Source organism: Rhineura floridana, chromosome 15, assembly GCF_030035675.1.
Source record: "Rhineura floridana isolate rRhiFlo1 chromosome 15, rRhiFlo1.hap2, whole genome shotgun sequence".
NCBI lineage: Eukaryota > Metazoa > Chordata > Lepidosauria > Squamata > Rhineuridae > Rhineura > Rhineura floridana.
In genome coordinates this window covers 27,393,624-27,465,498 of record NC_084494.1, presented here as the reverse complement: position 1 = coordinate 27,465,498, position 71,875 = coordinate 27,393,624, and the positions used below count along the sequence as shown (strand labels likewise).

Genomic DNA, 71,875 nt, shown 5'->3' with positions numbered 1-71,875 from the left:
AGGGTGGGATACATATGTGAGAAACATTTCTATGGGGAGCAGGAGAAGTGGCTATGGAATAGCTGCTGCCACTCCAAACCAATCCCCAAGTTATGAGCCTCAAGAATTTTGAAGGGATTTGATTGGGTTGTAGCTAAGTTAGAGTAGACCCATTTAAATTAATGGACCTCAGTTAGTCATGCACATTGGTTTCAATGAGCCTACCCTGATTAGGATTAGCATTGGATTAGGGATGGGAGAGAAATTTGATTTGATTGGCATTTACAGCTGAATTTATCAAATTTGCATTTTCCAAAACAGCATGAGAACCGAAACCCAGCCATCCTCTGACATTCGCACTTATCCAAATTTTGCGATGCAGTTCGCCAACCGAACAATGTTTTTAAAAATGCATATATTAGGGGAAATGTGCTTAAAAATGAATATATTACTGGAACGAAACAGATCAATTGCTTGCAAAAATGTCTACATTTGTCAGAACTGCATACAATATATATATATATATATATATATATATATATATATATATTAGGAGAAATTGGCACTAAAATGCTGAAGAATTTTCAATAGGATTTTTTGTTTACAAAATGCAAATTTGTGCAGAAATGTGGAGAACCGAATTTAAGATTGGAACAATGAGGAACTGAGAGAACCGAAACTGACAGATCTTTCCATCCCTACATTGGATGCTACCCATTGTGACTGAAATCCACATAAACTTTGCTTAACTTACCGGTATCCCTCCCTCATCTCCACCTCCACCTTCAGCATCCTGTAAAACAAAAATGTTTGTTACTAGGCTTCATAATTTTCACTTCTAAGATAGTTGGTTTAGTTAAAGAATGCCACCTCCAGGTTTTGGGGGACCCTTGGATGAGATAATCTCCATGCCCCTCCTTCCTCAGAGCATCCACCTCCTCACTGCCATTATTACCAGCTACTGCTGCTTTAAGAGAAGGAGCAGCACCAGGGGCCTTTGTTAGTAGCCCCTGATAGGGCATGGCCCTTGGTCGAGGCCCAACTGTGCCAACCCTTGACACTGTCCCTGACTCTATGCATCTGGTCCACCATGCTGGTCAGCTGCTTTGCACTGCTCTGGGTTGGTGAATCTGCCATTTGGGACAGCATAATCTAAAGATGTATGTGTGTTATTCTTCTGCCTGCAATCTCCCCCTGCTGACATCATAGAAATGTCATTTGGCCTTTCACTTCAGAAGCAAAACGGCAGCACTGTAATCATAAATGCACGCAGATTTCAAAACTATCACTGTTTTTTTTTTTAAAAAAAATCCAATTGAAAATGAAATTGCTAACACCCTAATTCAAAACCTGTATGTTTACCAGTAAACCACATTCACTCAGTGGGGTTATTCCAAAGAACTAAGCTTGGAATTGCAATAACCTTGTTCCATAGTTATCAATGAGAGCTCATTCCAAATAAATGTATTTAGAATTGGAGAATGCCAATCATTTGAAATCACTGATGTGTACTTATGGGCATGCCTGTAAAGCAGCTTTTGGAGTAATGTGGTGGGCATTTTCTCACAACAATTGGCAACTTCCCTAAGATGCATGATGCAACCATTATGCAGTCTATTTCCTCTGTCGTGTCCCACTGCAGAGGCATTTTGAGTGTGAAGTCAACAGAGCATTTTGATGTTGGTTCTTTTCTCTTTCTGCTGTTTTGGGGGAAAAGGGTCAACCTCCAGATACAGCCTAACCCCTCTGTTCTAAATTTTTCTTTTAGCAGGACTAGCTTCTAAGTCTGGCCTGGGCAACGTTTGGTCCTTCAGATGTTGTAGGACTGCAACTCCCATCATCCCTAGCCATTGACCATGCTGAGTGGAGCTGATGGAAGTTGGAGTCTGATCCCATCTGGGGGGAGGCACAGCCCAATCCATTCTAAGTACATAGCATGCTTTGAAGCCAACCCCCTGCCCCCAGACACATCCAGCAGGAAAACAGTGTCCACACATATATGGATTTGCTGTTATCACAATCAACGCATGCATACACACCATACATTTAAGGCACATTGCTTCCCCCAAAGAATCTGGGAGGAAAGGTGGGATATACATTCAATCAATAAATAAAATGAATCATAACTAAATCCCAGGAATTGTAGCTTACCCCCACAGAGCCACAATTCACAGCACCCTTAACAAACAATAGTTCCCAGGATTCTTTGGGGGAAGCCATGTGCTTTCAGTGTGCTTTAAAAGTATTGTGTGCAGTGTACACAGCCCATGTGGTCATGTGCATTGAGATGTGCATCTGTCTGAAAATGCTTATTTCAGATTTGAAGCATCCAATGTACTCCTCATTTCACTTGGCACCGTGTAGATGGAGGCAGACATCTTCATTTGCATCGCAATGCAGATGAGCTGGGATGCAAAGATTGGCTCTGTTTGCCTGACAGTGAGTCAGAGGCAGGGCTAACATCAGCAGTTAGCATGGTCAGGCACCTGTTAAGGCCCATGCCCCAGATGGGGGGCTACAGCCAAGATCCCCCTGGTTCCACTGCTCCTCCTCCTTGTGGTTGCCCCCCTTTTTTACCCACTCTCTAGCTCAGAGAGGATTTGCTGGTGGGCAGCAGCTGCAACAGTGAGGAGCAGCTGCTGCGCTGACCCACTCTTCTGGGCTTGGCAAGGGATCAGGCAGCAGCAATAAAGGTGAAGTGGAGGAGGAGGGCTCACACTGTATGATGCCGCACAAACTGACCCCCTTCAGTGGAGTCCAGTTCTATCATCAAACTGATCCCACTTAGCAACGTTTGCTTCCCAGCAGTGGCTGCCTTCCCAGACGCCTTATCTCTGTCACTAAACTCACTGTTACATACAGGGGGACGGGTAGAGAAATCCTTTTCAAATAGAACTTTTTTGCCCTTTTGCAACGTACACATTAGAAAATAAGCAAACTACATAGCAATACCAGCAACAGTAAGTACTTTTTAAACCTATATGGGCTCAAGCCCCTTACATAAGGCTCGTGTGTGGGCACAAAAAGCATGCATTTTTTTGCATATTGAGAATTGCATGCATGTCAAATGCAAATCAAAATGGAGATTGTATCTCCCTTAAAGGGACAGATATATGTACTTCTGACAACTTGAAAACATCTCCTTTTCCCTGACAAATCAAACTTTGGGGCAAATCTTCGAGCCTGTGTATGTCAAAATTGGAGAAGGTCAACAGGCATCAGAGAAATTGACTTGGGTTTGTGCTGATTGGGTTTGTGCTGCCCCCCCCCGCCCCCCGAACATGGTAGCTAGGCCCAGCTGCCTGGCACTGCTCAGAACACTGTTGTGGCCCACAACCACCACTTTGCTGACGGCCCCCTGAAATGTGGAGCCAGCCCAATCAATATACATACCTTGATGTGCCCACCTAAATTTGGATTGGAAACTGTATCCATCCACTGACTCAGAAGCTTAAAGTGAAGGTGGTTAAACACTCAAGCGCTGCATGGAACACCATATAACACCAGAGCCTTTAAGCACCCCAAAGGGCCCATCTGCACCATACATTTGAAGCACTATGATACCACTTTAAACAGTCATAGCTTCCCCCAAAGAATCTTGGGAATTGTAGTTGTGAAGGGTGCTGAGATTTGTTAAGAGACCCTTATTCCCCTCCAGAGCTACCATTCCTAGAGTGGTTTAACAATCAAGCCCTTTCCCCAGGGATCTCTGGACTGTGAGGGAAATAGGGGTCTCCTAACATCTCTCAGCACCCTTTACAAACTTCCTTGGGGCAAGCCATGACTGTTTAAAGTGGTATCATAATACTTCAAATGTATGGTAAAGAGGTGGCCCATCTGAAAAGTTACCCCAACCCAATGGGTGCATTCCCTCTTACCCAAGACTGTGCGGAGGCCACAGAAAGAAAAACAGTCACTAAAAGGAACTGCATCTTTGTCGCTCCTGGACTCTTCCACACCTTGATGTTCTTGCAGTGACATTATCTAGCTCCACGACTACATTTAATACATCAGTCAGCAGGCCTGATTGCCCAAATCCAATGCCTCTATTGTTAAAGACTATCCCTTCCCTTCACCTTAAGGAAACGTTGGGGGTTACATTGTGTCATGTAAAACGCTTTCATTGACCACAGCTAAGGAGAAACAACAAGAGGCAAATTGTGCTGCTGCCTATTAACGTATGGAGGCAGTCAAACTATTTAAAAAAATAAGTAAGTAAGCAACATCACCCATAAAACATTTTAATGGGTCGTCATTAAGGACAGAGGCATACTGTCAAATTTCAGATTCTCATTTTCCCAATCGCAAATTCAGTTATCCACATTTCTGCAGCAATCTGCAGTTTGTTTGTTTGATAATTAAAATGATGAACATTTGCCAACATTTGAATGTGAATTTCTCCCAGTATATATAATTTTGTATGCAGTGTTGACTAACAGACACATTTTTGCAAGTGACTGATTTAGTTACCAGAATCTATATACCGCTTGACTGCAGATAACCTCTAAGCAGCTTATAAAAAGCATTACAATTATCAATAAAAGAGATTTTAAAAAGTAATTAAAACATTTTTAAGACAGTTAAAACAGCAACAGACTAAAAAAGATTAAAACACATCAACATCTATGTGTTTGGATAGGCTTGCAGACATCAATAAATATATTGTCCCTTTATATAACACATTTCTGCTAATGTGTATATTTTTATCCTCACCTTCCTCTAATATATACATTTCTGTGAAGATGGAATTGTGTTCAACGTTACTCATACTACATCCATTAGATGTCAATCCAGTGTGTGACAGCTGTGAAAAAGGCAAATTCTATGCTGGGATCATTAGGAAAGGGATTGAAAATAAAAGTGCCAGTATCATAATGCTGTTATACAAATCTATGGTGCAACCAAACTTGGAATACTATGTACAGTTCTGGTCACTTTGCCTGAAAAAGAATATTGTAACATTGGAAAAGGTTCATAAAAGGACAATCAAAATGATCAAGGGAATGGAGCAACTCCCCACTGAAAAAAGGTTATCCTTGGGCCTAGAGAAAAAGCAAGTAAGAGGTGACACGATAAGAGATGTATAAAATTATGCATGGTGTGGAGAAAGTGGATAGGGAGTTTTTCTCCCTCTCCCATAATATTAGAACTTGAGGACATCCAACAAAACTGAATGTTGGAAAATTCAGAACAGACATAGCACATAAACTACGGAATTTGCTCCCACAAGAGGTTGCGATGGTCACCAACTTGGATGGCTTTAAAAGAGGGCTAGACAAATCCATGGAGATAAGGCTGTTAGTGGCAATGTTCTACCTCCCTGGTAAGAAACAGTGTGGCTCTGAGTACCAGTTGCTGGGAACCACATGTGGGAGAGTGCTGCGGTGCTCAGATCCTCCTTGTGGGCTTCCCATGAGCATTGGCCACTGTGAGAACAGAGTGCTGGACTAGACAGGCCCTTGACAGGACTCTTCTTACGTTCTTACGGAGGGCCTCAAGATCCCTACCACTTTTCTGGTTTTTCATGTTATGATGGAAAGCCTAAAGCACTTGGAGCTTTTTAGTATAGAAGAAATGCAATGAAGGGAGGGGAAACATGATAGGGGTCTATACAATGATGCACGGTGTGGAGAAAATCTATAGGGCTCCTTCTGGGAGGAAGGGTGGGATATATATTTAATGAATAATAAATAGAGAGAATGTTTTCCCTTTCTTCCATAATAGGGGAACTTGGGTTCATCCAATGAGAATGATTGTCCATAGACTCAGGATAGGCCAAAGAAAGTATATTTCACAGTAATTTATTGGATTCCCAGCCACTATTTGGCCACTGTTTTAGATGTCTTTAAAAGAGAATTACAGAAATAGGTGGAGGATGCTAGCTCTGTCAGTGGAATTCAGTGGATTTGAGTGGCTAGATGGAACCTCCATGTTCAGAGATGGTATACCACTGAATACCACTTCCTTGGTGATAACAGCGGGGAAGAGATATTGCTTTCAAGCCCAGCTTAAGGGTTTTCTAGAGCCATCTGGCTGAGCCACTGAAAAACAGGATGCTTAACTAGATAGAATATTGTCTGATCCAGCACAGCTCTTCTTATGTACTTGCATGGACTTTTTTCCCCAATAGGAAGGTAGGATTTAGCAGTGAGTCCCCTATCTGCAGTTGCTGAAGTGGTCCAGTCCAGTCTACCACATTAGGACTCTACCACCTCATTTCCACCTCATTCTGTTACATCTGTGGACAAGGCCGAATTTGAGCTTCCTTTCATGGGATCATTCTGGGATTGCAGGATTTCCTCCTGAGTATTCTTCCACTTTGCGCATGCCAAGAACCTGATGATTTTGGCTGATTCACTGGGTCCTCTAAAGGTCTGCCAAGTGCCTGTAACTATGTATCTACGTCTTTCAATCATATGCCCTTCTGCTGATAAGATTCATTTGCTTTGGTCTCTGTTATCAGTGTTTATCTCCCTTTTGCAAACAAACAGATGAATGATTCTGAGGCTGGTCCAAGAGCAGCAGAGTTACTTTTGATTCAGAACAGTGCTGTGGACTTATTAACTGGCTGAGTGACTGAAACAAGCCAATTCAAAGGAGCAACTAATGACAATGAATCGCAATAAGTCTTGGCTTAATAAACTGTAATGTGCATGATTTACATGCTCGTCCATGCAGCTTGAACACTGGGGGCCTAGTTAGGAGTGTCCTAAAGGGTCTGAGCGCCAGGTGTTTTGCAGGGGGCCTCTGATCTCCTGCTCCTTCCTCCTTTACTTTTTTTTTTTTTTTTACTTTGCTTATATGGCAGTTGTGGAAACTACGTCTTTACTTCTCATTATATTACGTCCCCAGAAGCCTATATTAGCACATGCGAACTTTCCTGTCATGATAATCTTAGTTATGCTTCCAACATTTTACCATCTCCAATTCATTTGAAACACCCTAAACTTATTTAACACCAGATTATGGGTGATATTCAGTGTTAGTCATGCATGTGCTAAATGGACCTGTTCCCAACGTCCTTTAACTACCTAGGAATACCTTTGATGATGACTCTCACTTTGCTCCTTCTTTCACGTAAGTGGATAAACAAACAGGAAGGGGACAGTTCAGAACCCAGGATCAAGGTTTATGGCCAGCTTTGAACCAAGGTTTGATGTTGACTTAAAAACCCTGGATTGTTAGGGAGAAACAGATCGTGATCTCACTTTTAGATGCAGCATTAATCTATTCCCTTCCTGGTTAGTTGTCCTGCTCATGCAAAGGGTGAGGGAAGGAGGAGCAATTGGGCTGTATTACACTAGCATGAAGCTTGTGTATAGCATGGTTTGTTCACCCAAGGTTCATGGTTTGTTATGTGTGATTGCAGCCAATGCGTGACTGTGTAGCTTCCTCTCCATCTTTTGTCTGTATCAGGCTCCCTACTCTGCACATTCTGCCTCTCAGTTTGCCCTTCTGGCCTCCTCTCCTCTCCATTTCTTGTGGATCACTCTTCTCCCATCGCATATTACCTAGTTCTCGCTCTGCTGTTTTTTCAGTCCCTTTATCTCTTTTCCTAGATCCTAAATATATTGCCCCATTATTTATTTTCTGATGTTTTAAGTGTGATTGATACACACACAGAAACACATGCATTAAGAGTATTTTAGTACAGAATACATGAAATATAAGATATCGGGGTTCCTGACTCAGTCAGAGCAGGCCCATTGATTTCAATGAATATACTTGAAGTACCATTATGCATTCAACCATTGTATATAATCATAGATAACTGCTAGCTAAATGTTCAGGATTAATGTACCCAAGTAAAACTTTCCTGTCATGATAATCTTAGTTATGCTTCCAACATTTTACCATCTCCAATTCATTTGAAACACCCTAAACTTATTTAACACCAGATTATGGGTGATATTCAGTGTTAGTCATGCTCGGAGTACAACCATTAAAATCTATTAAGAACATAAGAACATAAGAAGAGCCTGCTGGATCAGGCCAGTGGCCCATCTAGTCCAGCATCCTGTTCTCACAGTGGCCAACCAGGTGCCTGGGGGAAGCCTGCAAGCAGGACCTGAGCGCAAGAGTACTCTCCCCTCCTGTGGCTTCCAGCAACTGGTTTTCAGAAGCATGCTGCCTCTGACTAGGGTGGCAGAGCACAGCCATCATGGTTGGTTTCAATAGGTCTCCTCTACGTAACACTGAGCATCACCCTACTTTTCTCTTTCATGAACGTTCACCAAGATCCAGAAAGAACTGTCTCTTGTCTACTTTCTCTCATGAGGATACATTCCTGTTAGCTTTATTGCTTCTGCCATTTTCCATATCATTCCTTTAGGACCTCACTTTCATCTTTAAGGAGAGCAGTTTAGAACCTCTTCATCTCCTTGCAATCTTCACCTCAGCTGCTTTTAACAGTTGCACACCACTTCATTCCCCTTCAGTTGTCTATGGGAAAGGGCTATAGCTTGGGGCAGAGCATCTGCTTTGCATGCAGAAGGTCCCAGGTTCAGTCTCTGGCACCTACAGGTAGGGCAGGGAGAGACCCCTGCCTGAAACCAAGGAGAGCCGCTGCCAGTCAGTGTAGACAATACTGAGCTCAATGGAGCCAATAGTTTGATTGAGTATAAGGCAGCTTCCCATGTTCCTAATCACTGCGCTCTGCAGGTGAGGGCCTCCTGCAGATACCATCTTATCAGGAGGTTCGTTCTGCACAATATAGGAAACGGACCTTTAGTGTGACCTTTAGTATTGTCTACACTGACTGGCAGCGGCTTTCCATGGTTTCAGGCAGGGGTCTCTCCCTGCCCTACCTGTAGGTGCCAGAGACTGAACCTGGGACCTTCTGCATGCAAAGCAGATGCTCTGCCCCGAGCTATAGCCAATGTGGCTACACGGAAGACTGGTGGAGGAGGTAAAAGTAAAAAAGAGCATGTATAAAGAATGGAAGGGAGGACGCATCACCAAGGAAGAGTACTGACGAGCGGCTTGGGCTTGCAGGAATAGCGTAAGGAAAGCTAAAACTCAGAATGAGCTGAGGCTGGCGAGGGAAGCGAGGAACAACAAAAAGGGGTTTTTCAGATATGTTCGAAGCAAGAGAAAGACCAAGGAAATGGTGGGACTGCTGCTCAATGAGGATGGCAAAATGTTGACAGATAATGAGGAAAAGCAGAACTGCTCAACACCTATTTTGCCTCCGTTTTCTCCCAAAAAGGAAACAGTGTGCAACCTTGCATCGGTAGCAATCTCAGTAAGGGGTCGGGACTGCAGTTCGAGATTGATAAGGAGATAGTCAGGAAATACCTAGTTAACCTAAATGAGTTCAAATCGCCAGGGCCTGATGAACTGCATCCCAGAGTATTGAAGGAACTTGCGGATGTACTCTCGGAACCTCTTGCCATCATCTTTGAGAAATCCTGGAGAACGGGAGAGGTGCCGGAGGATTGGAGACGGGCAAACGTCGTCCCGCTCTTTAAAAAGGGTAAAAAAGAAGATCCGGGGAATTACAGGCTGGTCAGTCTGACTTCAATACCGGGAAAGATATTAGAACGGATAATAAAAGAGTCCATTGGCAACTATCTAGATGACAATGCTGTGATTAGAAAGAGCCAGCATGGGTTTGTCAAGAAAAAATCCTGTCAAACTAATCTCATCTCTTTTTTAGATCGGGTCACTAGCTTAGTAGATGGTGGAAATGCTGTAGATGTCATCTATCTAGATTTCAGCAAGGCGTTTGACAAAGTCCCCCATGACCTTTTGATTAGCAAACTAGTCAAATACAGACTACATGGAAATACTGTCAGGTGGATTCACAACTGGTTGGAAAACCGTACTCAAAGAGTGGTCATCGGTGGCTCTGCTTCGAACTGGAAGGAGGTCTCGAGTGGAGTGCCACAGGGTTCTGTCCTGGGGCCGATACTCTTCAACATTTTTATCAATGACTTAGATGATGGGGTGGAGAGAAGCCTTATGAAGTTTGCGGATGATACGAAACTGGGAGGGATAGCTAACACAATGGAAGACAGGAATAAAATCCAAAGGGACCTGGATAGACTAGAAAATTGGGCTGAAATTAATAAAATGACATTCAATAAAGACAAATGCAGGATTCTGTATTTAGGCCACAAAAACAAAATGCACGGGTACAGGATGGGAAATACCCGGCTTAGCAGTAGTGCGTGTGAGAAGGACCTTGGAATTGTAGTGGATCGCAAGTTGAACTTGACCCAGCAGTGTGATGCTGCGGCAAAAAAGGCAAACATGGTTTTGGGCTGCATAAACAGAGCTATAGTTTCCAGGTCGAGGAAGTAATAGTCCCACTATATTCTGCATTGGTCAGGCCTCATCTGGAATACTGCGTTCAGTTCTGGGCGCCTCATTTTAAGAAAGATATAGACAAGTTAGAGTGGGTTCAGAAGAGGGCGACAAGGATGATAGCCGGTATGGAGAACAAGTCTTATGAGGAAAGGTTGAAGGAACTTGGCATGTTCAGTCTGGTGAAGAGAAGGCTGAGGAGTGATATGATTGCACTCTTTAAGTACCTGAAGGGCTGTCACATAGAGGAGGGTACATATTTGTTCTCTGCTGCCCCAGAGGGTAGGACTAGGTCTAATGGTTTTAAGTTGCAGGAGCGTAGATTCAGATTGGATATTAGAAGGAACTTCTTGACAGTAAGGGCAGTTCGGCAATGGAACCGACTGTGGTGGGATCCCCTTCGCTGGATGTCTTCAAGCAGAGGCTGGACAGCTATCTGCGGGAGATGCTCTAGCTGTGGATTTCCTGCTGTGAGCAGTGGGTTGGACTGGATGGCCTACAAGGCCCCTTCCAACTCTATGATTCTATGATTCTAGCACCTACCCTGTGGAATTTCCTCCCTTGGAATATTAGGCAGGGTCCATCTCTGCTATCTTTTCGGCGCCTTTTGAAGACTTTCCTCTTTCAACAAGCCTTTTAGGTTGAGACCTATCCCAGTCTCCGTCCGTGTTAGAATTGCTTAATATGTTTTTTAATAATGTTTTTAACCCTTTTGAAAGTTGTTTTTTTAAAATGTTTTTAACGCTATTTTGTTTTAATGTATTTTAAGATCTGTTTTTATGATGTTTTAAAGTGTTTTTAGCACTTTGTTTGCCACCCTGGGCTCCTGCTGGGAGGAAGGGCGGGATACACATTTATTATTATTATTATTATTGTTGTTGTTGTTGTTGTTGTTGTTGTTGTTGTTATTTGACTCTCTCTCTCTCTCTCTCTCTCTCTCTCTCTCTCTCTCTCTCTCTCTCGATCCAAACAGAACAACCAAGCTGAGGTGAAAGGGAAGAGCATACTTTAGGGATGGAGAACCTTTTTCAGACTGAGGGCCACCTTCCCTTGTAGGGAACCTTTTAGGAGCCACATGCCAGTGGTGAGTGGGGCCGGAGACAAAAGCAGGTGGAGAAATGGATGGGACTCTTGCCTGTATGCAGTCAGTTACATTCTAGTCACAGTCACACACAGTCACAGTTTCTATACACGCACATGCACCTCCATCCAGACGAGTAAGAGGCATTATCACAGTGCAAGGACACATTCCAGCCAGGCAAAACTACAGAGCAGGATCAATGAGGTGTGTGCCTCTGAGTGAAGCAGTGTGGCCTAGGGAGAGTGCCCAGGGCCTCATTTGGAAGCCCAACTGGCCTGAAGTCCCTCCCTGCAGTATGCATAATCATCTAGGAGTTGTATTCATTTGAACTTTATTAATATTGTATGCAACTTTCAAGCATCAGTTAAGATCAGGATCTGACTCCAGTAAACTAATATAACATTCCCTCTGTCCATCAATCTAGCTCTGAGCCAAATCAAAGGCCTGGGATTCTTGTATTTGTACTACTACAATTTTCAATAATTGTTCTTGGGTCTCTGTCTCTCTCTCTCACACACACACACACACACAGAGAGAGAGAGAGAATATCAGTGCACAGTAATGGTTCTGAACAAATGAGTGAGGCCAATGCAGCTTTGTTTACATTCCCTGACAACAACACCTAGCCAAATCTCTTTGGCTATGTGGGTTCAGAAAGTTCTCAGAACCATTACATGATCCCTGATTGGCTGGGATAGGATGACATGATGAAGAAACCCTTTCAAGCAGTGGCAGCTCAGGGGTGAACAAATTGGAAAAGTGGATGGTGGGGAGCTTGCAAACCTTTTTTGAACTCTGAAATGGCAACTTGTGCGATGAAAATCAAACACCACAGAAATTCACCACAGTACTACTTTATACTGCCTTGGTCTCTCTACCATCATTCATAGCTGCAGAGCCACTGGCAGACAGGAGTCATTCTGCCTGCTCCATCTCCCTGTGACATCACAGAAATTGAATCAATCATTGTCCGAAGCACCTACCACCATCATAAACACCACCAGCACCGGGACTAGATTTCTTTTTGAATATAGATAAGGGCAATATTCAAATTACAGGCAGCTAGGAGGGGTGAGGTTCCTGACTTTTAATGATGCCCCACTTAGCTACCATTTTAGAAAACCACAGGAGGCAAGATTTGGCTAATAATGGGGGGGATGTAGTGGTTTGTGGATTTCATTACCCCTATTTATCCTTCATCATTGGAGAACTGGATAAGGAATATCTGAGGATGAGGTTCATAACACTCCAAGGGTGTGTTGTGTGTTGTGAACCCTAATTAACAACAAGGCAACCATTTTGCCTTTGGTTGTTTGCATAGCCTAGGAAAGGACAACTGACTTGGTACTTCTGCTAAAGACTTCAGGTGAGTTACACACGATTTTGTTTAGCAAGGGATCGGGATGGGGGAGAATTCAATTCAGTTCACATTTTTGATGATCCTACCTAGTTCATACTTTCAGGAACCATCTGTGAACTGAAACACAACCATCTTTCGAGATTCACACTTCCCTGAGTTTTGTAGTGCAGTTCTCCGGCAAACTAATGTGTACAAAAAGGCATATGCTAGGATGAAGTGTGCATAAAAGGAATATATTAGTGAAAATAACATACTGATTTCATTATGAAAAACTGCTGCACAAAAGTGAGTATATTGAGCAAAACTGCATAAAATGTGTATTTTAGGATAAATTCACACTAAAATGCTGATGAATTTTCAATTTTGTTTTTTAAAAAAACACATTCTTATGTGGGAATGTGGGGAACTGAACTCAAGAGTGAAAAAAATTGAGAAACTGGGACTGATAGATTCGCCTATCCCCGATCAAGAAAGAAAGGAAGTCGATTAAAGGACCTTGTTAGTTATGCTATTTGGCTTCAAAAAGATAAAACAAAAGATCAAAGCAGACATGGCTGTGTCCAGCCTTCAGTAGTAGTCTTTATTACGGTCACAAGACCAGCCTTAAACAAACACATTTTAATTACATAGAAGAGGATATAAATAAGTAAATTTAAAATTACAGACATCATAGTATGAGTCCTATGATCAAACAGCATAAATCTTAAATGTTAAAAACTACATGGGTGTCAATTATATGAGTCGATTAGAAACAAATTAATATGATAATTAAAATTAAAATTAATAGTGAAGTTTTAGTTCACTTCAAAAGTCAGATGAAATTTAAAAGAAATCAGTTCAGTTATTTTTCTTAAAATTTATAACTATCAGACTAAACTTAGCAACTGCTAAAGTTATCTCTGGGTAGTGGTCTGATAATAAATAATCCATCCAAAAGGATTCCGTTTGATGGCTATATGGGTCTAAAATTGGGAGAATTAAATGAGATCTATAAGAATGATAATATCGGCATCGTAATAAGACGTGAGCATTGGTCTCTATTTCCCCCAATCCACATTGGCATATGCGATCTTTATATGGAAATTTATTGTATCTTCCTTCAAGTACCGCTGAGGGTAGAACATTTAGCCTCATCTTAGTGAATGCCTTGCGATATTTAGGAATGATTAGATTAGGTATATACGGCAATGGTCTTAAAAAGCTTAAGTTACAGCGATGATTTTTTATAAGCATTTGTTGATGTTGCACGTCAATATCTCTTAGACGTTGATTAATATTGCACCGGGCAGCATCAAAACCCATGGCTATAAGTGATGGTAAAGAGAAACCTATTTTTTGGACTTTATTTTGGATCGTGTTAGCCCAGATTGATTTATGATTATCGTAAAGGATAGAAGGAGTTAGGCCAGTCGGGTCCAATATTAATTTTAGCCATGTGGAGATTCTATAGAACCAAACCTTGGATTCTATAGACTGAACACCCAGCTCCAGCCTTAAAACACAATTAGGAACGCAAGGGGAAACTGCCATAATCGATCTTAAAAAACCATTCTGGACCGTTTCCAGTTCAGATAGGTTATCATTTTTACCCAACTGCGACCCAAAGGTTAACTGCGGGATAACTTTAGCATTAAAGATTTTTAACGCCGGGAGAATGGACTGTCCACCTTTAGCATAGAAAAAAGTTGTCAATGCTTTCGTGGTCTTTTTTGCATTGAGCACCACCAATTTGGTATGTTGTCGGTAGCTACCAGATGATTGGAAAATTATTCCTAGATATTTGAAGGAATTCACTTGTTCTATCTCTTGGTCTTGAATTACCCAGCGATGTTTGGATCTTGGTTTATTAAAGATCATTACTTTCGTCTTTTGATAGTTGATATTCAATAGTTCGGAGGAGCAATAGAAGGCTAATTTAGAAAGTAAGCGTTTCAGACCTATCGGGGTTTTTGAAATTAATATTATGTGGTCTGCATATAAGAGAATGTTTCTAGATTTACCTGCTAAAATAGGAGAGTGAGAGGATGTAGTAGCCATAGTTGTAACAACATCATTAATATAAATATTAAACAACAGGGGTGCAAGAATGCAACCCTGCTTTACGCCCTTGAATGTCGGAATAGGGTTAGTCAAATGTCCCTTGTTGTTACATCTAACTTGTAAAGAGGTATTTTGATGTAATCCTTGTATTAATATGAGCAGGCGCTTGTCAATCCCTAGGTTAATTAATTTAGACCATAATCTGGCTCTATCAACCGAATCAAAGGCCGCTTTCAGATCAATAAACGCTGTGTATAAAGCACCACCTTTTTTATTTGCGTATTTTTCAACTAGATGTTGTAATATAAGTGCTTGATCTAGTATGGAACATTTAGAACGAAAGCCCGCCTGTTCTGGCGCAAGAATATCGTTTTGTTCCGACCATAAGACCAATTTAGAGTAAAGATGGGCTGTGTATAGTTTACTTATAATATTAAGTAAGCTTATTGGCCTATAGTCGGCCGGATTGGTTTGAGAGCCTTTCTTAAAGATTGGGATAACAATTGCCTTACCCCAATCTGGTGGAATTTTCATTGAGGAGTCAATATAGGTGAAAAGTGCCGCAAGGTGTTCTTCAGAGCATTAAAGTAGTGGCAGATGAAGCACAGACCATCTGGGCCTGGGGCAGAAGTACCAACAGCCACGTCATGCCACGTCCAGTTGACCTTTGCATCCATCTTTTGCTTGGATGCAGTGATGTTGATCCATACAATGGTTAGTCTGATGCAATCCATCTCATGGCCTTTCTTTACTGATAAACCTATTATGCACACCGCCTTTGACAATAGAGGCATTGAGGTTTGGACCACTGAGGCTTGCAAGATGAAGTATAAATGCTGGGGTTTGGAAGAGAGAGTTCACATTAAAGAGATAGGTCAGTGTCTCGAAGAGTGAAGAGAGGACAACAGGCAAGATGTTCTTCCCATTGGTGGCTGTTCTTTTCTTGGTGGCGTCAACACAGAGCTTGGGAAGAGGGGACTAATTCAGAGTGCTGGGTTTCATGCCGACAAATTAGAAGCTTCCAGCTAAAGGCTTGGTATATACCTCTACTGCTGGAGGCACTGTGCTTCTGAACACCGGCTGCTGGGAACTGCAGGGTGGGAGAGTGCTGTTGCCCTCAGGTCCTGCTTGTGGGCTTCTCCTGGGCATCTGACTGGCCACTGTGAGAACAGGATGCTGGACTAGAAAGGCCACTGGCCTGATCCAGCAGGCTCTTCTTATGTTCTTATACGAAACGAGTGTATGGCCTTCAGATTTCCATGCCTCTTTAGCTTCTGGCCATGTGCAGCTCTCCTCTCCATCTATACCAGATGTTGCTCAACTACCATCACCCCAGCACGCATGGTCAATGGCCAGGGGTGATGCAAGTTATAGTTCAGCAACATATGTGTGGCCAAAGGTTCCCCACATCTGATCTATCCCCTTAACCCGGTTTTCCTTTCTCTCTCTTTCTGGCTTCACCCTCTGGCCTTCCTCTTATTCCCCCACCCCCAAATCCCCTGGATCACTCCTTCATATTATTCTTGTAGCATTTCAACTGTCCTAGCTTTTCACTGTATCTGTGTATCCTGTGAAGACTGCCAGTATTGCACAGTTCCAGGAAGCTGGGGAATGGTTTTAAGGTGGGGGGGGTAGGCTCAATGCAGTCCAATATTAAATTAAAATTCAAGGGTGATATCCATGTTAGAGTAGATTGACTGAAATAAATGGACTTAATTTTGTTCAATGAGCCAGTTCACTCAAATTGTTTGAACATAATTGTTGGTTTTCTAAGAAATGAAGACACACCGTTTAAGACCGCTATTCTATATTCACTTACCTGGGACTAAATTCCCACTGAAGTCAGTGGATTTTATGTCTGAGTATAGTGGTGTAGTGGTTAAGGTGCTGGACTATGACCTGGGAGACCAGGGTTCGAATCTCCACACAGCCATGAAGCTCACTGGGTGACCTTGGGCCAGCCACTGCCTCTCAGCCTCAGAGGGAGGCAATGGTAAACCCACTCTCAATACCCCTTACCATGAAAACCCTATTCATAGTATGACACTGAATACTACTTGTTTGAATTAATAACATATTTTGTTTAATTAGCTTTCTTTGCATGGTTAAACTAAAAAGGAATATGAGGCCTGTTTTAAATGCATAGTAGAAATGAACTGAGAATCACCTTGCTTGTGTTAAAATGCTGACAGTTAATTTACTTGTGTGTGTGTAAAGAGAAATGCTAATTTGCTGAATTGTAGAACCATTGTTTGTTTAAAGCTGTGTCTGCAGAATAGACAGTTATGTTCTCACAGGCTTATAGTTGCAAATGCACCTGTGCCTAGACTATGTTGCAAACTATGTTGCACATGGACAAGGTCAATATGAACATAACAAGTGTGAAAAACAATCTCCTAATATGGTTACCAGGAGGAAATGGGCATGGATTAATGATGCAGTTATGATGTAGTTATTATGATATTGATGCATGCATAATTAGTTAAACGAAGCTTATAAAAAGGCCAGCACAGCATTGTTTAGCCAGAATTGGCTTGGCCCTTCTCCACGTGCACGTGTTAGAAATAAATATACTCTATCCTCCATCTTGTTTCGTTCGTTCTTGAGCTCTATTGGGTGAGTATTTGCGAGCGAATCCTCAGCCACTAGACCCTAAAAAGGACTAGGGCGTATTGTTTATAACAATTTGGCGACTCCGCCGGGACCTCATTTTATTGGCATTCCTCTTTGCCTTGGACGTGGTCTCTGCAGGGGGTTGGGAAGAGCGCTCCAGGCTACGTTCAGCCTGCCCAAGCCTGTGAGAGCGGACTGGGGCAACGAGGCATCGCCATGATGACTCCCTTTTAAATCGAAACAAGGTTGGAGAGGATTGGAGAAGAGCAGGGGGTTTCAACGTTCCAACGTCTCTTCGAAAGGGGTAAGGACCCAATGGGCCTAAGTGTGAAGGGAGTGGTGTGTGAAAGTGTGTGCATGAGACAGGGCTTATCCTCAGAGGTTTACCCTGAAGCGAGTGAGGACCGTGAGTAGCGCGTTTCCCTACCTCCGCGAGGAGAAGGGCCGCGAAAACCGGGAAGCGTGTGTTGTACATTATTTGTCTATTGTTCCATCTCAGGCATCTCCCCAGGGTAGACAGAGAGGCTACCTAGACAGAGAGGCTACCCGGGTGTCATCTGGACACGGGAGGGGAAGGGTGCATCGGAACGTTATCTGTCTGTTGTTTTGTCTCAGACATTCCCCCAGGTAGACGGAGAGGCTACCCCCAAAAAGTCATACGTCATCTGCAAGGGGCAGATAGGACTGGACAGGGAAAATGGGGCAGAGTGCTTCAAAGCAGGGAAAGACAGAGAAGATAGGACAGAGAGAAGTTAAGAAGGGGTTTGGAAAGAGTCAAAAGAAAAAGGGCGATTGGAAAATGACCCCCCTTGAATGTATTTTGCAAAATTTCTCTGAGTTTAAGAAAAATGTTGTTTCTTCTGGAGGGCCGGTCCCAAATGAAGAGCAGTTGTCAATGTTTTGTAATGAAGCATAGGTGGAGCTGGGTATTGATTGGCCATTGGGAGGAACGTTTAACATTACAAGGGCTTGGCAGTTGGAAGCCACCCTTTTTGACATGCTGCCAGACGAGTTAACATCGTGGTGGTATGCTAGGGGGTGGAGAATCATCTGCCTAGACCCACCGTCAGAGTGTGCGCTGGAAATGGCTTTGGCTCAATGCCAAATTAATAAGGGAAAGAAATTGGAAATAAAGCCCCCAATTCTTCAGGCAGAAGAAGAAGAATGGCTGGTTTCACCTCCGGCCCCACCTCCGGCCATTCCTTTGCCAGCACCACCAGTCTTACCAGTGCCACCACAGCAGCTAGCACAGGCGGTCCAATTGCCACCAGCCCAAATTGTGCCACCTACCCAAGCTCAGGCTGAATCATCAGTTCAGACTGTGCCATCAGCTCAAGTACAGCCCCCAATGTATCAACAGTCTATTGTCCTGCAGACCCAGTCCACTAGTTTTGGAACCCCTTCTTCTGGAAGTACAGCAATGACACAAGATTTAAGTCAATTACCTATTGCTGGAACTTCATCCGGAACTCCAGTGACGTTCCAGGATATGAGTCAATCTTTAAGGCGGATAAGACAAGAATATGATATTTTGGATCGTTATGCATATTCTGTCCGACAAAGCCAGAATTTAGGAGCCTCGCCTCAAATGATTGACCCACGTCTCCAGATGATTGCGGAAGTTAGGAGAGATAATCAAGGAATGGATGGACATACTTTGCGGAGTGGGCGCACATATAGTTCCACTCCCATAAGTAGAGAAGGAGGCAGAAGTAACCCATCACCAGAGGATATTTTAGCTGATGCCTCTCACTTTATGGCACCAATGCGAGAGATGTTGGATGGTCAGGGGCAAGTTGCTTATGTACATGTGCCCTTTACTACTTCTGATTTATATAATTGGAAAAATCAGACGCCAGGCCTGAGAGAAGATCAAGATAAACATTGCCAATTATGGGAGACTATTTTTGCTAGCCACCACCCTACTTGGGCTGATATTCAGGCATTGATGAATACCCTTCTCAGTTCAGAAGAAAAGTCATTAGTACTTTCCCAGGCTACGGCTCTTGCATTGGAAGAGCAGAGGCAAGGTGGCAATGCACCTGGTTTAGCCCCAGTACATGTTTTACCGACACAAGAACCTCGTAGATGGATTCAAACTCCAGGAATAGGAGCCCCTGAGATTACTAGATATAAAAGATTGATTTTACATGGACTTAAGCATGACATTCCCAAGCCAATGAATGTGGCAAAGATATATGAAATTCATCAAGAAAAAGAGGAAACTCCCTCTTCTTTTCTTAATCGCCTTACCACAGCCATGCGAAGATTTACCACTCTTAATCCAGAGGCTGATGAAAATCAACGGCTTCTAATTTCTTTGTTTATTGGCCAAAGTTCTTCAGATATTCGGAAGAAATTGCAGAAGGTGGAAGGAGTGATGGGTATGAGGCTGGGACAAATTATGGACATTGCATTTAAGGTTTATGTGAATAGGGATGAACTAGGTAAGAAAGAAGGAGAAAAGTTGATGAAGAAGCAATGTAGCATGCTTGAAAAGCAATGTGATTTGATTGCGGCAGTGGTTAGTGTGAATCAAACGGATAAGGCAAGAGGGCCACGGAGGAGATTGGAGAAGGACCAGTGTGCAAAGTGCTTGAAAAAAGGCCATTGGGCAAAAGACTGCAGAAATAAGGAGGTACCTAGACCTCGCCAAGATGGACGGGGAGGCCCATATGGCCCTGGTTCTAGGGACAACAATAGGGAACCCAGAACGGTTTCAAGTCTTGATCCGAATCCACCCCATGAGCGGATGATGGCTGCCAGAGGGGAACAGGAGGAATCAGAATGAAGATGGACGGGATATGAGGGCGGCTCGCGGAAAGAACCATATGTGTCCCTTACCCTGAATAATTCGGTGGTCCAAGGATTAGTGGATACAGAAGCGGCCTTCTCTATGATTCCACGAGCAATGTCCCGTCTACCCTTGACCCTCACTAAAGAAACTAAAGATGTAATGGGAATAGAAGGACATCGTCGTCGAGTCCCTTTGTCCCAACCCATCCAGGTACACCTTCCAGGAAGAGAAGATAAGCAACAATATTTTACACATCAGTTTTTGGTTTCGGATGATTGCCCTATTGCAATATTTGGAAGGGACCTTCTAGCAAAGCTCCAAGCCCAAATCATATTTAAAGGAAAAACTTTGGAAGTGATGATACCAAAGCAACAAGAATGCACTTTTCAAATGATCCTAAGGGGGGAGCTAGAAGTTAAAGAAGAACAATGGGAGCCTCTGGAAGGGATACATTCTGATGTTTGGGCCAGAAAGAATAATCCTGCTCGTGCAATCAATGCTGAACCAGTGAAGGTCAGATTGAAGCCTGGGGTAGGCCCAACCCCAGTACGCCAATTTCCTTTGAAGCTAGAAGTATGTTTAAGTTTAAAGGAACTAGTAACGGACTTCATCCAGTATCAATGGTTACATCAAACTACTAGTCCTCATAATACCCCCATATTTGGAGTTCCCAAGGAAGGCCGCCCAGGACAATATAGGATGGTGCAAGACTTGAGGACTATCAATGAAACAGTTCTAGAAGATGTTCCAGTAGTGCCAAACCCACATACTCTGCTGGCTCATGTACCTGGCGATACTACTCGATTTACTGTCATCGATCTAAAGGATGCATTCTTTTCAATACCCCTTCATGAGGACAGTCAAGACCTTTTTGCATTCCAATGGGAAGATCCAGTTGATCATCGACAGTGTCAACTAACCTGGTCTGTGTTACCTCAAGGGTTTATCAGTTCCCCATCAGAATTTACAAAGGCTTTACAGAAGGATTTAGGACCATGGTATCAACAACAACCAAAGTCAGCATTGCTGGTCTATGTGGATGACCTTTTAATCTGTAGCCCAGATAAGAGGAGCAATGAACAAGATGCTGTGAGTCTATTGAATCATTTGCACACCTGTGGATATCGAGTGTCCAAAGATAAGGTACAATGGAACCAGAAGCAAGTAACATACCTAGGATATCAGTTATCACAGAAAGGACGAATGTTATCAACTGAAAGGCGAACAGCGATCTGTGGTTTACCACCAACAACAAATGTCAGAGAGCTACGATCATTTTTGGGGTTGGCTGGCTTTTGTCGACAGTGGATACCAACCTACAGCAGCTATGCCACTTCTTTATATGAGTTATTGAAGAAGTAAACAGATTGGAAATGGACTAGAGAATGTCATCAAGCTTTTGAAAATATCAAACAAGCTTTGCAAGAAGCACCAGCTTTAGCCTTACCAGATGGGCTCAAACCATATAGACTTTATGTTTCAGAAAATAAAGGAACTGCGAGTGGAGTTTTGACACAGCAGTGGGGCCCTGACCATCTACCTGTGGGCTACTATTCGTCTCAATTGGATTCTGTAGCAAGAGGATGGCCAGCGTGCCTGCAAATTGTGGCAGCCACAGGAATTCTTTTGAAGAAAGCTGAAAAGATCATAATGGGAGCCCCGGTAGAAGTACTAGGACCTCATGATTTGAAAAGGATTCTGGGAGAAAAGGCTGCAAAAGTTCTTAGTCCAAGTAGGCTTACCCAGTATGAACAACAGCTGCTAGGACGACAAGACTTACATCTGAAAGCTTGTAATACCTTGAATCCAGCAACACTACTGCCTCAACCAGGAGAGTTAGTACATGATTGTATCCAGACACTGGAATTCACATTGAAACCTCGAGTAGATTTGACTGATCAGCCGATAGCAGGACGACATTTGTATGTGGATGGAAGCTCGAAGATAATAAATGGACAGCGATATGCAGGCTGCGCTGTGTGTGAAGACCTGAAGCCTATAAAGAGTGTTAAATTACCACCTACTTATTCAGCCCAGATGGTGGAATTGGCCGCAGCCATAGAGGCCTTGAAAGAATTGGATCAACAAGAAGGGAATATATACACTGATTCTAAGTATGTATTCCAAACTGCACATGCTTTTGCTATGTTGTGGAAGGAAAGAGGCTTTATTAAAAGTGATGGACACAGGATTGAGCACCAACAAATGATAAAGGAATTCTTAGAATGTGTCCAGTTACCAAAGAAAGTAGCTATTGTACATGTAAAGGCCCATGGAAAAGAAATGGATCCAGTTCGACGAAAAGGAAATCATCAAGCGGATGAGGCAGCAAAGGAAGCAGCATTGAGTGGACAGCCGTTGGAGAAGAATTTGATGAGCATCATGATCCCATGGAGAGAGTTGATCCCTCAATATTCTAAAAAGGAAGAAGATGCTGCAATACTATATGGGGCTCAGAAGTTATCCAATGGTTGGTGGCAGTTACCTACAGGATTAATTTTTGTCCCAAAGACAGTGCTTCGAGCTCTTGTACTAGAAACTCATAAACAGACTCATCTTGGAGGCAACGCTTTAGGGGATCTTTTGATTAGACAAATAGTTGCACCAGGATTGTATGAAGAAACAAAGCGAGCAGTATATGGATGTACTATCTGCGCAGCAACGAATCCTGCTCCAAAGCCACCACCAGCAATGGGAGGAAGACCATGGGCCTACTATCCTTTCCAGCAATTACAAATAGACTTTGCAGAATTGCCAAGATGTGCAGGGTATAAGTACTTGCTAGTTGTAATAGACCAATTGACAGGATGGATAGAGGCCTTTCCTACGCGAACAGCGACAGCAATTACAGTAGCAAAGATACTGTTAAAGGAAATTTTTCCAAGATACTCTATGCCAGAGACATTTGAGTCAGACCAAGGCCCACATTTTGTGAGCAAGATAATTTGTGCTATAAGTGTGGCCTTAGGGTTCAAATGGAACCTCCATACCCCATGGAGACCACAATCATCCAGTCAAGTTGAATGTGCTAATCGGACGGTTAAGGCTTTGTTGACTAAACTTTGCCAAGAGACTAAGCTGAATTGGATAACAGCATTACCTTTGGCTTTGACCATCATGAGAAATACTCCCAGGGGAAAAACAAAACTGACTCCCTTTGAGTCACTGTTTGGCAGACCTCCCATTGAGCCTGGGCCCCAGACAGAAATTAATGGGGAATTGGGGAACAGACAATTATTGGAATATGTTACTGCCTTGCAGGGTGTCTTGTCTTCTATTCACAGGCACAATCGTGAGTTTCAGAGGTTACCCTTGGATGTGGCCATTCACCAATACCAACCAGGAGATTGGGTACGAGCTCGGAAGTGGAAGCAAGAGCCTTTGCAACCCACGTGGGGACCACCGGAGCAGATCATTCTGATTACTGAATCTGCCGTAAAGCTCGTAGGCCACAAGCGGTGGGTCCATGCCAGTAGGATAAAGAAAGCAGAACCTACAATTACCCAGGAACCAGTGAAGGGAGTAGCCAAGGACTCCCCACCTGGAGAGGCGAAGGATCAAACGCCTGAAGAAAAGTGGTTATCGGAAACCGTACCGGGTTTCAACCTGAAGCTCAAGTTGAAGAAACAGAAAGACTAAGATTGTATGGGAGGTTCACGGAAACCTTTTCCCATCCAACCTACTAGTATACAAGTACCAGGAGACCCTAGGAGGAAGGTTCCAATAACAGTAGTCCAGATTGTAGATATGTGTACCAAGGATAGAAAGCAACATTTACATATTGTTGCTCGAACCTTTCTGAATTCTGTTCTACCACCCGATATTGATCTAAGGACTGTACATCTGAGGTGGTAAATGGGAGGGTCTCCACCAACGTTGCCACTGGAAGCATATACTGTAAATTGGAGAGTTGAATCTTTGCAAACTTGGGGACGTGTTGAAGTAAAAGTTATTTTGCCCCATGTTCCATTGATTGCCAAAATACCAAGAGATCCTAGATATTATTATTATCATCCTAGTTTGGAGGCAAATCTTACATACCGACGACGAGTGTGGCGTAGAATAGCGGCTCGATACGTCCTTGATCAAGGCCCTTAAGTCAATGGGAGGTTCAGTACAACCTTTACCTTTGAAAGCAGCTATACGAGAGATGCCAGGAGATACCCGACCAGCGGTAAATGTGAAAGTATTATATGCCCAGCCTAGGTTGAATCAGAAGGGATACGTACGAACAGGATACCGTTGGAAAGTGTTGACTTGGGGCTTATTAACATTTTGGAGATTAGGGTTAGAAGATATTAATATAGAATAGGTTATACTTTATGTCAAAATGGGAAGAAACTCAGCAGATATTAATTCTCTGGGCTTTAAGCCTATCCTTGGTATTATTTTGTGTCTCACTTCTTTATTTGTGGTATATATCTGCTTCCCAACTCCTTTTTCCACTCAAGAAACGAGAATATGTAGAGGTCAAAGGAGCTCATTCCAGAAGGAAAAAAGGGAAAATGTGTTTGTTGAACTCGCTCAAGAAGTAGCTAAAGGGTTTAACCTTACAAACTGTTGGGTCTGTGGCAATCCAAGAGGGTTTCCGCAATGGCCATGGATGGCAATACCTCTAAACCCCAAGTGGTTATTAAGTAACCTTAGTGAAGTACACAATGGAACAGAAGTTTGGAAAACAAATCACTGGTGGTATTTAAATTGGATCCCCACCGGCCAGTATTGTATTTCACAGAATTCTACTAAATCAATGCATTGGCTTGGAAATAGTAAGTGTAATTGGACTCTTCAATATACTACTCGATATTATCCAGGACCCAGGAAGACCATTACTCCTTGTGCCCTATGGAGTAATGGAACACATGTGGCATTAAAGAATGGTACTTGGGCACCATGTATTTGGATGAAAAGGGATGGGACAAACGATTTATATTCATGTCGTACCCATTGGAATAATTTAAATCAAGAAGGACAGTTATGTGCTTGGTTCAAGAGTAGAAAGAATCAGTCCCTCAATAGAAAAGAATGGATTTGGCATCATTTAAATGGGACAGCAGTCAGTGGCTTCCAAAATTATTGGGCAGTCACTAACCATACAAAACCAGGGTGTGTCTGCAAATGGAAAGATGAAACAAAGTTATGGAGATGTACGGTAACTCAAGCTAGTTTAAGCCCTCTTGGAAATGAATCATATTACATCCCATATCAAATGAATGATGCTATGTTTAATAAAGAAGCACTTCCGGCATTAAAAGGTCATTATTGGATTTGTGGATCTATAGCCTACTCTATTTTACCAATTAATTGGACAGGCATATGTTATATTGGGATTATACAACCCCAATATGCAATAAAAGGTGGAAGTTTGAATCCCTTAATTCCAGTGTTTGATGAAGAACAATCTGAAAGAAAGAAAAGGGCACTTGATCTTTCTTTAACAAAAGGCCAAGACAATGGTTGGAGAGACACTTGGCCTCCAGAAAGGATCATTGAACATTATGATCCTGCTTCATGGGCACAAGATGGTTCAGCGGGTTACCGTGGCCCAATATATATTTTGAATCACCTCATTAGACTTCAGGCGGTAATAGAAATAATAACCAATCAAACAGCTAAAGCTTTAACTTTGCTTGCTGATCAATCAACACAAATGAGAGAAGCCATACTTCAAAATAGACTGGCCCTGGATTATTTGTTAGCCAAAGAAGGAGGTTTCTGCGGACTCCTTAATTTAACAGAATGTTGCTTAAGGATTGATGACAATGGAGAAATAATAAAAGAGATTGCCACAAAAATTAAGGTACTTGCTCATACCCCAGTGCAAACTTGGAAAGGAATAAATCTTGGAAATTGGGGAAGTTGGTTCAATTGGTTTGGAGGAATGAAGACAATGATTGTATTGGTTCTTCTGATTTTAATGGGATGTATGCTTTTGCCTTGCCTAATGCCTGTAATCATGAATGGCATTCATAGCATAATAGATAATGCAGTAACTAAAAGTAGCATGCAAATGTATGGTAAAATTATGTATCAGCAAGTGATTCAGAATGAAGAAGCTATATGATATAAATATCAAAAAGCTTCTAAGGGGGAATTGTGACACTGAATACTACTTGTTTGAATTAATAACATATTTTGTTTGATTAGCTTTCTTTGCATGGTTAAACTAAAAAGGAATATGAGGCCTGTTTTAAATGCATAGTAGAAATGAACTGAGAATCACCTTGCTTGTGTTAAAATGCTGACAGTTAATTTACTTGTGTGTGTGTAAAGAGAAATGCTAATTTGCTGAATTGTAGAACCATTGTTTGTTTAAAGCTGTGTCTGCAGAATAGACAGTTATGTTCTCACAGGCTTATAGTTGCAAATGCACCTGTGCCTAGACTATGTTGCAAACTATGTTGCACATGGACAAGGTCAATATGAACATAACAAGTGTGAAAAACAATCTCCTAATATGGTTACCAGGAGGAAATGTGCATGGATTAATGATGCAGTTATGATGTAGTTATTATGATATTGATGCATGCATAATTAGTTAAACGAAGCTTATAAAAAGGCCAGCACAGCATTGTTTAGCCAGAATTGGCTTGGCCCTTCTCCACGTGCACGTGTTAGAAATAAATATACTCTATCCTCCATCTTGTTTCGTTCGTTCTTGAGCTCTATTGGGTGAGTATTTGGGAGCGAATCCTCAGCCACTAGGACCCTAAAAGGGACTAGGGCATATTGTTTATAACAATAGGGTTGCCATAAGTCGGGACTGACTTGAAGGCAGTCCATGTCCATTTCCATAGGATTAAACAGATACTGTGACAATTGTCTGGGCCCATATTCACTACACTGAAAACAAAGGGAATACAGCAAATGTGGATCTCCTCCAGCACAATTAAAATGTTACCTTCACTCTGAGAGTGATGGGGGGAGTGAGAATCTAGATGCTTAGGAACAAGTATTGCAAAACCTCAGGTGTTACATTGCACGACTCCAGTTCTTCTTGAAACCTGAGCTGTTAAAATAAGTTCCATCTAAGATCTTGCATGAAATCCATGCCATCCCCCCCAGCAATGTATAAGAAGGGCTCAGACAGATTTTCTAAACAGATCAAGAAGGATTTCAGTTTGGCATCCAGCACAGAGCATACAGCAGTCAAAAGCAATTTCCAGATTTTAACTTGCATTTCCAATGTCTCTCCTATTCCTCCATTGTCCTTCCTTCTATGTTGATTTTTACTTTCCCTCTCCTCCCTTCGCTATTATGTCCCATGCAGTTGAAATTTAAACTGCTGTCACTGTTGTTATGGAGGGAGAAAAAAACCCAGAGTAGCCCTATGCCTATCCTTAAAAAGGGCATCTGAGCACATCCAAGCAAGGTTTTAGAAGTCTCCAACCATAAGAAGGAGTAAGAACATTCAACCATGTAAAGGGAGACCGAATTCACAGTATTCTGTTACGGAGGGAGAAAAAAGGAACCCAGGGTAGGCCTATGCCTATCCTTAAAAAGGGCATCTGATCACATGTTCTTTTGCTCTTATGGTATATAAAATTAGGCATGACATGGTGAAGGTGGACAGATTTCAGTTTGGAATTCAGCACTGAGCATAAAACAATATAAAACTCTGTAAGTGTTGCTGGCAAGCATTTCTACTTTGTGGGCTCCTTGGGTGCAGAGACCAGTTCATTTCCTCCTCTTATATAACTCTGTTAAGTACTAAGGAGACTGATGGCAATTTTCTCTTTTAGGATGTGGTTGGCAATCCGAATGTGGTAAGCATATGTGGTCTTTTTCTGTTACTGCTATATATGGACTGCAACTGTGGCAAAACCCTTAATCTGCAGGAGAACAGTTTCCCCATCTTTCACATTTTTAAAAATGTTACCAGGCATAAAGAAGGGAAGAACATCTATCCATAAAATGGAAAGAGAATTCACAGTAATCTGTTAGTAAAACAGTGGAATCCAGCGTGTGCCTAAGCCAGTCTGCATGGGCTTTTGGATTTCATTATTCACAAAGAAGTAAAGCTCTTCTCTCAAGCCACAGCAAAGAAGATGGTGTGGCCAGTTGATGGATCTGAGGAAATGGGTTACACCTCTGTATCTTTTTTATCAGTTAGCCTTGACTGCTACAACAATAGTTTTTGCTTCATTATCCCTGGCAAGCAAGTCCCCTTGGTCGATCTAGGATGCCTGTCAAAAGTCCTCCCACAGAATCCTATTCCATACATGTGGCAAGAATACCTCCAAGTCTGAGCAACAAGTACTTTTGTTGTTGATGTTGCTCACAGTGCCATGCCTTTTGATGAAATTAATCAACTAATGTATTAGTCGATTAATTGGGGAGGGTCAGGATTTTGTCCCCTTCCAGCCCACTATGAACTCCCATATCTGGTGAATTGCTCTCATACACTGCTATGTGGGACAATAAATCATCCTTACAAAAGAAAACCAAATGTGTGTCAATTAGAAATGGGGAGAAATTCAGTTTGCATTTAAAAATTCAGTTTGCATTTGAGTGCCAGTGTGGGTAGAGTGTTTGATTAGGACCTGAGAGACTAGGGTTCAAATCCTGACTTAGCCATGAAGCTTGCTGGGTGACCTTGGGCCAGTCACAGTCTCTCAGCGTAACCTACCTCACAGGTTTATTGTGAGGATAAAATGGAGATGGAGGAGAACCATGTATGCCATCTTGAGCTCCTTGGAGGAAAGGCGGGATACAAATATAATCATAAAAAATATATAAAGGTGATTTTATCAAATTCAGACTTTTAAAAATGAAATATGAACCAAAAAACAAAATTTACACTTCTCCCTCCCCTTCCTCCATCTTCTCTCTATTTTGATTTGTACTTTTGCCTTTCCTCCCCTCTTCATTGCCTCCCATGCTGTTGAAATGTAGTTTATACACTCCACGGGGCAGAGGCCTATCTCTTCCTGCTTCTTCCTTCTCTTCATCTTCATTTCTTATATAACTGTGTTAAGTACTATGTAGACTGAAGGCAATTTTCTCTTTCAGGAGGCCCAAGACCTGCTTCAGAAAGTGGGGGTAAGTACTGTGAATTTCATGTTTGTGCCTCATATGAACTACAACAATGCCAGACCCTCATTCAGTTGAAGAAGTCTTTTGTTGGTTCCTTTTGTTTGGAAGAGTATCTATCCATATAACAAAGCCATGAATTCACAGTAGTGTGTTATGGAGGGAGAAGAAAGGAACCCAGGGTAGGCCTATGCCTATCCTTAAAAAGGGCATCTGATCACATGTTCTTCTGCTCTTATGGTATATAAGATTAGGCATGGCATGGTGAAGGTGGACAGATTTCAGTTTGGAATTCAGCACTGAGCATAAAACAATATAAAACTCTGCAAGTGTTGCTGGCAAGCATTTCCAATGGAACTCATTTACCCTTGCCTCTCCCATTCGTTGATTTGTATTGCTGCCTCTTCCCCATTACCTTCCATGCTGTAGAAAGTTACTTTGTAGGCTCCTCGGGGGCAGAGACCAGTTCTTCTTCATTTCCTCCTCTTATATAACTCTGTTAAGTACTAAGGAGACTGATGGCAATTTTCTCTTTTAGGATGTGGTTGGCAATCCGAATGTGGTAAGCATATGTGGTCTTTTTCTGTTACTGCTATATATGGACTGCAACTGTGGCAAAACCCTTAATCTGCAGGAGAACAGTTTCCCCATCTTTCACATTTTTAAAAATGTTACCAGGCATAAAGAAGGGAAGAACATCTATCCATAAAATGGAAAATGAATTCACAGTATTCTGTTAGTTAAACAGTGGAATCCAGCGTGTGCCTAAGCCAGTCTGCATGGGCTTTTGGATTTCATTATTCACAAAGAAGTAAAGCTCTTCTCTCAAGCCACAGCAAAGAAGATGGTGTGGCCAGTTGATGGATCTGAGGGAATGGGTTACACCTCTGTATCTTTTTTATCAGTTAGCCTTGACTGCTACAACAATAGTTTTTGCTTCATTATCCCTGGCAAGCAAATCTGCTTGGTCAATCTAGGATGCCTGTCAAAAGTCCTCCCACAGAATCCTATTCCATACATGTGGCAAGAATACCTCCCAGTTTGAGCAACAAGTACTTTTGTTGTTGATGTTGCTCACAGTGCCATGCCTTTTGATGAAATTAATCAACTAATGTATTAGTCGATTAATTGGGGAGGGTCAGGATTTTGTCCCCTCCAGCCCACTATGAACTCTCATATCTGGTGAATTGCTCTCATACACTGCTATGTGGGACAATAAATCATCCTTACAAAAGAAAACCAAATGTGTGTCAATTGGAAATGGGGAGAAATTCAGTTTGCATTTAAAAATCCAGTTTACGTTTGAGAGCCAGTGTGGTGTAGTGGTTAGAGTGTTGGACTGGGACCTGGGAGATGAGGGTTGTAATCCTGACTCAGCCATGAAGCTTGTGAGGTGACCTTGGGCCAGTCACAGTCTCTCAGCGTAACCTACCTAACAGGGTTGTTGTGAGGATACAATGGAGAGGAAAGAGAACCATGTATGCCACCTTGAGCTGCTTGGAGGAAAGGTGGGATACAAATGTAATCATAAAAAAATAAATAACAGTTATCTTACCAAATTCAGACTTTTGAAAATGAAATGTGAACCAAAAACCAGCTAATTTACACTTGTTCCTCCCGTTCCTCCATCATCGCTCCATCTTGATTTGTACTTTTGCATTTCCTCCCCTCTTCATTGTCTCCCATGCTGTTGGAACATAGTTTGCAAGCTCAATGGGGGCAGAGACCTGTCTTCCTCCTCAGAGGGGAGTGGGCCTATTAAATATCTGGAAAGTGGGCAGGGGTGGGCACACATGCCCTTTAGTCCTAGGTACAGCAGGGCCAGGAGTCAGTCTGTGTCCCATTTGACCCTCTGTGCACTCCTATGCCTGTTGAATAGTTGTCATACACTGCTTTGTGGGGAAATGAAGCATAAGACTTGGGGATGGCACTGTTCTGGGTGGCCAAAACCTGCCCAACAGCATAGACTCAGGGTGATCTTTGCCCAGGCTTATTTTTTGGCTGAAAAAGTGTCTCACACCACTAAAATAATGTCTTTATATGAGAGAGAGAGAGAGAGAGAGAGAGAGAGAGAGAGAATTCCTGCCCTAAGTCTTATCATCTGAAAATTCATAATACAGGAAGGGAAACTGAGGAGGAGGAAAAAACTCTGTGCGTTGATTATCTTCCACATTATCTTCAATGCTGTTGAAATGTAGTTTGTGAGCTCAATGGAGGCAGAGACCCATCACCTTCCCCCTTCTTCTCCATTTCTTCTCATCTTCATTGTCTTCTCTTATACAACTCTGTCAAGCACTATGTAGACTGATGGCAATTCTCTCTTCCAGGAACTCAGCGGTGTGCTTGATAATGTGGTAAGCATCTGTGGGCTTTTGTGTTTGTGCTGCATATCCACATAATGAAACCCTGAATTCACAGTATTCTTTTAGCAAGACAGAAGAATCCAGGGTAGGCCTGTTCCAATATCAGGAGTTTGGGGGGGGGGCATGTATATGCCCTTTAGTCTTAGGTACAGCAGGGCCAGGAGTCAGACTTTGTCCCCATTTGACCCCCTGTGCACTCCTTTGCCTGTTGAATAGTTGTCATATACTGTTTTGTGGGGAAATGAAGCATAAGACTTGGGGATGGCACTGTTCTGGGTGGCCAAAACCTGCCCAACAGCCTAGACTCAGGGTGACCTTTGCCCAGGCTTATTTGTTTATTTATTAAAATAGTGTTTATCCTGCTCTTTGGCTGAAAATGTGTCTCACACCACTAAAATAATGAGGTCTTTATACAACACACACACACAGAGAGAGAGAGAGAGAGAGAGAGAGAGAGAGAGAGAGAGAGAGAATTCCTGCCCTAAGTCTTATCATCTGAAAACTCATGATACAGGAAGGGAAACTGAGGAGGAGGAAAAAACTCTGTTCATTGATTATCTTTCACATTATCTTCAATACTGTCCTCCAAGTTAAGGCCATGTGGTGGCACTGTGTCCAGAGAGTATATTCAAAAGTTCTCCCTCTTAGTCAGTGCTGCTGGATCTGTTGGCATCTCTAATAGCTGTTATAGAAAAGTCCAACAGGCTGTGGCCCTCAGTGTTAAAATGTTAATAACCTGGTTGTTCCACTTTTTTTGGTCAAGATTGCAGATTTGTCGTTTCTGAAGCATGTGTGTAGGTGCAGTTTTTCCTACATATTGGATATGACATCCTGGGTTTGTTTTTTGTTTTTTGCATTCAGTGACATAAATTATATTGCAGGACCTGCAGGTGATGTTCTGTTTGATGTAATATGTTCTGCCCATCCTAGTACTTTTGAAAGTACCTGTTTCTATGAGGAACACACAGGTGATACAGCATTTGGAGTGACAAGGATGAGATCCAGGATTACTGATAGGTGGCTTAAGCACAAAATATGTGTATCAGGAGAAATTCACAGTAATTTGTTAATGAACTTTCAGGAGGACTTTTTCTAAAATAAAAAAATCACAAACTGATGTGGAAATGTGGAGAACTGAGCTCAAGAGTGGAAAAATGAGAAACGGATAGAAACAGAAATCAACAGATTCCTAATAAAAGAAGAAGAAACAGAAATTGGCAGATTCCTAATCAGGGAAGATGTTCTCAGGAAGTGGGTTGAATGACCTTAGCAGCTATGTTTTGGCTTCAAAAAATAAATAAAACAAAAGATCAAAACAGACGTGACTGTGTCCAGCATTCAGGTGTTTATCAGAGCATCAAAGGAATGGCAGGTCAAGTACAGATTATCTGTGCCCAGGACAGAAGTACCAACAGCCACATCATGCCACGTCCAGGTGACCTTTCAATTTTTCTTTTGCTTGGATGCAGTGATGTTGATCCATATGGTGGTTAGGCTGATGCAATCCATCTCATGACCTTTCTTTAATGATAAAGCTATTATCCACACCCCTTTTGACAATTGAGCCATTGAGTTTTGGACCCACTGAGGTTTGCAAAGTGAAGTATAAATGCTGAGGCTTGGAACAGAGAGTTGATACTTCAAGAAGCAGTTCAGTATCTCAAAGAGTGAAGAGAAGATGACCAGCAAGATGAAGCTCTTCCCACTGGTGGCTGTTTTTTTCTTGGTGGCATCAGCACAGAGATTGGTAAGAGGGGACTAATTCAGAGTGCTGGGTTTCATGCTAACAAATTAGAAATTTCCAGCTAAAGACTTGGTGTTGACCTTCACTTGTGGAGGCAGTATGCTTCTGAAGACCAATTGCTGAAAATTGCAGGCAGAGAGAGCATTTTGTTGGCCACTGTGAGAACAGGATGTTGGACTAGATGAGCCACTGCCTTGATCCATAAGGTTCTTCTTATACTAATATTAAATTAGTATATGAACTTCAGCTTTCCACACCTCTTTAGCTGCTGGCCATGTGCAGCTTCCCTCTGTCTATATCAGGTGTAGCTCAATTACAATTCCCATCAGACTCACCAAGCATGGTGAATGGTCTGAGATTATGGGAGCTGTAGTTCAGCAACATATGGAGGACCGAAGGTTCCCCACACTTGATCTGTATCTTTAACTTGGGTTTCCTTGAGAAGAGTGCACAGTCATGCCCGTTCTTGCACTCCTGTGTTTGTCCTCTTCCTTCCTTTTAGATTTTGGAAAAAAACTGAAGGTTTTAAAAAAATAGGTTTGCAATAGTAGGCATAGGTAGCACCAGGCAGGCTCAGGATGGCAGCAGCATGGAGCTAATATGTTCATATGCATGTGAAAGTTGGGAGCATGGTAGCCCCTACAGAGGGAATTAGCCTGCAAAAGTTCAGGTAGGTAGCTCCAGTGGTTTTCATGCTAGATACCTTTAAAGTTTGATTTTTTTCCAAAAATTTTTTTTTTAAAAAATAAACCACTGTGAGTTCTCACTTATGCCCATTTGTATGCTCCTGTATTTGCCATATTCCTCCCTTCAAGATTTTGTTGGGGGGGGGATGATTTTTTTTAAAGTCTCTGGTGGGTAGCTCCAGGGATTTTCATGCTGTTCACCTTTAAATTTTAACATTTAAACAAACATAAACATTTTGTGTTTTTGAAATAGGGTAATTAAATTTGGAGACGTGGTAGCCCCTACACATGGTATTCCCTGCCAAATTTCAGAAGGGCTGCTGTAGGGGTTTTTAGGCTAGCCATCTTTTTAAAATTGCTTTTTCCAAGAAGGGATTTTTTTAAGGGACCCTGTCATATTGGGGCAGACTGCCAACAGCATTAGTGAGGGAGGGCTCTCAGGCTTACAATTTAAAAGACACAAGAGAAAAGGAAAATAGAAGAGAAAATAAACTGAGTTACAAATTCCTTTAATTACCAGCTGGAGTGGAAAGGTTCAAGGAGAGGCAGAGTCCAAAATTGCCTCTCTCTGAGCCTTGCCGATGGGGTGGCCCTGCCTCTACTCTCTTCCCTTCTATGTTGTACTAGACACAGGTATAAGTAAGAAAATCTTACGCCTTAGAAATAAAAATAGAGAAAGGGCCCTGTGATGAAAGTAGTGGTAAGGGTTCCATCTGGCAGTCTCTGAGGCTAAGAGGCCACCTGGGGTTCCTAGGACCTAAAGAGAGAGATTTCTGACATTATGTCTTTTCATATAGATCCAGACTAATCAGCCCTACCAGCACCACAGCTAGATTCCTTAGTGTATTATATAGAATCATAGAATAGTAGAGCTGGAAGGGGCCTGTAAGGCCATCAAGTCCAACCCCATGCTCAATGCAGGAATCTAACTTAAAGCCTACCCCAAAGGTCCAGCTGCCTCTTAAATGCCTCCAGTGTTGGAGAGCCCACCACCTCTCTAGGTCATTGGTTCCATAGTTGTACCTCTCTAACGCAGAGCTTGGAAAAGTTACTTTTTTGAACTACAACTCCCATCAGCCCAATCCAGTGGCCATGCTGGCTGGGGCTGATGGGAGTTGTAGTTCAAAAAAGTAACTTTTCCAAGCTCTGTTAACAGTTAGGATATTTTTCCTGATTTTCAATCCAAATATGACTTCCTGTAACTTGAACCTTTTATTCTATGTCCTGCACTCTGGGATGATCAAGAAGAGATCCTGGCCCTCCTCTGTGTGGCAACCTTTCAAGTACTTGAAGAATGCTATCACATCTCCCCTCAGTCTTCCCTTCTCAAGGCTAAACACGCCCAGTTCTTTCTGTCTCTCCTCACAGGGCTTTGTTTCCATTCCCCTGATCTTCCTTGTTCCCCTCCTCTGAATCTGTTCCACTTTGTCTGCATCCTTCTTAAAGTGCAATGTCCAGAACTGGATGCGGTACTCAAGATGAGGCCTAATCAGTATAATTTAGAGGGGGCTCAAAGGGGTGAGGACCCTGACATTTTCTGATGTCATGTCAGAGCTAGGGATGGGGAAAGAAATTTGATTCAGTTCACATTTAAAGCTGAATTTATCAAATTCACACTTTCTGAACCAATATGAGAACCAAACCACAGCCATGCTCTGAAATTTGCACTTATGCAAATTTTGCGTTGCAGTTCTCCATCCAAGGAATGTTTACAAAAACGTATATATTAGGGGAAAGTGTGTACAAAATGAATACATTGTTGAAAATTACATACAAAAATGAATTATATTAGGATAAATTGCTGGCAAAAAATGTGTACATTTGTCAAAACTACATACAAAAATGTATTTATTAGGAGAAATTTGTACTAAAATGCTGAAGACTTTTCATGGACATTTTCTTTTTTTAAAAAAAATCACAGATTTCTGCAGAATTGGGGAGAACTGATTTTAAGATCAGAAAAACAAGAAACAGAGAGAACGGAAAGTGACAGATCATTCGATCCCTAGATAGAACATATACCTCTGTTAAGCACTATGGAGACTGATAGCAATTTTCTCTTTCAGGATGTCGATAGTGTGCTCCAGTCAGCAAAGGTAAGTCTCTGTGGGCTTTCCACATTTTATTTTAAAGTCACCAAGCACTCTTTGACATCCAGTTTGTAAGCTCCTTGGGGGCAGAGACTAGCACTTCCTCTTCTTCTCATGTTTATTATCATTTTCTTCTCTTATGTAACTGCTAAGCACTGTGAAGATTGATGTCACTTTTCTCTTTCAGAATAAAGTGGTTGAGCCCGTGAAAGAGGTGAGCATCTTTCATCTTGCTCTGTTCCTGCCATGTATGGACTTCAACAGTACCAAAAACCTAGTTTGCAGAATAATGCTTTTGTTGGTACCCTTCCTTTAATTCAACTTCCGAAGATTGTTTTTTTTTTTAAAATCACCAGACTTAATGTTCTACCAAAATCAGAGGTTCTTATGGATTCAGACAAGGCAAAGAGCCTTTTCTCTGGATATTTTATTTACAGGCAGAAGAGGGAATACACAGAGTTAGGGATGTGATCCGCATTTCAGTGCTGATTCGATTTTCGTTCCGTCAAACTTCCATCCAGTACTGCAATCCTCTGTGCACATCGATATCTGTTGAATACCTGTCAGTCACGGCTCTGTGGAAAAAATAAAGCATTACACCTGGGGACACCATTGCTGTGGGTGGCCAAAACGTGACCATCAGCTGTGACCCAGGGTGATACGTCCCTATCTTTGCCCAAGTTTACTATTTATTTATTTGAATCATTTTTTATCCCGCTCTTCAGCTAAAACAGGCTCCCAGAACATTTAAATATTTATTTTTAAAAGAGAGACTTATTTTTAAAAGAGATAATCCTTGGCCCTCAGACTTACAATTTCCCTTTATCATGAAATCACAGAAGGCAGACCTGCTCAGCAAGAAGAGAAGCAATGCAAAACTCCAGCTGCTATGTTAGAAGAGGTCAGGTCTTCTGGAAACCTGAGATGTTTAACTGTCTTGCATCGAAGGTCTTGGATGCAATCCATAGCACTTCCCCCAGCAACATATAAATAGACAAACAGAGCAAAGCAACAAAGTTTTCAGTTTGTCCTTTGTCCTTGAGAATAAAGCAACAAAAAGCATCATTAATGCTTTCAGCATGCATTTCCAGTGAAATGTCTTTACCTTCATCTCCACCATTCCTTCTCTCTTCCCCATTACATTCCAGGCTAGTTTGTCAGCTCTCCTCCTCCTCCTCCTCCTCTGTTTGGCACTATGCATATTGACAGTGCAATTTTGTCTTTCAGGGCGTCAAAGGTGCAGTTGAGGTGGTGAAGGTAAGCATCTGTGGGCTTGCATGCTTGTACTCCGTATTGCCTATGACAATGCCGGCAATTTGCAGAAGAATTTGCTTTTGTTTCCTGCCTTTCTTTAACTAACCTTCCACAGAAAGAGGAAGGACTTCTATCCATATAAAAGAGTGAATACACCATTTTCCGTTAGCATTCTATTAGCAAGACAAAAGCACCTAGAGATGAGGGGGGATGATTCCTCCAAGACTGCTGACCTTTCTGGCCACAGAAGGGCCGCAAACTGGAACACAGCTGAATGGGGGGAAATACGCCCTTAAGTCCTTGGTGCACCAGAGGCTGGAGTCAGCGCTTGTCCCTAGGCAACCCCCTGTGCACTCCTGTACAGAGCTTGGAAAAGTTACTTTTTTGAACTACAACTCCCATCAGGCCCAGCCAGCATGGCCACCAGACTGGGCTGATGGGAGTTGTAGTTCAAAAAAGTAACTTTTCCAAGCTTTGCAGTCCTGTATCAGTTGAATTGCCATCATTCACCACTCTTTGGAAGAATGAAGCATTGCACTTGGATACTACATTGTACCAGGAGTGTAGCCCTGACACAGGGCCATCCGGGTCTGTCTTTGCCCAGTTTTATTTATTCATGTATTTATTTTTAATTATCCCACTCTTCAGCTAAAAATGGCTCACTGATCACAATTAAAAAAAAAAAAGATGAAGCCAATCCGGCACTCCTGCGCATCCCTGAACTTACTGCTGTTCTGCCTTGTCCTGCTGCCATCCACACTAGCTGTAGTGACGCTGATGTCAAGAGGGCAGCTTGGAGGCTCTGCCCTGTAGTGTATTGGGTCAGTGTTATTATGGCTGTGATTGTTTGAGTATGTCTTCAACCTAGTGTTCTTCCATTGACTATTTAGAGCTGCCTGAAAAACATATTCAGGCATGCCCCCCTTGGGTGTTTCTTTTTCCTATTCTCTTTCTTTTCTAGAATAGTCAGTAAAAAAAAAAGACAGGAGAAAACTCCACTCTCACTCCTGTGCCTTGCTAAGTAAAGGGAAGCATGAGGACTTAACATGTCCTTCTGCGTCGGCTACTACTGAGTGGCAGCCAAGGGCACTGGGTATCCCCCCTCCCCGGTTGTTGCCAAAGCATACTTTAAAAGCCAGGTCATTTTCCAAGTGCATTGTAGGCGTAAAGTGAGCCCAGCAGTTTCCCTGCCACCAAGATGGACTTTGAAAGTGGGAGTGGGAAAATGTCTCCATGTTCAAATCACACCTCAGTGGAAGCAGGGCTACTAAGGGCGCTTTGCTCTCATTCGGAGCAGCATCTACCCTAGCATTAGGTCCAGTGCTAGAGATGGTGGTGAAGGATATTCAGCTTGTCCTAATTTGCAGTCATTTACATGCTTCATTAATACCACCATATGCTTTGAAAAGACTTTGGCACAAATCTTTGCATTAGATTATGGTGCAAGGGGGTGATGGCTTGGGTGGCGTACAGACAGCTGCAGGAGATCTGAGCTATTTTCAGGTAGCCCTTCCTTTTGTTTCCTCCTGTTCACTGCCTCCCATTCTTACTCAGTGCCCCTTCACATGTACTCTTAGAATGTACATTTTGTACAAATCTTTGCACCAGATCATGGGTAAGGGTGAAAGAGGCATGCTGGAGAGTTCAGAAGCACTGTTCTGTATGAGAACAATTGCGCTGTGAGAGCTGGAGGAGATCAGAACTGTTTCTGAATAGCACTTTCTCCTCCTGTTCCCTGCCTGCCATTCTTACTCAGGACCCCATCACATGTTACTCACAAGCGGGGATGGGGGAGAAAATGGATTCATCTTACATTGAAAGACAAACCTACCTCATTCTTACTTTCCGAAATAGCAGGCAAACTGAAACACAGCTGTTCTTTAAAACGTGCAGTTCTCCTGCCAAGTGATGTGTACAAAAATGCATTTACTAGGGCAAAGCATGGGCTAGAATCAGAGCTTGGAAAAGTTATTTTTTTAGACTACAACTCCCATCAGCCCCAACCAGCATGGCCACTGGATTGGGCTGATGGGAGTTGTAGTTCAAAAAAGTAACTTTTCCAAGCTCTGGCTAGAATGCAAATATGGCTGGAACTAACATTCAAAACTGCACCATGCTGGGCCAGATTGCTTTGCAAAAATGTGTGTGTTAGGCCAAATTGCATGCAAAAATATGTATTCAGAGAAATTTGTATTAAAATGCTGATGAATTTGTATTAAAATGCTGACTTAATTTTAAAAAAATAATGTGGAAATGTGGAGAACTGAAACTGAGATCAGAAAAATGGGAATGAGAGAAACTGAAATTCACAGGTTATCTCTACCCATACATGAAGGGACAGAGGGTTGAAAGGGGCCATGGGGTTGCCCCTTGAGCCACAACCCCAGCATCACACATCTCTTCCTGGCCTCGCCCCCCACATTAATGTGGGTATCTGAAGCAGAGAAGCCTTTGCCCATTAACCTGTGTGTGTGAAAGTGTCCATAGGATTATGTGGCATGTATACCAGTTGACTGCCATCATTAGAAACATAGAGTTAGGAGGGATCAGATCCCTCAGTCCACAAAATTAGGGAAAAGATATGAAAAATGTTTGGGAACCAAAGCTTCCTAGCTTTCTGCTGAATATCACAAATTTGACAATGACACATCCCCTCCCCCAAAAAGATGCTCTTAAGCAAGCCTCAGATCAGGACCCATCCCTTTTGGTCTGCTGCCAGGACAACAGCGTCCAGGCAGGGCCCACGAGTTCTGACACTTCCCTTGCTGCCCGGATCTATGAGCCACTACTTTAATTTCCAACAAAGCCCATGATGTAGTGTCACTCCGGCATTGTGGGAAAATCCAGCGGCTTCCGGATAAACCCACCATGGCAGGCAGGCCTCCACCACTTTGTTAAGGGCTCCGTCAACACTGGAGCCAGCTGTGATCTCAGGCTTTGTCAGCACACAGTAGTGGAGATAACACAAACTCCTCTCCCTCAAGGATGGGACTTTCATACCCATCCAAACCCCACTGACTCAATGACTGCCCACAAAACCTTTGCTCGTCCCATGACTGGAGATGGAAAAGCAGAAATGAGTAACTCTTGTTTTATTTATTTTTTCTTCCTCAGAAAGGTGTTCTAGTCAAAAAAAGAGATTTGGTGAGTATGCTATAATGCATGATGTTGGCAAATGACGTACACACGCTGGCACAGACACAGCCCACGCCTTTTCAAGGGCAGATCCCCTGGTGACTGATGGCAGTTTCTCTTATTTTCAGAGCCTCAGATTGAGTTGTTCTTCAGTTTCTTTTCTTTAAATCTTTATATCCATATCCAAAAGGAGAGAAGGAATTTCTCCCTCTTCTATTTTTCACAGTGCTTTTATCAAAGAATCCACGAGGAAAGTCTGTAGCTCAATGGTAGAGCATCTGCTTTGCATGCAGAAAGTTCTGGGTTCAGTTCCTGGGCTCCTGCTGGGAGGAAGGGCGGGATATAAATAAAATAATAAATAAATAAATTCCTGGCATCTGCAGGTAGGGCTGGGAGAGAACCTCCTTGGAATCCTGGAGATATGTTGCCAGTCAGTGTAGATAGGGTGTTGTCATCTGGGGTCATGGGGGGTCATAGACCCCTTACTTTTTGAGGAGCAGAGTCTCAGCCAGGTTCCTGTGTAAGAGCCAACCATCATGAAAGGGGAGCGTGGTAGTCACTGAGAAGTGTCCTTGTTCTTTTGTGCTGATGGGATCCAGCAACTGAGAAGACTCTTATCAGTGGCTAACACACAGCCTCCCCTTTCATGATGATCAGCTCCAAGGGCTGTCTGTTGTAGTGGAGTGTGGACTCAGAGGCAACAGCAAGAGCAAGGGATGAGGGGAAATGTAAAAGGGGGTGTGGCTGTGAGGGGGCATGGTGTGGCTATCATGGAGGGACCCTGCACTTTTGAGTTGGCCGCTACGCCATTGACCATCGACTATACTGATCTAGATGGACCCATGTTCTGACTCAGTAAAAGGCAGCTTCCTGTGTTCCTATATGCTGTGCCAGTAAAACAGAAGGGGGCACAGGCAAATGAATGGAAACACTGCAGAATTAATTTGGAGAAATATTTTTAGTTAAAAGAGCCGGAGGGGAGGGATGCAGGGCTGAGCAAATCCAAGCTGGGAAAATAGGGAACCAAGTTCAGTGGAAGCTGTTCCCTGCCCTCCAGTGGTGAGAACATGAACCACCAGCTCAAACCTGTGTTGAATTAGGTGTGCTTCATCCCAGCTAAATCAATGTTTTGCAACTTCACCTGGATCTGCAGAGGACAGATCAGGTTGCTAGTGTGACCTTTCAGTGTCATTCACTGCTGCTTTCATTTCAATTTAGCATCCAGTAGGGATGGGGTTTGCTGCATAGTTCCGATCTGCTTGTATTCTCCGATAGTCCATCGCGGGATCCCGGTCTGCCCTTTTTCGCTGTTCTTTCTTGCTCTGGCACTTGCCAATTCAATCTGCGGTGTGTGCTTTTTGGGTGATTCGATCCGTGGGTTTTTGGCGGCAGGAAAGAAATTGTGTAATTTTTAGGTAGCTTACATGAATGATCACAGTCTTCTACGTGGTTTTTTTGCGGTGGGGGAAACATTGCATCATTTTTAGGTAGCTTACGTGAATGATCACAGTGTTCCATGTGGTTTTGCAGCAGCTTTGATTACAAAGATAATTACGTAAAATAGGTGGGGAAATTTGGGGGGGGAACTTGCCGACTGCAGCCGCAACCACAATATCCGTACTGATTACAACCACGGCTGGCAGCAAGAAATCAGTGCCAGTCCTAAAGAATAGCAAACTGTCAAAATCAGTCAGAATCTGGTACCAAGTCCAATTTTGCAGATATTCTCCCCCACCCCTAGCATCCAGTACACAGCATATAGCAGCAGAAAACATTTTACCATTTTTAATGTGCATTTCCAATGTCTCTCCCATTCCTCCAACTTATTGGTATGTTGATTTTTACTTTGCCTCTTCTCTCCTTCCCAGCATGCCCCATGCTGTTGAAATTTAGATTGCATGGAGAGAGAGAAAAGTCTTTCTCTCTCTCTCATAACACCAACTTGGAGCTGTTCAATGAAGCTGAACGTTGGAAGATTCAGGGCAGACAAAAGAAAGCACTTCCTCATGTAGTGAAAGGTTAAACTGTGGAATTCACTCCCAGAAGAGACAGCGATGGCCACCAGCTTGGTTGGCTTTAAAAGAGGATTAGACAAATTCATGGAGGATAAGGCTATTGATGGCTACTACCATCAAGGTATGCTTTGCCTCCACGGTTGGAGGCAATGCTGCTGAATACCAGCTGCTAGAAATTGAAGGAAGGGAGAGCGCTCTTGCACCTTGGTCCTGCTTGCAGGTTTCCCATAGACATCTGGCTGGCCACTGTGAGAATAGGATGGTGGCCTAGATGGGCATTCGGCCTGATCCAGCAGGCTCTTCTTAGGTTCTTATACATGCCCATGCTGAATAGCCGAAAAGTTCTTCTCTTGCATAACTCTATTAAGCACTATGTAGATGGATGCCTCTTTTTTTCCTGTTTCAGGAAGAAGTGGAAGATTTGCAGGACGTGGACGAAAGTGTAAGTATCTGTTACTACCACGTATGGACTATAGCGATGACAAATTCTTAATTTGTAGGAGGCGGCTTTTGAAGGTTCCCTTCCCTTAATTCATCTCCCACAGATTGCTTAAAAAGTTACCAAGCGTAAGAAAGGAGAACAGTATTTACCCATATAATGAAAGAGTAAATGCACAGTGTTATACTTGGGAGACGAGAGAGCCCAGAAAAAAAAAAATCTGAGAAAAAAGATTGCTGATCTGCCTGATAGAAAAAAAGGGTGAAACTTGGAGCACAGGAGAGTTGGAATGGGGAGAGACAGACCCTTTTGGCCTTGGTGCACCAGGATCAGGAGTCAGATTTTGTCCCCCTGGGCACTCCCATAGAGATTCACTGCTATGTTGGAAAAGAAAGGGTTACCCTTGGCAACGACATTGTGCTGAGTGTCCCAATCCACCCCACCAGACCCGACACAGGGTAATCTGGCCATACCTTTGCCCAGGTTTATTCATTAGTGTGAAGAATTCTTATGCCACTCTTCTGCCAAAAGAAAGAATAAGAAAGACTACCAGCTCACTATTTGGGAGGGACAGTGGATTGGGAGGGACTGGGAACACAATGGGGTTTACCTCATAATCTGGCCTTTAGGTTTTCCCGGGTGCCCTTCTATTCTGTTCACACTGAATGCGCAAAGGTCTGAACAGGAGCCCACATGCACGGGAACTTTGGGGGCGGGGTTGGGGACATGCTCCACCCACTCCTCAGTTTAAGCCCTCATGTGTTCAGGTGAGCACTTGAATAGGGCCTAAGAATAAATACTGGGGAATAGAGGGAGGGATGAGGTTTAGAATCAGGAGAGAAGGCTGCTGATGGATCCTATGGACAATATCCTGTTCCTGCTGGAAAGTGCGTTGCAAATCTGCATCATGCAGGTTTGCTCCCTAGACTCGTTGGTTGCTGAGTCCAGGTGGTTTGCAAGGTGCCATCTTGCAGGAAAGCTCCTTGCAAACCCTCTTCGTGCAGGTTTGCTCCCTGGTCTCCACAGCCAATGAGCCGAGGGAGCGAACCTGTACAGAATTGACCTCATTCTCTTTTCCCCCATCACTTCCCTGCTGTATGTTTAATTTGGGTTTATTTATCCTAACTGAACATTAGGCCCACCTCCTAAATTTATTTGGGAGTCACCCTGAGCTGCGGCGGGTGGTCTCCTGGTCAACCCAGGGTGGATTTGCCTTATGCCCCCTCTCCAAATTAGAGCCACAGGGCAGATAGGGGAGTCTCTGCACAGCCCTAGCAACCAACTGTACCATTGCGTTTGTCTCTAACAACAACAACAACAGTTTAGGCACTGCTTAATTTATACACTGCTTAATCTGTGAAATTCCTATGTGGTTTACATAAAAAATCAATAAGAGCATTAGAAAGAGGATAACACTTGACAGGATGCCTGTCCAGGAGGCATTAGAGTCAAATTCATTTAACAGCCTGAGTAATCTTGATGCACTAGAATGCCATGGCTCACTTACCTCTGGGATCAGAATACACTTTGCAATCCTGGGGAAGGGATCTCCACTTCATCAGAACAACAGGATTAGGTTATGAATTTTCTTTGTTTAATTAATTTTTTTTGCAAATTTAACAACAAACAGAAAGAAAAAGCAAACAAAGAAGAAAGTGAAATGAAATGAAATAAATATATTGAAGGTATAAAAAATTAAAGAAAAATGTGAATACTACTACTAATAACAAAAAGCCACCATCAGTTTACATTACAAATACCGTACCCATCAGAATACATCTTGAGTTAAGCATATAAATTGATGTAAGTCCTCCAGACATCCAAATAGGTATCCACTTGCAATTGTCATCTGTATGAAGTATATTCAAATGTAGCTAGGTCAATTAGGTCTTCAGTCTGTTACGTAAAAGAAGGTGGGTATTTATTCTTCTAGGCTTGAAGTATATCCTAGCAACCATAAAGACTCACAAAGTCCACTTTTGTTGTCCTACTGTTAACCCTCATACTACTGGAATATAGGTTATGAATTTTCTAATTAGACCTGCCTAGAGAAATCCATGTTTTTTTCCCCCACAGGCTGTGCTGGTGAATCCTCTTCAGCCTGAAGAGGTAAGTGTTGCTATGAGGTCTTGCATTTTATTGAACCTAATAATAAGTTGCAGGTAACAAGTCAGAGGTCCTGGCAATGAGTCATTGCTAGTAGTAGTATACAATTTTGTGGTATCTACTAGACTGCCAGGTGGTTCAGGTTCCAAAGTGTTATTCATGTCTATCCCGTTATTTATTTATGTCCCGTTATTTATTTATTTATGTACTTGTTTATTTATTTATTGTATTGTACTTACAATCTGCACTTTCCTAAGAATATATAAAGATGGAATACAACATTAAACAGCCATAAAAACATCAATCAAATATCAATAAATATAATGGCCAGTCTAAACAATGTAGAATTGGGAACCTATGGTCCTCCAAAAGTTGCTGGCTCCTATAACTCCCCTTACCCCTTACCGTGGGCCACACTGGTGGGAGCTGATGGGACTTGAAGTCTAGCAACGTCTGGAGGGCTGCACATTCCACATTCACACAATAAAAGGAACAGAATGTAGGCAAAAATTTCTCCTCCTCGCTACTCAGGATGCTAAGAATGGTGGATGGATGGATTTGGTCTCGGCCTGATTCAAGATTCCTACTTTTGTGATGCAGCTTCAGAAAACGTGTGCACAAAAGTATGGATGTCACCTAAGAGACGCATGCAAACTGTGCATTTTTCTGACAAATACACTGAAAGCCTGTATTTTATCTAAAACAAAAAAGCATATAAAATGCATACCATTTAAGTGTGGACTTTCTGTGCCTTCTTCCAAAACATCAACCCCAAACCTACGATCTTAGGACAATGAGATTGAGATGGGATGGAATTAGCACTCAGCCTGTCCCTAACAGTAACAGCTCTTTTGCTTTGTAGCTCCAGGAAGAGGAAGAAGTAGTAGTTGAAGTACCAGTGGAAGAGGAAGAGCAAGAAGGCGGCAGAGGCAAGGGCAAAGGGAAAGGGAAAGGGAAAGGGAAAGGAAGGGGGAAAGGAAAAGGAAAAGACAAAGAAAGAAAGGGAAAAGGAAAAAAGTGCCGAAAGAACCAGAGGAATGAGGTAAGTTTCTAAGGGCTGTTCTTTTCCATCTGTCCTTCCAATCCTTTTTTTTTTTTTTAATCTTGGACTCACTTTTCACTATCCAGTCTACATGACACTCACATGCTGGCCAATTATTTACCACAAAGGGGGGGGAAAAAAGAAAATTCTTCATTGGAAAAAACAAAGATCAAAAGAAAGGACATTTGCATAAAATTTGCACGTGCAAATTTATACATGCAACTGCAAATTTAAATGTCTTTTCTAGAAATATTGAAAGGAATACAATACATCTCACCATAGTGGAGAGTCCTGTGCCTGCTCAGTCGGCTATCAAGGTGCTCAATTGGTGATGAGAAACTTTTTTCCCCATCTCAGGGTTCATTTTCTTTAAACTGGTTTTGGACCAGACAGCCCTTGAAATAGAGGACTGCTTGAAATCTGGCATTGTCCTTCAAAGAGAGAACCGTCTTCTGTAAAGCAGGGCACATGGCCACCATACTGCTGTCCCATCTGATCTAGAGAAGGCCATTCGCAAGTGACCGGGTGGCCAATATATCAGAAAGTCTCTTGGATCCTCTCAGATGAATCTGGCTGCCTTTCAAGGGCAGCTAATAGAGGCCTCTTGCATGTGCCACTGCTGTTGGAGGTACATCTGGAGGCAACACATACGAGTGACTTCTATGTGGTGGCACCCTTCCGTGTCCCAAAATTTTAGACTTTTCCCCTCCTCTATCTGTGCCCTGTTGGCATTTTGATTTTGCTGCTTGTTCGATTATCTGTTTTCGTGTTGGCTCTCTTGGTTGATTTGCATGCTGTTGTTAGCCTTAGAATATTGTCGTTTTGCTGTACTTATTACTGTCTTCAGCTACCGGATTTAAGGTTGCTGCCCTGGGCTCCTGCTTGGAGGAAGGGCAGGATATAAATCCAAGAATAAATAATAATACAGGTTGCATTGGCCATTTCAGCTATGGTGTTATTTTTTGCACTCTTTGTGTGCATATAAGAAATGACTCAAAAATTGGGGAAAGGGAGAATAGAAATGTCAGAGAAGTTTAAGGAAGGGCTTACCTTGATAATATTATAAGGTGGCTGAGGGGTGTGTATTCTTCATTGTGTGGTGCTTCAAAGCCTTGCCAGCTGCCTGTACTTCCGCTAACGTCCTATACGTGGGAGGACCTGATGGCAGCCCTGGAGTCTGCTTGCCTAGTGCCTGAAATCGGGGCAGTGTTTTTTCCCATAAAGTCGAATGAACTTCCTTTTATCCTAAAGAACATACCGGCACCACTCTTGGGTACTCCACATTCAACCGCCTCAGCTGCTATCGCTCCTTCCTTGAGTAATACGTAATAACAGCCAGGGAGGCTGCCTAAGGATGCTCACTCTTTGAAGTCATTCCATAAGCTTGGGCAACTAAGAAGGCTGCAGAGGGCCATTCCTAGATGGTGTTTTTTATTTTTGTTTCTTTCTTACCAAGAGCACACATATATTCCGGGGATGACTCATAATGTTATTAAATGTGAATGCAAAATCCTGCTACCTCCTTACATTTCTCCACAGTCTCCCCGCCCCCGCCCCCCCCTCCGGAAAGAGGCGTGAGAAAATGGTGGCCTCTCTTGCCCTAGTGGAAGGAGAGATACTCAGAGGAGTTTGGCAACAGCTCTAATTGAACTGCAGGCTTTTCAAAGCCACTTTGAACATCTCCGTTTGGAGGGGGCAAATGGGAGTTGTTAGACATTTGATAAGAACTAAATAACATAAATCAAAATATGTTGAGTTCCTCCGGAAAAAGATATTCAGCTGAAGCCTACTTGGTGATGGGAAGGATGAGGAGGATTTTATTTAAAAAGAGAGGCTACAGGCACGAAAGCAATAGCAGTTAAGATGCTGTTAAACTTCAAGTCTTGCTGACCAGAGATAAAGATCAGGAAATACTAAAACCTGTCTTCCTTCTAGGAGGAAGGGGAGAATGAAGAGGAGTAACAATTAAGGGCCCACCATTGGTAAGTTCAGTAATACAGAATATGTTTCTTTTAAAAAACAACAGATTTGGGGGTGTTAGAGAGGGTCACAAAAACCTGTCGGCATCACACAATCGCACCAGGGGGCCTGTGAGGTCAGTAAAAATATGACTTAAAAAATAAAAAAATAAAAGAAATGGACAAATTTGGGGGGACATTGGGGCAGGGACCAAAACAACCTTTTGGTATCACAAAATAGCTGAGCAGTGAGAGAATGACTCATCCATCAGAAGTGGCTTTTTATACAGACAAGAGAGACCTGCTATGTAGAGGATTTTAAGGACAATCTGAGATGGATAATTGAGGGATTCCAGCAGACGATCAGAAGAAACAACAAAATTTATATATATTACCACAGAAGCAAGAACAACCCACAACCCAATGTGCTGACAGAGGACATCCCTTGCCAGCACTCCTCAGGATAACACAGTACACGTATTCAAGAGATTGTTCTCAGTTATGACCAGCTTGCAGTCTTTTCTAGACAGCTGCTGTTTGGCGTCTGGGCTTCTCTGGTGCAGGTCTCCCAGTCTGCCTGCTCCTCACTGCCATTCTGTCCAGTGCAGCACCCTCTTCTGTAGTTCGCCCCAACTGTCCTTTTTCAACTGTCCCTTCCCTACTGTCCATCATTCTCTCCTTAGGTGACCGTTACATAGCAACTCCTACCCCAACTTTCCAAGTTCCCAGCATTCGATTAACTTGGTGTGGGCTACAGCTGCAACAGAATGTTGCGGTATGAAGTGTTTCAGGATTCCAGCTACTACATTCTATTATCCTAACTCCCCATTTTCCTTCTCCCACAGCAGTCACTCAGCATTCTGTACCCCCTGACCACATGCAGAGCTCTTGGGCTGTTATGGGGGGAAGAGACCCCCCATTTAGGATTTTTTTTCTCTTAAAGGGTTTTTTTATTATTATTGTTCTGCAAACATCAGTGTTTCCCCAAGATTGCTGATTCCTCCCCTTTGCCCATGTGTGTTTGGCTACATAAGCAGGGGCACTCAGACCCTGAACAGTGGAAACAGAGAGAAGGATTATATGATTATTGCAGCAAGTGCCCTGAGTCTAATTCATGCTGACAATTCCAGACCAGTCATAAATGATGCAAAAGAGAGATTTCTTCTCTCCCCCACCACATTTTTCAGATGCAGAATTATTAATGCAAGCAATCGCATTTAGGTGGTCCTCAACATTGACCAGCATATCTCTAAGTTTTGGGACATTTGCGAATACTGTGGGGGTTTGTCATCACTTGCAGTTTAACATTTGCTGTAACATGTAGATGTATTTATATTTATATTTGTTTGCACTAATCTCTGTTTGTCCTTTGTTTTCTTTCTTTTTCCCAGCATCCATCTAAATTAAATTGATTTCTGAAGCAAGAATTGGCACCTAGCCTAGCTATCATCCTCCCTGCTAATCAGAGATGACAGATCCCATTATGAAACAATTGTGGCTGTGGCGGTGATGGTGATTGTCAGTTTCTAATGAATGGTTTGGTTTCTCTCTTGTTTGCTGGCTTCAGGAAAGCTTCAGGACAATAAAAACAGTATAGCATCAGCAGAGGCATTCTTGTCATATTTCCAAGGAGTGGTGTGCAGAGATATTTGTGTCATTTCATATTTCCATGGGGCACTTTCCCCCCCAGCAATCAGGTTGTTAAAGTTACTAGTCTTCAACAAAAACAAAATTTTGTCCGCCTTCCCACATGCACCTGTGTTGTGTCATTTGTGAGCCCGGGAAGGAAAAAAAGAGAGGGGGACCCAACTTTCTACAGCTTACTTCCTTGCTCGTCTGTGCCCGAACGTAACTGAGCAAAGAGTTCCAGGAGAGCATGTGTTCGCACAAATAAAAACCAAATGTTTCCTTCTAATAGCGGGGAACCTTTTTCAGCCCAAGGGCCATGTTTCCTCATGGCCAACCTTCCAGGACTGTATGCCAGTGGTGGGTGGAGCCAAAGGCCAAAGTGGGTGGGGCAGCAGATGTGAATCAGAGCTTGGAAAATTAACATTTTTGAACTACAACTCCCATCAGCCCCAGCCAGCATGGCCACTGGATTGGGCTGATGGGAGTTGTAGTTCAAAAAAAGTAACTTTTCCAAGCTCTGGATGTGATTCTTACCTTTGCCGAATAGGCCACGTTCCAGCCATGGAAAAACAACAACCCAACTAGCCATCCTTCATCCAGGCAAGCCAGAGCCATTGCCACAATTCAAGGACACATGCCACCCAGGCAAAAGCACTCAAGGAGGGCACTGCACAGAAGCAGTAAGGGAATGTGGACCGGGAAGAGGGGAGCTGGTTTGCAGAGAGTCCCAAGGGCCAGAAAGAGAAGCCTGAAGGGTTGCATTTGGCTTCCCACCCATGCCACAGAATTCTTCTTTTTTCCCTAGCTTTGATGGCTTTAAAATGGGATTAGACAAATTCATGGAAGATATGGTTTTTAATGGCTACTAGTCAGGGCAGCTATATGCTACCTACAGGATCAGAGGCAGGCTTCATCCCTGGCCAGTGGCCATGCTGGATGGAGCTGAAGGAGTTGCACCCCAACAACTTCTAGAGGGCCGCTAATTCCCCATTCCCAGTGTAGACAATACTGAGTTGACTCAGTATTAGGCATGTTCTTAGGCACCCCCTGAACCTCTCAGATACTGGGGGACAGGTGTCTCTCTCTGCACATTTCCCAAATGGCAAATAACATCAACTCCCTGCCGAATGATATGTCATGTCTCAGGCTGCAGACAGAAGATTGCTTTTTAGGGAACTGAAGGGTGTATGGCAGATCAAACATTTCTGGTGGTGTGCCCCGCACACTCATTTCTGTTGCCATAGGCGTTACCTTCAGTTAATTCCTGGATCACTTCCAGACAACCTGTTTATTGAGCATTCATTCTGATTTGCTTGTGGGAAGGTTACATGATGTTATGTCAGGTGATTGTTATCCCACACTTTCCTTATTGCAAGTCCAATTTTTGGAAGAAAAGGGTTTGTTGCACAAGAGAACCAAATCACCCCAAAATAGCAATAGTCTGGAAGCACTGCTGGGCATCTGACCAAGCAGGTACATAGGTCACCTTGTCACAGTCTTCCCTATGATGGTGAGATGTATTTTCACTTAAATTAAAGTAATTTGCACGGGCAAATTTTATGCAAATCTGTGTCCTCACTTGTCCACTTCTTATTGCATTTCCTTTCTCAGCAACGTTAAGCCTCCCCCCTTCCCAAAAGAGACAGAGTGAAACTGAGACTTGAGTTTTGGTTTCTGGTTTTTGAAAAGTCAGATTTCTTTATTGGCAAAAGGATCTTTGGGAAAACCAGCAGCAACAAAAGGTTAATCTCCTACAATGTCACTCAAGAAGGCATGGGAGAAAGATGGTGAATGGCATCTGGACAGCTGTTGTGATGGGTTTCTGGATGTCTAATACTGCAGAAGAAGAAGAAAAAGTGGTAAAACTTCCAATGCAGAGAAAGCCCCAATGGAGATTATTATTATATCCTGCCCTTCCTCCCAGAAGGAGCCCAGGCCAGCAAACAAAAACACTCTAAAACATCCTAAAAACAGATTTTAAAACATATTAAAACAAGACATCTTTAAAAACATATTAAAACAAAACATCTTTCAAAATATCTTAATACAAAACATCTTTCAAAAAAAGCTTTCAAAACATCTCAAAAAGCAATTCCAACACAGGCGCAGACTGGGATAAGGTCTTTACTTAAAAGGCTTGTTGCAAGAGGAAGGTTTTCAGTAGGCACCAAAAAGATAACAGAGATGGTTCCTGTCTAATATTTAAGGGGAGGGCATTCCAATGGGTTGATGCCACAGCACTAAAGGTCCACTTTCTATGTTGTGTGGAGAGGATCTCCTGATAAGATGGTATCTTCAGGAGGCCCTCACCTGCAGAGCGCAATGATTGACTGGATATATAAAGGGTAAGACAATATTTTAGATGCCATTGATGATAATAATAGTAATATTAGATTTTAGATCTGGCTTTAACTCACTCATCAAATGCTTGAACAGAACTCTTGTGCGCACACAGAGGGCTCTATCCATTGGAATCCCAATTCTGGACTAGATGGATCTTGGTCTATTTCAGCTGGGCATGATCTAGGCACTTATATCATGTAGCTGCATCATGTTCTCATCACTGTAACTGCTACATCATGCCCTGTTACTTTAACTAGAACATGATGCAGTTATGCCATTTATGGAGAAACTCCTCTGTATGATGCCAATGATTCTCTGTGTCTGCAAACAACATGCCCTGGTATGCAACTACATCCTGTAGTTGGAGAAAATGCAGAAATTCAGAATTGCTAATACTCACATAGATTATGGGGTCATCATCAGTATTCTGCAAGACAAAAATGAAACACACAAAAAAAAGATATTATTTCTACACCAGTACACTTGTATATTCCTGTGGCTTCGTGGGGGTTGTTTTGTTCTGTTTGAATTGTATAATACATTTACATTTATGTTTTAAATGTGTCGCAAGTTGCTTGGAGACCTTCATGTAACAAGCAACTAACAAGTAATGGCTATGAGTCACTCTCTATGGATGGGGGAGAAATTTGATTCAGTTCACATTTAAAGCTGAGTCTTTCAAATTCACACTTTCTGGAAGGACGTGGGGACTGAAAGACAGCCATCCTTCAAAATCACACTTATCCCACTTTTTCAGTGCTGTACCCAACCAAACAATGTTTACAAAAATGCATATATTAGGGAAATATATGCATGAAAGTATATTTGTGAAATTACATACAAAATGCATTATATTAGGAGACGTTGCTTGCAACAGTGTTTACGTCAGTCAAAATCGCATACAAAATGTGTTTATTGGGAGGCATTTGCTCAAAAAAGGTGAAGAATTTTCATGAGGATCTTTTATTGTTTTTAATCTCTTTTTGGTGTATATATCTTTTTGATATATATGCAAAAAACCCTGGTTGGCTATTGTGCTATGAACTGAACTTATTACAAAAAAAAATCACAAATTGCTGTGGAAATGTGAAGACCTGAATTTAAAACTGGAAAAATTAGAAACTGGGAGTACCAACATTGACAGATCCTCCCATCCCTTATCTCTACATATGCAGCTAGGGGGAGGTGGAGATCTTCGTCTTCTTTTTAAGCACTGCAGTTAATCCATAATGGAAAACCATTAATTCTTTCCCTTGTGCCTATCCTGAGTACACTCAGGGTGACACACCCATGAGACATGAGATAAGGCCACTGGGTAGATGGTTAGGTTCTAGGTGTTAGGTAGACTAACCAATAGGTATGGATGGATCTGTCAGTTCTGGTTTCTCTTAGTTTCACATTTTTTCTGGACTGGGATAGCCTGACCAATGTTGTCCATGCACTGGTAACCTCCAGGATGGATTGCTGTAATGTACTCTATGTGGGGCTGCCCTTGAGGTTGGTCCGGAAGCTGCAGCTGGTGCAAAATGCAGTAGTGAGACTGCTCACTGTGGCAGGGTATCACCAACATGTCACCCTGCTGTTGAAACAATTGCATTGGCTGCCTATTTACTACTGGCAAAGTTCAAGGTTCTAGTTTTGGTGTACAAAGGCCTATACAGCTTGGGACCAGGATACCTAAAATATCATCTAATCCCTTATATACCCAATCGATCACTGTGCTCTGCAGGTGAGAGCCTCCTGCAGACACCATCTTATCAGGAGGTCCTTCCTTTCTGTGCAACATAGGAATTGGACCTTTAGTGTGGCAGACATACCTTTTGGAATTCCCTCCCCTTAAATATTAGACAGGTGCCATCTCTGTTACCTTTTGGTGCCTGCTGAAGACATTCCTCTTTCAACAAGGCTTTTAAGTTGAGACCTTATTCCAGTCTGTATCTGTGCTGGAATTACTTTTTAATATGTTTTTAAACTTTCTTTTATAAAAAAATATTTTTAAAGCTTTTTTAAAAAAAGATGTTTTTAAAGCTTTTTTAAAAAAATGTTTTTTAAAGATGTTTTGTTTTAAAATATTTTAAAGACTGTTTTTATGAAGTTTTAAAGTGCTTTTAGTGCTTTTGTTTGCCGCCCTGGGCTCCTACTGGAAGGAAGGGTGGGATAGAAATCAAATAATAAATAAATAAATAAATATTTTTCCCAATCTTAAGTTTAATTTGCCCAATTTCCACATGAAAATTTGTACACATATTCATGTGCATTTCTCAGTCTATCTGTCTACCTATATGATCCATAGCTGCTAAGTGAGAGTGTTGCATGAATAAAACATCAATATACATTGCAGAACCACTAATCTAAATACTGTTGACCTTCTTGGAATATCCCCAAGCAACTGTTAACCACTTATTCTGCTCAATTTCAGAAAATGTTGCCTAGTTTGCAATGTCAGAGCTGTCCAAGGGGTGCTGTGGAATATTTGTTATGGTGAAAGGGATTTACAGGGGAGTCCATACCCTTCATAGTTTTTAGACCTCTGGAAATAACACTAGAGCAGGGCTGGGGAAATCTATCACCCTTCAGAAATTGTTGGGCTCCAACTCCCATTAGCCCCCATGGACATGATTGGTCGATTGATTGATTTGATTTGATTTGTTAGTAACTTTTCTTCACAAAAGTGAAACCAAATGATTTTGTCTGGTGCCTAAAAGTAGATGGTGCCAGGTGTGCCTCCCTGGGGAGAACATTCCATAAGTGGGGACACCACTGAGAAGGCCACATGGGAGTTGTAGACCAGCAACCTCTGGAGGGTCACAGATCCCCATCCCACCCCTGCTCTGGAGCAGCCTTCCCCAAAATGGTGTCTTCTAGATGGTTTGGACTACAGCTTCCATCTGTACCAGCCAGCATGGTCAGGGGTAATAGGAGCAGTAGCACAAAAAACTCAAGAAAGCACCAGATTGGGGATGGCAGCTTATTTATCTAGGAGCTTTTAAATGCTAAAAGCAGAAAGCTTTGTCCGTAATCAGTTTCTGGACCACCAGAAAGGATAGTCTGCTGAGCTGGTGCACAATCTGCAGATCTCTGGTACTCACGCCATTGTTGTTGAAGCTGTTGTCGCCAACCGAGTTGCCATCGAAGCTGCCGCCATTCTATCAAAAGAGCACAAAAAGCTCTTCAAGGGAGGGACCTGCCTTTCTGGATTTTGGAACTACCTCTGCACAGTGATGGCAGATGATGGTGATAATCATTAAGTCAAAGAACAACTTGACCAAACAGCTTCTAGCAGCTGGCAGCCATTAACGGGCTTATTACTTAAACCAGGGGTATGGAAACTTTCTGAGACACAGGGCCACATGCCCTCAAGTGCAACCTTCTGGGGACCGCTTGCCAGTAGTGGGTGGGACCAGAGGCAAAAGCGGGTGGATCAATGGACGTGGCCCTCATTTTGCACCGTAGGATACATTTCAACTGTGCAAAAGCCAGAGACATCTACTTCCCAACGCACACACACACCTCTCTCTACCCAGGAAAGCAAGAGGCATTATCACAGTACAAGGACACATTCCAGCCAGGCAAAAACACCCGTGGAAGGTCCAGAAAGGGCCAGGTCTTGGGGCATGGCCTGGGAAGAATCGCAAAGACTGGTTAGAGAGTCCTGGAGGTTCACGAGCCAGAGGTTTAGCAGTGAGCTAAACACAGTATTTTTGTCTCTTTGTGTGCCATAATAGCATTCCTGTTGCATAATTGTTTGCTGCCCCTGTAGTTGCTCTGGGTGACTGAAGCCACCAAATTTCTATGAGCCACTTAAACCATCTGTGTTCAGATGAGCACCTCAACTTTGCAGGAGGAATAGCTTTAGAACTTAGATCTCCAGATCCTGAATCTGTGTCAAAACAGATTCCTTTTCTCTGGAGCAGGCTATTTTTCAGCCCAATGCAGTCAGAGTGTATTACCTTTGTAGAATGCTCAAGGGTCAGTGAGTACCTCCGTTGCTGAATTGCTTAGTATGCAGCAAGCATGGGGAATGCCAGATATAGCAAAACTCCAGCCAGCATGTCTAATGGTCTGGGGTGATGTGAGTTGTAGTCCAACAACAGTTTAAGTGACGTTGGGTCCCCGTCCCTGGCATAAGGGTAGCTTAAAGTCCCAATTCCCATTGACTTGGGACCAAAATTGGGATCTTTGAGTATGAAAGCAACAGTGCTTGAGCCAGAAATCTCGCACGCGCTGCCAGATCAATCCTATGCAGATTCAGGTGAAGCTGAAACCCATTGATTTAACTGGAATGAGGCACACCTAATTCAACATAGAACTGAGCTATAAAAGTTGTTTATATTCTGACCACTAGAGGGCAAGCAAATACTTCCACCAAACTATGAGATTAAGACAGCTGCAGTCATCGCAACATGGAACAGGACAACAGTGCACCTCAAAGGGGTACATTCACTACTGCTAAAAAAAAAAAACCCCTCTATAAGGCAATGCTGAGAAGCACAAAAGAACTATTCTATTTTCAGTTTGGCAGCCCAATATGGAATGCACATTACAGGGAAGCCTGGTTGTATGTTGGTTTTACCAGATGGGAAGTCCAAGCATGAGTATTTCAGCGGGAAACGGCACAAAAAGAGCCCTGCTGGATTAGGCCAAAGGCCCATCTGGTCCAGCATCCTCTTCACATAGTGGCCAACCAGATGCCTATGGGAAATCTGCAAGCCGAACCTGAGTGCAACAGCACTCTCCTCACTTGTGATTCCTTCCCAGCAACTGGTATTTAGAGGCATACTGCCTCTGATAGTGGAGACAGAACATAGCCATTGTGGTTAGTGGCCATTGATAATCATATCCTCCATGAATTTGTCTAATCTTCTTTTAAAGTCATCTAAGTTGGTGGCCATCATTACATTTTGTGGGAGCAACTTCCGTAGTTTAAATGTCTGAAATGTTTGCCTTGAGTGGGGGACTGCCACCAACATAAGTGTTCCCTAACAAATTCACACATCTCCAGTAGTTCTAAAGCTACTATCTGTTTTGGAAAGTTGTTTGTTCACCATGCATTTGGACACCTCTTAAGATATCATAACCAAATTTTGCATGAAGATTCCTGAGACTGAGGAGCAGCTTTTTGGTTTTGTTTGGACACAATTGGACGCCAGTTTGAATCAAGATAGTGGACTGAACCCTGCAAAACTACACAAATTTTAGCCCAATTTTGCATGATGATCCTTGAGATCGAGGAGTGGGTTTCCATCTATGTTTGGATACAGTTGGATGCCATTTTGGACCAAGACAGTGGACTAAACCTTTCAAAACTGCACTGATATTTTTACCATTTCTTAGAATTCTTGAGCAACGCCAGGTACAAGGCTGCTAGTGTTCCCATATGCATACCAGCCCTGTTGGGTGCCTTGTACAAATTTTGATATCTTTAAAATATTTAGAACACCTTCCCAACTCAAAAAGAGATGCCTAAGTCAGATTCCCTTTCGCTGAGCCTGTCAAGAACAAATATTAGAAAAAAGTGAATTGAACCCCCAAAAATAAGCAGCGATACTGAATACTTCAATGCAAAACTAGGCTCAATGGATTATGCATGCTTGCTGATACTTACTCCTGGATCAGCTGCAAAGTTGTTCTGCAATAACAAAAAGAATGGGGGGGGGAGAGAAGGAGTTAAGAATGTCCTCAGATTAGAGATGGAAAGATCTGTCTGTTTCGGTTCTCTCAGTTTCTCATTTTTCCAATGTTAAATTCAGTTCTCTACATTTCCACAGCGATCTGCAATTTTTTTTTTTAAAATCCTCATGACAATTCTCCACCATTTTAGTGCAAATTTCTCCAAATAAACACATATTTGTAGGCAATTTTGACAAAGGTACACGTTTTTGCAAGCCATTTCTCATCATTTCACTCATCATTATTTTCACTCATGTATTCCTTTTTATGCACACTTTCCCCTAATATATGCGTTTTTGTAAATGTTGTTTAGTTGGCGAATTGCACCCCAAAATTCTAATAAATGCAAATTTCAAAGGATGGCTGTGTTTCGGTTCTGATAGTTTTGGAAATTGCTAATTTGATAAATTCTGCTTGAAATGCAAACTGATTCAAAATTCTCACCCGTCCCTATCTCAGATACCCAAGCTTTTTTTCAGTGCAGCACATTTGTCCCGTAAATCAATTAACACCTTTGTGATGTGGCCTCTCTCTATCCCTTCAAGCACCCCCTCAATGCCCATCTTTTCCATAAAATCTATGGCATCCTCTACTGTATGGATGGGGAACCTGTTGCCCTCCAGATATTGTTGGACTACAACTCCCATCATCCCTAACCATTGGGCAAGTTGGCTGGGATTGCTGGAAGTTGGGTGCAACAACATCCAGAAGCCAATACGACTCCCAACTGTGCTTTACTGGACAACTGAGTGCAATTACAATTTATTACCAATAATTCCATTCCCTCTACTTTTGTTGAATTTTGGATGATCCTTGGGATGGGGACCTTCCTTCTTCGTTCCTCAGTAAAGCACTACACACACTGAAACCACTATATGTCTCTGTAAGAAGAGTTAGCTGAAAGGTTTGCTATAATATGAAAGCAAGACCATTTTTTGACTGAAGAAACTGCAATACTGATTGGCTCCAAATGCAAAGGAACTGTGGGCACTTACCCCAATGCCGTTGCCTCCTATGCTAGGGCTACCTCCATTGCCAATATTAATGTTGTCACCTCCATCCTGGAAGAAGCAGAAAACACACCTTGTCAGGTGGCTGGCTGGAAAAAACCAACTTATTTCCTGAAGCCCAGATTGTTTCAGGAAATATGAGCAACATTTGCTCAGTTGGGATCTGTGATGTACAAAGAACACAATTGGATTGAAGAAGCTGAGAGTCTTCTTTTGAGGATGGCCAATAGGAGTGGCTACTAGACAAGGACTAAGTGTCCCTAACCATCTTGTTAGGGGACACTCGTTATAAAATATCTTGATAAATATTGACTTGTAATATGAAGACTATCCTTTCCCAACCTGATATCCTCTATATGTTCTGGACTACAACCCCCACCCAGAGATGTGAGTTGAAATGCAAAACATCTGGAGGGCATCAGGCTGTGGATGGCTGTAATAGTACAAATTTGAGGAGCATAGACGTCTTGGTCCATCTTCAGTTAATATTGCTGGGCAGGTTGGTTTTATGTTGACTTTACCAGATGGGAAGTCCAAGTTAGAGAATTCAGGGGGGAGGGATCCGACCTCAGAGACATTTGCCCTGAGTGTGGGGACTGCCCCCAACTGCATTGTCTTGCAACAAATTCCCACATCCCCAGGGGTCCCAAGAAAACCCTTTCCTACACCTCCTCCCCATCCTATGTTTCCATATGAATACCAATGGCTATCTTGCTGGGCCCATCGTGAATAATATGTTTGGGATTTGTTTTTGTTTTTTTTTTTTAAAAAAATGTTATTCAAACCCATGAAGTGAGTGGTAATAGTGAATAAAGGAATGCTAGGCTGGATGGGCCATACAAGCTTCATTGATACTTACTTCTCCGTCAGGCTGAAAGTTGTTCTGCAATAGTAATAATAAAAAGGGGGATGAACTTAGTTAGGGATATCCTCAAATATCAGTGGAGCCCACACCTACCTTATTTATTTTTAAAGCAGCAAAGAACAAAAATTATATCCCCCCATAGCAAAAGTGCTATGTCCCCATCAATCCTGTTTATGAAGATGGGATTAAACCAAGAGTGGGGAACCTCTAGCCCTCTGGAGATTGTTGGACTCCCATCTACTCCTGCCAGAATGGTCAATATTCAGGGATGATGGGAAATAAAGTCTGGGAACATCTGGAGAGCCACAGGTTCCCCATCCCTGGATTAAATGTCTACTTGCACAAGCACAGGTCTAGCGTAAATAACAACAGTCTTGTGGCCCCTTAAAGTCTTACAAGTTTATTATGGCATCAGCTTTCATGGACTACAGCCTATTTTGGCCACATTCACATCAGATATATATTCCACTTTTATTCCACTTTAAACAATCATGGCTTCCCCCAAAGAATCATGGGAAGTGTAGTTTGTGGTGCTGAGAGTTGCTCGGAGACCCCTATTCTCCTCACAGACCTACTGTTTGTCAGAGTGGTTTAACAGTCATTCCCTCTTCCCAGAAAACTCTGAGAATTGTAGCTCTGTGAGGAGAACAGGAGTTTCCTAACAGCTTTCAGCACCTTTCATAAACTACACTTCCCAGGATTCTTTGGGGGAAGACATGACTGTTTAAAGTGGAATAATAGTGGAATAAATTTCTGGTCTGAATGTGGCGTTAATCAGGGGTGGTCCTATGAAAGCTGATGCAAGACAAAATGTGTGAGACTTTAAGGTTCCACGAGACTCTTTGTTATTTATGCAAGTTGTGGGCTTGTGCTAGTAGTGCTTGCTGCAAAAGACTGACTATGGCTGCCTGCCTGGAAATTGTTAGCAGCAATAAGGGTCCCTCCTTCCCTCAAATCTGCATTGCTGCCCCTTATGACTGGAAGTATCTCCCCCAATACCTTTGTGACGCACCCTCTCTGCACCCGTTCAAACCCCTCCTCGAGGTTCATTTTTCCCATTAATCTCATAGCAATCTCTACTGAAAAAATAAGAACAAATATGCATCATTAAACGGAATGCACATCCTTGACATTCACTCTTGAGTACGATTCCATCGCCCCTCTCCCCTGTGTTGAATTTTAAATAGTAAACTCTTTGGAGCAGGGGCCTTCCTTTGTCTTGGCACTGAGTAATGCACTGTGCACATTAACACTGTTATATAACCTCTCAAAAGGTTCTTCCGGGGATGGACAATTTAGCAGTAACCAAACACTGCTGTTCTGTTTTAAACTCGAAGTAAAATATGAGCTCTGCTTCTAGACCTGGAACACTTGGCAGTTAGGTGGGCACTTCCCCCTTCCCCAGCCCCAAATATTGTTGGGATGGTGTTCACTGCGACGATTGTGTGTGTGGGGAAATGATTCAATACTCCCCCCTCAGTACACTTCTTATGATGATTTCTGCCCCTCCCCAGCTATTTAGGTGGAAAGGAAGAAAGGGAATAGATATTAGGGCAATGTAATTTCAAAAAAAAAAAAGTTAATGTACTGCCTTCAAGTCAATTCTGACTTATGGCGACCCTATGAACAGGGTTTTCATGAGGCTGAGAGGCAGTGACTGGCCCAAGGTCACCCAGTGAGCTTCATGGCTGTGTGGGGATTCGAATCCTGGTCTCCCAGGTCGTAGTCCAAGAAAGGAAAGTGTTAAAGTGTCAGAGATGCTTCCCAGAGAGGAGAGACAGACCCCAAAGAAAGGAATGTCTGCAGCAACCTAGGAAATGACTAGAGCTATCTAAAGAGGTCAGAATCGGTTGGAATAGCAGTGTAAAAAGCTTGGGGAAATTGTGCTGTGATTCTAGTGAGTTAAAAAAAAGTTGGCTCTTGTGAGCTCTGAAGAAGATAACACCTTAAAGGTTTAAGATCACCTTAAGATCTTGTGGCAACATAAAGACTAACAAAAGTTTTGCTACAAGACTCTTGGTTGTTTTGGTTGCATGAGACCTAATGTGGTTACCCCACAGGAACTTTCCAGGAGAGAGAAAAAAGGCACACAGGAAAAAACTCAGAGGGGAATGGACCACCATGAGCTTTGTTCATGGTGTTGTACAGAAGCCACGTAAGAAGAGAATGAACAAAGAATGTCTTTTCCACAGTAAATGTGCAGGGAAGAAAGCAGAATCAGCTGAAAGGTTTTCTTCTTGTTTAAAGAGAAACCAACTTTAGACGGAGGAAAGTGCAATATTGCTCATCTCAGAACTCAAAGGAATTCTGGGTACTCACCCCAATGCCGTTGCCTTCTATAGTAGGGTCGCCTCCACCACCAATATTAATGTTGGCTGCATTCTGAAAAGGGGCAGGAAGAGCATATTGTCAGGTGGATGGTTGGAAAAAGCAACATAACTCTTTGGAGCCCGGTCACTATCACAGGATGTGAGCAACATTGACTGGGTTGGGGTCTGCGGTCAGACATAATTTCTCTACGTAAGGACTAGACAAAGAGATTTTGCAACTGATCAGCAGTTCAACCCATTACCCCTCCAGGAGTGACTAATGGAAACGCTTTGATCTGGCGACTAGTGTGTTCACAGCCATAGTCTTCTGATATCAAGGCTTGCAAACTTTGGGACTCCCCAAGCCTCTGATGCTGCTCTGTTGTGTCTGTATAGTGCCAAGGATCCACACTTGGAGAATGAGTTCCTATTAATCTGTGGCAGGTCTGGGGAACCTTTGGCCCTCCAGATGTTGCTGAACTACAACTCCCATTATCCCTGTCCATTAGCCATGCTTGCAAGTTCTAATGGGGATTGTAGTTCAGCAACATCTGGACAGCCAAAGGTTCCCCACACCTGGTGTATGGGATCCAGAACCAGCTTTCAGTTTCAATAGCACTCTTCTTTTTTCTTACTCCCAGGGCAGGAGGGAGAGCTGTCTATAGAAAGCAATGGGGAAATCCAGAAATTTAACATAGCACCAACATCTCTCTCTCTGTCTCTCCCCCCCCCCTCTCTCTCTCTCACACACACACACGGCAGCATTTTCACCCAGGTTTTCAGTACTTGAATGGCTTGGTAGTTCTTATATTTTATATTGTTTGAATGTGTACTTTTCGTTATATATTTTTGTAATGATTTTATTTATGACATTGCATGGCTGCCCCAGTCTCCCTTAAGAGAAAGGGTAGCACGAAAAGCTAATAAAAGATGGTGATCATATTTGGTGTGAAAATTTCATAAACATAAATTTCATAAAGCACCCTTTAGAAGAAGGTTGGGAACAAAATCTAAATCATTATTATTAATAATATTTAAAATTGTGTGAAAAGATTATAGAGTTATTTAGTCACTTTTGTAATGCTTTTATTTCTGATGTTGTATAGCCATCAGGAGGAAAGGTGGAATAAAAATCTAATAAATGATTATTGTGATGATGATACAAAAATTGTGTGAAAAATGTTACCTTTGTGTCATTCTTTAGAAATATGAAAGCCCAATGATGCTGCAATGTACAACGAGGCTCTGAGGGAGCAGTATGAGGGCTTATTCACAGATGACACTAAATGCTCACTATTTAACAGTGCAGGGGTGCCCAACATTGATCAGGAAGATGTTGCATGGAGAAGGAAGGTATTAACCTTTCCCCTCCAGCCATTATCTTTGGTATAACACCCTCTGTGCTGTAATTAGCTTAGGAACAAGATTCACATTGGCACCAACATTGTACATCTGTGAGTTTCAGTTTTAATTCCTTCACTTCCTGGTAGGGATGGAAGGATCTATCAGTTTCAGTTCTGTCAGTTTCTCATTTTTCCCCTCTTCTTAAATGTAGTTCACATTTTTGCGGCCATTTGCAAATTTCTTTTAAAACTGTGTCAGCATTTTAGTGTGAATTTCTCCTAATGAACACATTTGTGGATGCAACTTTGCCTAATGCATTTTTGCATGTTATTTTCACAAATACCTGCATTTCTATGTATGTTATACTAAAGCATGTGCATTTTTGTACACATTACTTGTCTAGAGATCCGATGTGTGGATTTCAAAGGATGGATGTGTTCCACTCCACATATTGTTTTGGAAAGTGCTAATTTTGTACGCTCACCTTTAAAGGCGAATGAAATTGAATATCTCCCCCATCCCTACCTTCTGGTCACCCATCATCCTGCAATAATCCCATGTTCATCCTTACCGTGGGTGAAGCTCCCAGGGAGAGCAGACAGATAACTAGGAAAGCAGCCACAACCTGGACCTTCATCTTTGGTTTCGCTTCCTTCCTTCTCTCTCTTTCTCAAGTTGAGTTCAGGAATAACAGCAATCTGGAGGGCTGTATTTATTCTGGATGTTATCATGGGCAGTGCCAACTTCTTTGGGCCAAGCCTAGTGACTCAGAGTTAGAAGAAACCAATGCCTGCTTCACCTGGTTCTTTCATTCCAGGGTCCCCATCCTCTTATCTTTCCCAGGCTCCCCTTTTGCAGCACATGTAACTCCTTTGTTCATTTCCCTTATTCCTCCCATATATATTCTGCAGTGCCATTTCATTGCTGTGTACAGAACATCAGGGAGGAAAACCCTAACTTTACCATTCCTTTTCCTGGTCTTGCCATGGAAAATCCAGCGGGCAATTTAAATTTCAGAGGGGAAGAGCTATGGATTCCTTTGTTCAACGTTATAAATGTCTTCCTTTATCCAAACACGTCCTAACCACATTATTTGCACAGCCATGCTTGCTCCCAACTACGCTGCATCATAGGCTTTGGAGTGTTAAAGCTGTTTTTTGCAAAAGGTGAGATGTAAATATTCTAAAGAAATCAATTAGGCTCAGATGTGTTAATGTATTGTGAGAATTCAGGTGGAATTGGCTAGAAAAGGATGAAATATTGATGCAAATGCGGTCAGCATAAATAATGATTGATCATGTGAGTATGAACCTTAAATGGATCTGTCAAAAACAAAATAATCAAAACTTGAATTTTTCAACTGGGATTTGCAAATGGCAAACAGAACGGTTAAGTTTCACCCAAGGTCAATTTTGTTCAAATGTCAGCTTCAGCTCAATTTTGAGCAGACACCTAACATTGCAGTGTGTGTAGTTTGTCCCCAGTATTTTTTTTTCCTTCTTTTTCAAAAAAATGCAGCTCTGGAAGCTCCAGGCCTAATTGGAAGGCCAGCATAGAGAGGAGGGGCTTCTTTACCCTTTTCTCCCTCCCTCCCTCTCTCTCTCTCTCTCTCTGTAGTGCCTTTCCATTAAAAATGATTGCCTAATTAGTTGTAAAGAGAGCCAGTGTGGTGTAGTGGTTAAAGTGTTGGACTACGACCTGGGAGACCAGGGTTCAAATCCCCACACAGCCATGAAGCTCACCAGATGCCCTCAGGCCAGTCATTGCCTGTCAGCCTCAGAGGAAGGCAATGGTAATCCACCTCTGAATCCGCTTACCATGAAAACCCTATTCATAGAGTCACCATAAGTCGGGATCAACTTGCAGTCCATTTCCATTTCAATTAGTTGTAAAAAAAAATACAGGTTTGTGGGAAGCATCTCATTGAGGCACCATTTAGTTGAAAAAACATCAGAAACTCTGTGCTGATTTTATAGTTCAGACTGCAGCCTCCATGGCCGCCTTGTTAGATGACTGTAAAGCATCGACTGTAAAGCATTGTATGTGGGCCTGCCTCTGAAGGCAGTTTAGGAGCTGCAGTTAGTTTAAAATGCAGCTGCTGTGCTATTAGTTGACACCTCTGGAGCCTCTTTCCTCTGTCAGTTAACCATGGTAGGTTTTCCACTCATTTGATTTATGACTGGGATCCCCAGTGTGGCACCTATTGGTCCCATGGCATCGTCAGACACCGCCCCCTTCACACCCACCGACAATTCTGCCTCTCCTGATTTTTATTTTTTATTTTAAATTGACTTTTAATTTTTTTTGTTCTTCTTTGGTTGGAGGAGAGGGCTGCCTTTTTGTCTATGCTTTATTTGTTTCTGGGAATGTAAGCATTTTGCCTGTTTCAAGGGTGTTACGAGCATCACTAATTTTTCTTCTGTGAAATGGGTACCTTATGGTGCCAACAACACTTTCTTGCATTTACAGATGTGTCCCTGGGGCCCAGAAGGTTGGGAACCCCTGGTTAATAATATATTTATTGTTTTATACTTCTTTTAAAAAATTACATTATTGAAGTATGGTATATAAATCCATTTAATAAATAGATGAATAAATAAATGAATATATGTTGTAAAGAAAACAATGCTAGAGAAAGGCTGTATGTGATCAAGGGTTGCTAGGTTCATGGCCTGAGACTGATCCTGTATCTTTAGGAGAAGAGAAAGTCAGCCAAGTGCCAACTGAATTTAATATTGCAAAAATGAAAAACAGAGAGAACCAAAATGGGCAAATCCTTCCATCCCTACTCAGAAGTAAGTCCCATTGAATTCAGTGAGCCTTACAGCCTGGTAACTGAGGTTAGGATTGCAGCTGGGTAATCTGCCTCTCAAACCACTCCACTACTGTTGCTTTCCTATTTGCTCAAAACAGTCTTATTTGCTGAAGGTGGGTGGAAAGTAGGTTTGCATGAACTGGGAAAGACCTAACTGAGCATTTGACGATAAAAGCCTGTGGAAGGCAAAGGTGAGGAAAGCTTTGGGAAGGGTGTCAGCAAATTCAGCAGTAAGGTGGGATTTGTTTGGATGTTGATAAGATATGTTATTGTCTGATTAACTGGAAAGGTACGTGAGGGAAAGAAACTGGGAGAAGGCTAGGGGCAGAGTTATTGCCTCGTTCATCTTTTCCTCCTCTAGTCGTTCAGTTTTCCTTATGAAGAAAGGCCAGAAAGGTTTATCTTCACTCATAAAGAGGCATGAAGGGCCGGCCCTAGCATTAGGCAGAGTGAGATGGCCACTTCAGGCAGTTGAATTTAGGTGCCATGAAAGAGAAGCACATTGTTAGTTTTTAAAATGCAATACTAATACATTTCTTTTACTCCCACGGAGAGCTGCTTGTGGGGTTCTCTGCCCCAGGGGACTAAAATAATATTCTGTCCTAAGCACCTTGATGTGGGAGAGGGGCACCATTTGCTGCTGTGCCTCAAAATGTCTTGGATGCACCCTGGAGGCTTGGGAGTCTCGGCATTTGTGGAGAAGATCCCATCTTTACATGAAGAATTGGGACCAAACCACTTTATTTAGAACCAGTGGTGACTGGTGGCTCCATGTCAGTGAGCAGTGGAATCCGCTCCTGGTTTTAGTGTGAACATTCAAGGAGCTGTCCAAGGGGCTGAAACCTATTCCTAAAATAGATTCAGCATCATGGAGAGCTCCTGGAAAGTTTGGACTAAAATCTGGAGTGGATTCCACTGCCTCACTGACATGGAGCCACCAAATGCCGCTGCTTAGAAGAAACTCTAGCATGCGCAAGGCATGAGAAAAGCTGGGCCAACTTGGTGAGATGGGTATTGGAGGAACTGTTTTACAGTGGTTCTGATCCTATCTCCAGGGTCATTTTCAGAGAATAGCATTGGGTGACTGTCTTTCGCCCCCCTGGCAGTTGTGTTGTGAAGTGCCACAAGGTACCATCTTGTCCCCCATGCTGTTTAACATCTATATGAAGCCCTTGGGAGTGGTCATCAGGAGATTTGGGGTGAGGCGTCAGCAGTATGCTGATGATACCCAGCTCTATTTTTCGGTAACATCTGAATCGGGAGAGGCTGTGCAAGCCCTGGATAGCTACCTGGACTTGGTGGTGAACTGGATGAGGACCAATAAACTGAGTCTGAATCCTAGCAAGATGGAGGCACTGTGGGTTATTGGTTCCCAAGTCCAGATAATTGGTCAGTTGCCTGCTTTGGATGGGGTCGTACTCCCTTTGAAAGAGCAGGTTCATAGTCTGGGGGTGCTCCTGGATCCATCTTTGTTGCTACAGGCCCAGGTGACCTCAGTGGCTAGGAGTGCCTTTTACCAGTTTGGGCTGATAAGAGAGCTGCTGCCATTTCTGGACAGGGATAGCCTGACCACTGTTGTCAACACATTGGTAACCTCCAGGCTGGATTACTGTAATGCACTCTGTGTGGGGCTGCCCTTGAGGTTGGTCTGGAAGTTGCAGCTGGTGCAAAATGCAGTGGCGAGACTGCTCACTGGGGCAGGGTATCGTCAACATGTCACCCCACTGCTGAAAGAATTGCACTGGCTCCCCCTTTGCTACCAGGCCAAATTCAAGGTTCTAGTTTTGGTGTACAAAGCCCTATACAGCTCAGGACCAGGATATCTGAAAGACAGTCTTAGCCCTTATATACCCAGTCAATCACTGCACTCTGCAGGTGAGGACGTACTGCAGATATCTAATCAGGAGGTCCATTCTGCAAAACATAGGAAACGGACCATTAGTGTGGCGGCACCTACCCTGTGGAATTCCCTCTCCTTAAATATTAGACAGGCGCCATCTCTGTTATCTTTTCGGCGCCTATTGAAGACCTTCTTCTTTCAACTAGCCTTGTTAGTTGAGACCTTGCCAGTCTGCGTCTGTGTTGGAATGGCTTTTTAATATGTTCTTAAACCTTTTTTAAAAAATGTTTTTTAATCTTAGAAGATATTTTGAAAGCTTTTTTAAGAAATGTTTTTAAAGATGTTCTGTTTTAATGTATCTTAAAGTCTGTTTTTATGATGTTTTGAAGTGTTTTTGGTGCTTTTGTTTGCCGTTCTGGGCTCCTACTGGGAGGAAGGGCTGGATATAAATCAAATAATAAATAAATAAATTTTTGTACACATTATTTGGTTGGAGTAATGCATCAGAAAATTCAGACAAGTGTGAATTCCATGTACTGTTTTGGGAAGTGCAAGCTGGTATAGCACAGTGGGGAGGAGAGCCTGGCTGGGAGTCCAGAGTCTGTGAGTTTAAATCCCCGCTCATGTCTCCTGAGTGTCAAGGGTCAGCTAAAGATCACCCCACAGTGAGTGGCTCACGTGCCCTGCCACCTGTGCAGTATCCCAAGGCGCCCAGTTGCCCCCCAGCTGGCAGATGTGGACAAAGAAGGGGCTGGCTTGAGAAGGCCCTAGCCAACTGGGGGGGACTAGTCTCAGAGGTCTGGAAGAAAGAGAAACTGATAGAAACTGAAATTGATAGATTTGTCCATCTCTGGTTAGAGGATGTTGCCATGGCTCCCATTGAGCTTTCTCTGATGCACACCAAGGCACAGATGTGTAATATGTGGCAGGTTAAACAAGATTAGATGGAAATGAACTCTGGAAGGGGAAGGGGAGAGGAGGGGGGCTTTGGCCAGGTCCCCAGATGGTACGAATGAATGTGAGGGTTCTTCATCTTCAGCGAACTGAATTGAATGTGTCACCTATAGGGTGTAGTTGTCCAGGATCTCAGGGGGTCTTAGGCCCCTTACTTTGAAGGACCAAGGTCCCAGCCAGGTCCCTATGTCTCCAGTGTCCTACAAGCCAATCAGCATGAAAGCTGGCTGAAGCTGGATGAGTATTAACCACTAAGAAGTATCTTCTAACATGCTCCTTTGTCCTTTCCTGCTGATTGGAGCCAATCAGAGTGAAAGGAGGTGAGGCGGCTGCTGAGAAGACTCTTCTCAATAGCGAACAGACTCCCCTTTCATGCTGATTGTTTCCTGGGGATTTCTGCTGTTGTGGGAGAAGGCGCGTGCAGGAAGGACTGAGGAGCATGGAGATGATGACAGGAAGCAAATGAGTGAGGGGGTGTGGTGTGACTATCACAAAAGGACCCTGCACTTCCGAATTTGCCACGACACTACTGATCCCCTATCCCTAACTCATGAGAAGTTGCATGTGTTGAAATTCCCTCCTCCCTGAAGTGCAGGAGCCTTGCCCTCTTTTGCATCCGGCTGCCCCAGTTATTCCTGCACCATAGTTCATGACACCTGTCATGACACTCTGTGTTTCCGCAGAGTCAGAGAACTTCAGACAATGATTCTTTTGTGGCCGTTCTATCTCTGACCAGATCTAGGCCATCTCAACATGGTTACAGCTAAGGCTGTGACCTGGGTCGTACAAAGCAGCTTGCGAGGCTAACCAGGAAAAGTTCTAGGTTAGGCCAGCTGACTGGTGGCCACACAGCAACCTCTCCGCAGGAGAAACTGACAGTCGATAAATGCCGAGGCTGTGCCATTTGAGGCACAGCAGCAGCCAATGGGAAAACATGCTGTGTCCTAGATAGTATGCAATAGAGCAAACTGGGTTAATAGGACATTCTTCTGAAGACAAACAGCCCCATCTCATGATGTGCAGCCTGCACGTTTCCAGAGACATTCTGGTAGTAAATGTGAAAGGGCAGGAGCTCATTCTGAGAGGCCCCTGCAGCTGTGCCCTCAAGAAGAGTCTGAAAACGCAGGCAGTTCTATTGATCCATTATATAGATATACAGATATAGATCCACACATATAACACCCCATTTCTTAGGACCATCATGATTGCAATTCTGTATATAGTTTGCTGGACGTAAGCTCCATTTAACTCAGTGGTGCTTACTTTGACTGCATAGGTTCACCTTCTACAGTAAGTTGAGCTTTAACAAAAGATCTTCAACCAGCTGAAAAGCAAACTTTTGGCAAACATTTATCTTTTAATCAGAAACACAAGCAATCTTACAAAGCGTTACCATTTAGATTGCTAGAATGAAGTTGGAACCCCATCAAAGAAAAGGAAAGAAGTGTCTAGCCTCTGCTGTAAGACTGCAGTCCTATCTACACTGACCAGGAAGTATTTATCTTTTGATGTTTTAGATAACTATAAGCAGCAGTTGACCACTTATTAAAGAAAAGTAATGGTGACATAGATGCCCTCTGGGCACGCTCAACCACAATGTTTTGCTCTGAGGAAAGCACCCTTCATCAAAGTGAGGCATGGAGCACCTACATCACTGCTGTTTGGTTGGCAAGAAGCAGGTGAGCTGATGAATGGGAGAAGGGGAGCATGATGGTCCTCTGTCTCAAGTGGCACAATATCTTGTGCTGTCCCTGCAAAATGGAAAGTAAAAGGTATGTTGTTGACAGCAACAGAGCAATTGCTCTAATGGTAGTTTTATCATTGTTTTCCCTGAAAAGAAAATTGATTATTTCAGCTCTAAGTTGATGTCATTTTAAAAATGAAGCTGAAAGAACATTCTGTCCAATGCTGACTGCTGGAAGCTAAACAGGCCCTTGCTGCCACACAGGTTTAAAGCTGTCATCAATTTCATTTAGTGAAAAGGTTAATACATCAAAATGCAAGTACTGTACCCCCAGACAGACATCCCCTAAGGGAACCAAGTTAAAAGGTAAGTAAGGGCGGCCTCATTAATAGTTCTAATCCCACCAGATTAGAACAATAATTGCAAGAGAGAGAGAAATGGCAAGGGATCAGCACTGACAATTAAGCAAATATTCTCGCTGTGGAACTTAAGGGTGCTTCCTTTAATAATGCTCTGTGGTGATTAGCTAGAAGATCATTTGATCCAATTCCAAATCACTTTCCTCCCTCTCTGCCTGGAGCATTACTGAAGAAGGAATCCACAGGAGAAGCAGGTTGTCCCTCCAAAATAGCAGAAATGACCCATGAGCAGCAGGACCCCAGAAACTAGTGCTGAACTTAGATTTCCCCCTGCTCTTCTGTGATGTGTCTCTCAAGAGGCTTCTGTGGGATGGAATTGTCCATATCCCATGCCTAAAGCCCTCTGATCCAGCAGGAGGAAGATCATAAAAACACACATCCTGGCTGGACCCATTTGGCTATGGGACAGCCCTCTATTTAAAGGTGTCCCCTATTTGAAGGCAGTGGAGGCTGATGACTGTGATGTCAGTGGGGCAGTGAATCCGCTCCAGGTTTTAATCCAAACTTTCAAGGAATTGAAAGCTCCTTGATAGCCCCTTGAAAGTCTAGACTAAAACCTGGGGCGGATTCACTGCCCCGCTGGCATTGGAGCCACCAGCCTCCACTATTTGAAGGGCTGCCCGGCAGAAGCACCCTTGGTGGGTGGGGTGGAGCCTGGCAGGTGGGTTGCTGTTGCTTGCCAGGAGGGAGAAGGGTGAGGTGGCGGAAAGGTCAGCATAGTGCAAAATGCACCAGCGGGAGTGCCTGACTGTTTGCATTGTACCAAACTCCCCACTGCCTCCCCCCTCCCCTTGTGGCCACCCTAGGAACATTGGAATCTACCTTTTATGGAGCCAGACCCTTGGTCCATAAATGGCTCAGTATACTGACTGCCAGTGGACAAGGGCAAAAACAAGGTGATGGGGTTCTGGAGGTCAGCAACAGGCCCCTTGCTGAGGCATGGGTCTTTA

General features: G+C 42.8%; 2 protein-coding genes across 2 annotated transcripts; one reads left to right on the top strand and one right to left on the bottom strand.

Annotated features, from left to right (window-relative positions):
• Nucleotides 1–33,249: 33,249 nt before the first annotated feature.
• LOC133370689 (sperm protamine P1-like) lies at nt 33,250–49,627 on the top strand. The gene is made up of 10 exons (XM_061597340.1): nt 33,250–33,321; nt 36,071–36,100; nt 36,282–36,308; nt 37,322–37,351; nt 40,463–40,492; nt 42,905–42,940; nt 45,014–45,046; nt 45,906–46,085; nt 48,021–48,067; nt 49,435–49,627. Exons 1-9 carry the CDS (start codon nt 33,253–33,255, stop codon nt 48,045–48,047), a joined length of 462 nt encoding a protein of 153 aa, XP_061453324.1. The 5' UTR covers nt 33,250–33,252; the 3' UTR covers nt 48,048–48,067; nt 49,435–49,627.
• Nucleotides 49,628–51,404: 1,777 nt separating this feature from the next.
• Nucleotides 51,405–63,875, bottom strand: LOC133370919 (aspartate and glycine-rich protein-like). The gene is made up of 8 exons (XM_061597845.1): nt 63,785–63,875; nt 61,880–61,942; nt 59,555–59,578; nt 58,681–58,746; nt 57,621–57,644; nt 55,105–55,161; nt 52,416–52,442; nt 51,405–51,508 (listed from the first exon to the last, which is right to left on the bottom strand). Exons 1-8 carry the CDS (start codon nt 63,848–63,850, stop codon nt 51,503–51,505), a joined length of 333 nt encoding a protein of 110 aa, XP_061453829.1. The 5' UTR covers nt 63,851–63,875; the 3' UTR covers nt 51,405–51,502.
• Nucleotides 63,876–71,875: the final 8,000 nt, after the last annotated feature.

Excerpts from the sequence above, each read along its gene's own strand:
- LOC133370919 (XM_061597845.1), bottom strand. The coding sequence starts at position 63,850 with ATGAAGGTCCAGGTTGTGGCTGCTTTCCTAGTTATCTGTCTGCTCTCC. Across the intron at positions 58,747-59,554 it reads ACTTTCAGCCTGACGGAGAA|GATGGAGGTGACAACATTAA; the intron begins GTAAGTATCAAT and ends TGCTTCTTCCAG. Across the intron at positions 52,443-55,104 it reads ACAGCTTCAACAACAATGGC|AATACTGATGATGACCCCAT; the intron begins GTGAGTACCAGA and ends TTTGTCTTGCAG.
- LOC133370689 (XM_061597340.1), top strand. The coding sequence starts at position 33,253 with ATGACCAGCAAGATGAAGCTCTTCCCACTGGTGGCTGTTTTTTTCTTG. Across the intron at positions 36,101-36,281 it reads GTGTGCTCCAGTCAGCAAAG|AATAAAGTGGTTGAGCCCGT; the intron begins GTAAGTCTCTGT and ends TTTCTCTTTCAG. Across the intron at positions 37,352-40,462 it reads GTGCAGTTGAGGTGGTGAAG|AAAGGTGTTCTAGTCAAAAA; the intron begins GTAAGCATCTGT and ends TTTCTTCCTCAG.